At 43.7% G+C, this 72,089-nt stretch overlaps 2 protein-coding genes across 3 annotated transcripts; one reads left to right on the top strand and one right to left on the bottom strand.

The window, feature by feature from the left end:
* The first annotated feature begins 18,860 nt into the window (after positions 1-18,860).
* Positions 18,861-30,364, top strand: MCFD2 (multiple coagulation factor deficiency 2, ER cargo receptor complex subunit). 2 transcript variants are annotated; one of them, XM_069768637.1, is made up of 4 exons: positions 18,861-19,038; positions 25,996-26,160; positions 26,596-26,755; positions 30,214-30,364. In XM_069768637.1, the coding sequence occupies exons 2-4, from the start codon at positions 26,003-26,005 to the stop codon at positions 30,343-30,345; spliced, it is 450 nt and encodes a 149-aa protein (XP_069624738.1). In that variant the 5' UTR covers positions 18,861-19,038; positions 25,996-26,002; the 3' UTR covers positions 30,346-30,364. The 2 variants fall into 2 exon arrangements, with proteins under 2 accessions (XP_069624738.1, XP_069624739.1); XM_069768638.1 differs by having other exon boundaries at positions 18,906-19,042.
* Positions 30,365-38,501: 8,137 nt separating this feature from the next.
* On the bottom strand, positions 38,502-46,824 carry LOC138680521 (homeobox protein unc-42-like). The gene is made up of 3 exons (XM_069767892.1): positions 46,734-46,824; positions 41,870-42,111; positions 38,502-38,897 (listed from the first exon to the last, which is right to left on the bottom strand). Exons 1-3 carry the CDS (start codon positions 46,822-46,824, stop codon positions 38,502-38,504), a joined length of 729 nt encoding a protein of 242 aa, XP_069623993.1.
* Positions 46,825-72,089: the final 25,265 nt, after the last annotated feature.

Below are 72,089 nucleotides of genomic sequence, written 5' to 3'. Positions count from 1 at the left end.
GCACTTTTGCAGGATGCGTTTTTTCTGCAAAACGACGCATTGTGACGGATTGCAGTTAACGCTAGTGTGAAAGTAGCCTTAATATACCTCCTCAAAGCCCCGCTCCATCAGAAACTCCCACACAGCACCTAACCTTAATATACCCCACACACAGACCCTCATCATAAACCTCCACACAGCCCCTCGCCTTAATATACTCCCCATACAGCCCCTCTCCATCGTAAACTCCCCACACAGCCCCACTCCATAATATACCCTCACACTGCCCCTTTCCATATTATACCTCCACACTGCCCCTTTCCATATTATACCCCCACACTGCCCCTTTCCATATTATACCCTCACACTGCCCCTTTCCATAATATACCCTTTCACGGCCTCTCTGCACAATATACCCCCACATTACCCTTCTCCATAATATAGACCAACACAGCCCCTCTCCATAATAAACCCCACACATTGCTGCTCTCCATAATATACCCCCTCACAGTCCCGCTCTATGATATAACCCCTCACAGCTCCTCTCCATAATATACTCCTACACTTCCCCTCTCCATAATATCCTGTCTCTCTATAATATACCCCCACACTGCCGCTCTCTATAAAATCCCCCCACACTGCCCCTCTCTATAATATCCCCCCACACTGCACCTCTCCATAATATACCCCCACACTGCCCCTCTCCATAATATCACCTCAAGCTTATTCTGGGGTATAAACAAAGTCCTGGAAGAAGGCAGAGTGGTGGGCAAGACCCTGGGCTGGGCCACTTTGTGTTATTATTATAGGAGACAACTGCCTTAACCTTTAGTCACACTAAACGACTTACCAACGATCACGACCAGCGATACGACCTGGCCGTGATCGTTGGTAAGTCGTTGTGTGGTCGCTGGGGAGCTGTCACACAGACAGCTCTCTCCAGCGAACAACGATCAGGGGAAAGACTTCGGCATCGTTGAAACTGTCTTCAACGATGCCGAAGTCCCCCTGCAGCACCCGGGTAACCAGGGTAAACATCGGGTTACTAAGTGCAGGGCCGCGCTTAGTAACCCGATATTTACCCTGGTTACCATTGTAAAAGTAAAAAAAAAAACACTACATACTCACATGCTGATGTCTGTCACGTCCCCCGCCGGCGTCCACAGGGTTAAAACTGCTTTAGGCAAGAGTGCTGCTAATGCACGCGCTGCTGCCGAGAATTTCCCTGCACTGACTGTGTCAGCGCCGGCCGTATCAGCGGTGATGTCACCGCTGTGCTCTGCTTTACGGCCGGCGCTGACACAGTCAGGGCAGGGAAACTCTCGGCCGGAGCGCGTGCATTAGCAGCACTCCTGCCGAAAGCAGTTTTAACCCTGTGGACGCCGGGGGACGTGACAGACATCAGAATGTCAGTATGTACTGGTTTTTTCTTTTTTTAACTTTTACAATGGTAACCAGGATAAATATCGGGTTACTAAGCGCGGCCCTGCGCTTAGTAACCCGATATTTACCCTGGTTACATGTGAACACATCGCTGGATCGGCGTCACACATGCTGATCCAGCGATGACAGCGGGTGATCAGCGACCAAAAAATGGTCCTGATCATTCCCCAACGACCAACGATCTCCCAGCAGGGGCCTGATCATTGGTCGCTGTCACACATAACGAGATCGTTAGCGGGATCGTTGCTACGTCACCAAAAGCGTGACGTTGCAACGATATCGTTAACGATATCGTTATGTGTGACTCCAGCTTTAGTGTACCTAATGATAGGCAAACTATTTACATAATTTCTATTCACACAGCCCACAATATTGTTATTATACCCATTGATTGCACGTGTCTATATTCTTTGGAGTCTTTAATAATAAATGTTCCATACAAAGTCATTGTTTTTTCCTCCCTTTTTTCCCCAAGAGCCATGCCTTTTTTATTTTTCCATCCACACAGCCATATGAGGGTTTGTTTCTTTGCCGGACAAGTTGTGTTTTTTAATTCCATCATTCAGTTTATCATTTAATTCACTGGAAAGTGGGAAAAAATTCCAAATGCATTCAAATTGAAAAAAATATGCAATTTCACCATTTTTGGGGAGGATTTTTATTTACCATGTTCACCCCACTGTAAAATTGACCTGCCAATATGATTCGGAAATTTGTTAAAAAAAAAAAAAAACAACAACAAAACTTTGCCTTTGCTTGTGTTGCCATTTTCTGAAACAAGTAACACTTTCAATTTTTGGGACATGTTGTGTGATGGCTGATTTTTAGCGGCCTGAGCTGTCGTTTTTATTGATACCAGTTAGGGGTACATTTTATGTTTTGATCGCCTCTTATTGTATTTTATTGCATTGGTATAGCGGCCACAAAAACATAAATCTGGCATTTTTATTTTTTTATTGTTACACTATTTACCAATCGGATTCATTTACTTTATATTTTGAAAGGTCGGACTTTTCTAAACACAGTAATGGTTAATCCCTATGGGCAGGTGTCCTCTGTATCCAGATGTCATGAGTGCACACAGGACAAGCACACAGAGCACACACTGAAGCAGCGACTGACTTCTGTCCCTTAAAGCACAACTCCAGCATCACTTTTTTGGAGTGGTGTTACTAATCTAAGTTACCTGCCCCTAGTTTTATACTTACCAGCCGCCATCTACAGCTCTTCCTGGCCCTGGCGCTACTCCAGTGCTTCGCCATCTTGTGACCGCAACTTCTGACTGGAAGTTAGGCTACTTTCACACTAGCGGAAGCGCCGCACAACGGGGGCAGCGGATGCAGATTTTCAACGCATCCACTGCCACATTGTGAGTTGCGGGGAGGAGAGGGCGGAGCTTCGGCTGCGCATGCGCGGTCGAAAATGGACGACACAACGCACAAAAAAACGTTACATTGAACGTTTTTTGTGCCGGCGGTCCGCCAAAATACGGCGCATCCGTCGTGTGACGGATGCGACGTGTGGCGATACGTCACAATGCGTCGGTAATGTTAGTCTATGGGGAAAAAACGCATCCTGCAGACAACTTTGCAGGATACGTTTTTTCGCCAAAACGACGCATTGCGACGTATCCCAAACGACGCTAGTGTGAAAGTAGCCTTAGAGCAGGGGTGTCAAACTGCATTCCTCGAGGGCTGCAAACAGGTCATGTTTTCAGGATTTCCTTGCATTGCACAGGTGATAATTTAATCACCTGCAGAGAATGATTCCAGCACCTTGTGCAATGCTAAGGAAATCCTGAAAACATGCATGGTTTGAGGCCCTCGAGGAAGGCAGTTTGACACCCCTGGCTTAGAGGGTACGGTCACAAGCTCTCAATGTAAGTCTATGAAAGAGTCGTTCTGGCTCGTATAGACTTACATTGAGAAGTGACTTATGGGTTAACCCAGCAAACACTGGAGCAATATGGCAGGTCCTAAACTGCTGGAGACTGACCGAAGCAACACCGGGAAGAGCGGCTGGTAAGAATAAAACTAGGGGCTGGTAACTTAGATCAGTAGCACCACTCCAAAAACGTAGTGCTGGAGTGGTGCTAAGTGACAGAACTCAGTGGCTAATAGCAAAACCATTGAACCTCTAAAAAACTATAGGGAGAAAAATACTTTATCTAAAAAACTAATTAAAGCTGCCAAAAAGGAAACAGAGAAGCACATTGCTAAGGAGAGTAAAACTAATCCCAAACTGTTCTTCAACTATATCAATAGTAAAAGAATAAAAACTGAAAATGTAGGCCCCTTAAAAAATAGTGAGGAAAGAATGGTTGTAGATGACGAGGAAAAAGCTAACATATTAAACACCTTCTTCTCCACGGTATTCACGGTGGAAAATGAAATGCTAGGTGAAATCCCAAGAAACAATGAAAACCCTATATTAAGGGTCACCAATCTAACCCAAGAAGAGGTGCGAAATCGGCTAAATAAGATTAAAATAGATAAATCTCCGGGTCCAGATGGCATACACCCATGAGTACTAAGAGAACTAAGTAATGTAATAGATAAACCATTATTTCTTATTTTTAGTGACTCTATAGCGACAGGGTCTGTTCCGCAGGACTGGCGCATAGCAAATGTGGTGCCAATATTCAAAAAGGGCTCTAAAAGTGAACCTGGAAATTATAGGCCAGTAAGTCTAACCTCTATTGTTGGTAAAATATTTGAAGGGTTTCTGAGGGATGTTATTCTGGATTATCTCAATGAGAATAACTGTTTAACTCCATATCAGCATGGGTTTATGAGAAATCGCTCCTGTCAAACCAATATAATCAGTTTTTATGAAGAGGTAAGCTATAGGCTGGACCACGGTGAGTCATTGGACGTGGTATATCTCGATTTTTCCAAAGCGTTTGATACCGTGCCGCACAAGAGGTTGCTACACAAAATGATAATGCTTGGTCTGGGGGAAAATGTGTGTAAATGGGTTAGTAACTGGCTTAGTGATAGAAAGCAGAGGGTGGTTATAAATGGTATAGTCTCTAACTGGGTCGCTGTGACCAGTGGGGTACCGCAGGGGTCAGTATTGGGACCTGTTCTCTTCAACATATTCATTAATGATCTGGTAGAAGGTTTACACAGTAAAATATCGATATTTGCAGATGATACAAAACTATGTAAAGCAGTTAATACAAGAGAAGATAGTATTCTGCTACAGATGGATCTGGATAAGTTGGAAACTTGGGCTGAAAGGTGGCAGATGAGGTTTAACAATGATAAATGTAAGGTTATACACATGGGAAGAAGGAATCAATGTCACCATTACACACTGAATGGGAAACCACTGGGTAAATCTGACAGGGAGAAGGACTTGGGGATCCTAGTTAATGATAAACTTACCTGGAGCAGCCAGTGCCAGGCAGCAGCTGCCAAGGCAAACAGGATCATGGGGTGCATTAAAAGAGGTCTGGATACACATGATGAGAGCATTATACTGCCTCTGTACAAATCCCTAGTTAGACATAACATGGAGTACTGTGTCCAGTTTTGGGCACCGGTGCTCAGGAAGGATATAATGGAACTAGAGAGCGTACAAAGGAGGGCAACAAAATTAATAAAGGGGATGGGAGAACTACAATACCCAGATAGATTAGCGAAATTAGGATTATTTAGTCTAGAAAAAAGACGACTGAAGGGCGATCTAATAACCATGTATAAGTATATAAGGGGACAATACAAATATCTCGCTGAGGATCTGTTTATACCAAGGAAGGTGACGGGCACAAGGGGGCATTCTTTGCGTCTGGAGGAGAGAAGGTTTTTCCACCAACATAGAAGAGGATTCTTTACTGTTAGGGCAGTGAGAATCTGGAATTGCTTGCCTGAGGAGGTGGTGATGGCGAACTCAGTCGAGGGGTTCAAGAGAGGCCTGGATGTCTTCCTGGAGCAGAACAATATTGTATCATACAATTAGGTTCTGTAGAAGGACGTAGATCTGGGGATTTATTATGATGGAATATAGGCTGAACTGGATGGACAAATGTCTTTTTTCGGCCTTACTAACTATGTTACTATGTTAAAACAAAAAACTCGGCACTCAGACTTAACTTAATCAGATAAAGTGTTTTAATGGTGTCCATGGTAAATAACAGAAGAAACGTTTCGGTCCTATAGCCGGATCTTCATCAGTCACAATATTTGATCGTGAACAGAAGCTAGTGGACCCGAAAGATTATGGGTTTTCATTAAGGTCATAGATATACAGTAGGTGGACACAGCCAGTGTCTCAGGGGGATAAGTCCGGCGGTATTGCCTTCTGTGGTACAGAGCCTGCGTGTCCTGGTCAGTGGAGGACGTGGTATCCACCGCAAGTATATATCTAAACAATATTCACATGACATATAATTTGTATATATCACACCGCTAAAGTGCAGAGGCAAGACACTTGCACATATTGCTTTGGAGAAACTTATATAACTGATTTTAAATCAATCCATATAATTATAATCCAAATAGTAAATCAGTCTGTCTCCTCAGTATTATACCACAAGATACAAAGATAAGCGTTTAAAAACATGCAAAGCAGATTTAGCATTGTAAAAGACATTGTTGCAGTCACAGCAGCACACCATCCTGTCTCCCCAATGCGCGTTTAGCATGTGTTGCTTCCTCAGGGGGCGTCTCCTGAAACATGTTTTTTTATTTGGTACTGTTGGATTTTGTTTTGTAAATACATCTTAGTTTTCTGCCCCAGATTTTTTAAAAAGTGCAGCAGCTACTTTTTTCTTCTACATTGCCTGTATGACCATATTCTTTGTGGTTAGGACTCCTTTTTTTCTGGGAGTGTCCACCTTATAACACACTGGTATATTTATCAAACCTGACTTTATGACAAATTCACCATGCCCTTCCCCCCCCCCACCCCTGAGGAAGCATTGTAGCGAAACGCTCACTGGGGTCCGTTTTTCACGTCCCTGATCAAGGTTGGTTTATTATGGGAGCTATTTCATTTAATTACTCGGATTATTCACATGCTCCTTATTAATCTATACCTTATTTCATCAAGCTGCTCTGTTTAGGAGGATATTATTGAGAGGATATTATTGAGTTGGCCTTTTCTTTATAGGATTATCTTTATATTACCATGCACTTGCCGCTTTATAATTGAAGTAAGGCCCTTTTGAACCTCTTTTACTAGCTCTCATAGTAGCTTGTATTGTGTGCACTATTTGTCAAATATTTTTTACATAATCTGGAAATAGGTATATGAGTTTATATATGCATGCTGTTTAATTTTGCCCTTTTTGATTTAACCAACTATTTGCGGACGTGACACTTAGGTGTCACATATTCCCTTCTCTTCTTTTTTAAACTTTGTATATTTATGTATTTTTATCAAGTTAAAAAATCTTTTGGACGTGATTATTAATAAAAACTTTATATTTTTATTGCTGTGTGATCCATACTTATTTTCTGGTTTGACAAAGTAAACTTAGTCTAGATTGTCTTAAAATGCACCAAATGTATCAAACATATTTTCGCAGTCTAGTATAAGATTATTGTTTTTTTTTATTATTATTGACCTACCTTGTGAGACAAGTTTTGGCACCCGATTGCCCTCTAAAGCAGAAGTCAAATTGTGTGAGTTTGAAACAGTTAATATTTTTAAAGGGAACCTGTCACCCCCAAAATCGAAGCTGAGCTAAGCCCACCAGCATCAGGGGCTTATCTACAGCATTCTGGAATGCTGTAGATAAGCCCTTGATGTATCCTGAAAGACGAGAAAAAGAGGTTAGATTATACTCACCCAGGGGCGGTCCCGGTCCGGTTCTGGTCCGATGGGCATCGCGGTCCGGTCCGGGGCCTCCCATCTTCTTACGATGACGTCCAGGCGCCAGGAAAGGTCAGAGAGGCCCAGCGCCTGCACACTGCAGTACTTTGCTCTGCCTCCAACAGGGCAGACAAAGTACGCCTACGCCGGAGCCGCAGCGTGAATACAAGAGGACGTCATTGTAAGAATATAGGAGGCCCCGGACCGGACCGCGACGCCCATCGGACCAGAACTGGACCGGGACCACCCCTGGGTGAGTATAATCTAACCTCTTTTTCTCCTCTTTCAGGTTACATCGGGGGCTTATCTACAGCATTACAGAATGCTGTAGATAAGCCCCTGATGCTGGTGGGCTTAGCTCACCTTCGATTTTGGGGGTGACAGGTTCCCTTTAATATACCTTATTAATTACATCTTAATTGATCACGTGAGGCTCAGCCTGTACCTCTGATGACATTCGTAACTATGTGCCATACATTATACACAAATTTTGCACATGATTTTCCCCCGATCAGACTTTCTCCCACTGTATAAGTCATCACATATATGGGCAGCCAGGAGTGCTCTCTCTCACAGTGCCTTGCTTCAGAATGACATGTGTGTGAAATCTGGAATACTGTGTCCAGTTCTGGGCACCACATTTAAAAAAAAATACATGGAAAAACTGGAGCAAGTTCAGAGAAGAGCTACCTGTCATGGTTAGGACAGGGTTAATGTCCTGTTCTCTCAGGGTTAATTTTGCTGGCCTCCCTTTGGATATGGGAGGGGTATTAATACTCACTCCAGAATAGGATTCCTTGTCAGCTATACTTTTGTTCTAGTCTGTGTACCTGACCCCTGGAGTGTGTGCTCGGGTTGCAATTGTGTTCCTTGCTCTCTGTGCGTTAAGGCCCCTTCACATTAAGCGACGCTGCAGCGATACCGACAACGATCCGGATCGCTGCAGCGTCGCTGGACAGCTGTCACACAGACAGCTCTCCAGCGACCAACGATCCCAAAGTCCCCGGGTAACCAGGGTAAACATCGGGTTACTAAGCGCAGGGCCGCGCTTAGTAACCCGATGTTTACCCTGGTTACCAGCGTAAAAGTAAAAAAAAAACAAACACTACATACTTACCTACCGCTGTCTGTCCCCGGCGCTCAGCTTCTCTGCACTCCTCCTGCACTGGCTGTGAGCACAGCGGCCGGAAAGCAGAGCGGTGACGTCACCGCTCTGCTTTCCGGCTGACCGACGCTCACAGCCAGTACAGGAGGAGTGCAGAGCACAGCGCCGGGGACAGACAGCGGTAGGTAAGTATGTAGTGTTTGTTTTTTTTTACTTTTACGCTGGTAACCAGGGTAAACATCGGGTTACTAAGCGCGGCCCTGCGCTTAGTTACCCGATGTTTACCCTGGTTACCAGTGAAGACATCGCTGGATCGGTGTCACACACGCCGATCCAGCGATGTCCACGGGAGATCCAGCGACGAAATAAAGTTCTGGACTTTGTTCAGCGACCAACGATCTCCCAGCAGGGGCCTGATCGTTGGTCGCTGTCACACAGAACGATTTCCTTAACGATATCGTTGCTACGTCACAAAAAGCAACGATATCGTTAACGATATCATTATGTGTGAAGGTACCTTTACTCTGCTCGTTTGTTCTCTTGGATTTCTGACCTCTGGCTTCTCTTCTGACAATCCCCTGTCTCTCCCCTTTTGGTACCTCGTGATCTCCTGATTCTGATCTTAGCTTGTTTGACTATTCTCCTGTGTGTATCGTCTACTCTGCACCCCGGCATCTGGCTCCGTCCCTGACCACCTCCCACTCTGTCACATGGTTCAGGTCCTGTTTGTTACCTGGTTAGTAACCTGGCATTTTGCTCAGCTCCCTTGCTACTGTGTGCAGCTCTCCCCGCAGAAATAATACCCAGGAGCCGTGACACTACCAGGATGGCGAGCGGAGTGCAAACTATGTCCTATGAGGAACGATTAAAGGATCTGGGAATGTTTAGCTTGCAAAAAATAAGGCTAAGAGGAGACTTAATAGCTGTCTACAAATATCTGAAGGGATGTCACAGTGTAGAGGGATCATCATTATTCTCATTTGCACATGGAAACACGAGAAACAATGGAATGAAACTGAAAGTGAGAAGATATGGAGTAGATATTAGAAAAAAATTTTTGACATTGAATAGATCAATGTGTGGAACAGGCTGCCAGGAAAGGTGGTGAGTTCTCCTTCAATGGAAGTCTTCAACCAGAAGCTGGACAGACATCTGTCTGAGATGGTTTAGTGAATCCTGCATTGAGCCGGGGGTTGGACACGACGACCCTGGAGGTCCCTTCCAACTCTAACATTCTATGATTCTATGTAAGGCCCTCATCAGGCCCTGTTTCTGATAGGGTGTAATAGGTCTATAAAGAGGCAGATCTGAGGTCTCTAGCTTCCAGCTCGTGGTTAGGAAGTGGCAGTATCAAGAGGCAGTAGGAACCCCACTCCCACAGACTAACCGCTTAGGTGCTGCGGTCGCTATTGACTGTTGGATCTGAGGGGCTAAACATCCAGAATTAATATCATCTCCAATGCTCCTGATCCCTTCTATTGCAGAACAGAGTCAGCAGCTATATCAATTCCAACTTCACATCTGGATTTAGCAAGTACTTCCAGACAGTGTCGTAAAGATGGTGAGAACAAATTAATATTATATTTAATTTGTTTTTAATCTGGTAAATATGAGCAATAATGCCAAGAAAATAATGTAAAAAGGGGAAAAAAATATTTAAATTCGAATAGGATGAGTAAAGGTTTTATGGATTTACTCGTGTGAAGACATGAACCTACCATCTTGGCATAACATTTGCACTAAGTAAGCGGGAACTTATCAGGGTGTCACATGGTGACTATGGCCCAGACTCGGGACACACAATACACAGTACACAAACAGTGCAGCTCACTTCAGGATTGCACTCATGACGTCATGTCACCAATACCGGCATTAAAGCCTTACGAACACGGGCAAGAGATAGCTGAAACCCGAGGACACTGCTTAGATTGCTGAGCTTTGGCTGCTTTGTCTCTGGCCTCAAACACACATAGCTTTGCTGATCTGTGCAGATCAGGCCGATGTAAAAGTTAAGAGAAAATTACTTATTTCTAATTTGTCATTTAAACTCCAAGCCTTGAGCAAAATGCCAGCGTTTCTCCTCCGTCTGTGGATTAGAAGGACTTTCACAAAGTTCTGCTAAATGGTAAATTGATCGCTCGCTGGTTTCACTTCCAATAATTTAATATCGTGAGAAAGGACAGGCAGCGCATAGCGGTGGCCGCTGACAATGGGACTAATTTATCTAGAAGGCAGTCCGGATTTACAAGGGTTTTGATTAGGAATAAGTTTAGAAGGGAGTGACCTGAGAAGAAAACTCTACTGATGGCAAAGAAAACAGACTCGCAACACAAAAGACTTCTTGTGAAGCAACTCTACGAGACAAGGTTAGAATGTTAGCTTTCCTCCTCCTTAACCAGAAGCTCCCCCATAACCGCTTATTTTTTTTCCACTCCCTGCCTCAAGCTTTAATCACGTTTTGGTTCCCGTTCCACATGCAGGGGTATTCCAATCTTGTACAGTGATGGCATTTCACTAGGATTATAATCCGGGGTATTTCTATTGAATGGGACATGCAACCATTCCCTGTACAGTTTGCTAACCAGTGTAAAGCCCCCCATACACATGTGTTGGTCGATTGTTCCGCTGACAGCCGTCTCGGCCGACACTCCCATACACAGGAGCGCTTGTTCAGCCGAGTGCTCCTATATTCTTCATGAGAAAGTATTTTGGCTCATGGCTTATCTATGGAAGAACAATACGATCGGCAGATAAATTAGACATGCTGAATCGACATCTCCCCAGGACCATAAGATGGCCGGTCTACTGTCTATGGGGCCCTTTAATTTTTGAGGCGGATGCAATAATATGGCAGTGCTGATGCCCTTTTATACTCAGGATGTGAACTCCAAAGATGTCCCATTCATGAAGCAAGGTGAATACTTCATATATTGTTTAATTTTTGTAGATACAAAGTCCTTTTTTGCACTTTTGATCATGCAAGAAGCACCCATGTTTCCACAATATGCACTTTCAGCATTTGCAGTCAATTCGGGTGGTTTGCAGATCTGGATGTCACGCTATTTCACTAGAAATCATAGGAGGTGCATAGTGATACAAGTATCCTGCATTACCAGCCCATAAGATAGTAGACAAATGAGTCAGACTGGACTTTCTGTTTGGCTCACCAGTGGGCCAAAAGCTCAAACTCCATCCGTACATTACATGTAGAGAACCACCTTGATGACCACCTTATTTCATCAATAAGAGCTTAGGTTATTAGCTATCATCCCTAAGGAAATGGATCCAAGTGCCAAGTGGTTGTTCCAAATTGTTTTGCCTAGGGCAGGACTTTTGGGGTCTATTGTGTATGATTCTGGACCCAAATGCCCTAGTAGGCCAGTCCAATAGTGAAAGGAATAATGACAGTAAGTTGCAACATGATCTCACAAAATAGCTCATCTTTGACTTGTTTAATGTGAGAGAAAAATAATGAATTACTTAAATTAATGGCTGTCTATAGACCGTATTGATCTGCCAGGTCAACCAGAATGGGAGCTTCTCTTAAGGTACCATTACACTAAACGAATTACCAACGATCACGACCAGCGATACGACCTGGCCGTGATCGTTGGTAAGTCGTAGTGTGGTTGCTGGGGAGTTGTCACACAGACAGTTCTCTCCAGCCACCAACGATCAGGGCAACGACTTCGGCATCGTTGATACTGTCTTCAACGATGTCGAAGTCCCCGGGTAACCAGGGTAAACATCGGGTTACTAAGTGCAGGGCCGCGCTTAGTAACCCGATATTTACCCTGGTTACCATTGTAAAAGTAAAAAAAAAAAAACAGTACATACTCACATTCCGATGTCTGTCACGTCCCCCGCCGTCAGCTTCCCTGCACTGTGTCAGCGCCGGCCGTAAAGACAGTCAGTGCAGGGAAGCTGACGCCGGGGGACGTGACAGACATCGGAATGTGAGTATGTACTGTTTTGGTTTTTTTTTACTTTTACAATGGTAACCAGGGTAAATATCGGGTTACTAAGCGCGGCCCTGCGCTTAGTAACCCGATATTTACCCTGGTTACCAGTGAACACATCGCTGGATCGGTGTCACACACGCCGATCCGTGTCACACACGCCGATCCAGCGATGACAGCGGGTGAGCTGCGACCAAAAAAAAGTCCTGATCATTCCCAGCGACCAACGATCTCCCAGCAGGGGCCTGATCGTTGGTCGCTGTCACACATAACGAGATCGTTAGCGGGATCGTTGCTACGTCACAAAAAGCGTGCCGCTGCAACGATATTGTTAACGAAATCGTTATGTGTGAAGGTACCTTTACAAATGCAACTTTACAAAGATTATCTCTATGAGATAACAACTTTCAATACAAAAAGGGGGTAAAAAGCTGCAGTCATTCCAAAAGAGCCGCCTCACCAAGGAATCTCAGAGATATCGTCTGCAATAGGACCTCACCAGGGTCAGATTATTTGCAGACTTGGGTGAAACTCTATAAGCAAAGACATCAGCTGTGCACAGAGTCACATCCCCGGGGATCAGACACCCATTCTTTCTAGGCTGCAGAGGTTGCTGATAATTTTAAAGAAATAGTACCTCTACCTTCAGTCAACTTGATCTCATTTGGTAAGTGTTATAAATAGACAATCTGCAAGTTACTTTAAAAATATGTTGTTTTACCCCCCAAAAAAATAATTTAAAAGTGCCGGCCACCATCTGACTAATTTGCTTTCCACCTCCTGTTGTTCTAGCAGTCACTGAGATGGATTACGGAAATTGAGACTGGTCTTTACTGGTCTGCTCTCTGTAAAACTATATACAGCCAAGACAGAAGCCGGATTTCAGTTAAAGGCAGGTAAGTCATTGGACTATGGTAAAAGCAAGTCATTGTGGGAAATAAGGAAAAGGAAGTTTCAGCTCCTATAGTGCTGGCAGAATGCTGATGAAGAGGAAACACCCGCTGGAAAGGAGAGAGTGGATAAAAGTTACAAAACGTAAGAACAGGGAGAGTCCCTGGCACTATTAGGTTTGTTTATATGATAAAAGAAGTTTGACCTTTGTGGTGTAGTGGATGAAGGCAGCAAGAAGATGCTTTTCTATTGTTTTTGTGTGGAAGTAGCGGTACGTTTTGGAGAGAATCATTTACACTTGTGTTCATCTTTGTCTCCATCACAGTCATGTTATTTGTTCAGCGGTTCGATGTGCTGCTACTAAATCACAAAGGTTGTGTTGATTTTAGATTTCTTATCTGAAAGTTACTTAATAATTAGCTCCATGCACGCTTCCTACGCAACTTCAAGCTATCGCAGTGATTGTCATCAAGGTTTACAAGTCTCCGGAATGGCATATTCTACCTAGTAATATTATGTTAAAATATCCCTTGTTTTTTTTTTGTAAGTGCATAACTAGACAAATTTGACAGCCAGGAGTCTAGGAAATTTGAGATACAATTTACAAAAATGATGTCTGTATTGTCACTAGATGCCCCAAAATGACCATCTCGAAAAAGCTTCCTCAGAGACAGTGGCGTACCGCCAAGGCGGCAGGCCACGCGGCCGCCATGGGGCCTGATACCAGAGAATCCCCCATCATTCTTCCTCTGCATCTGATGTCTCAGCGCAGCGGGCGCGATGATGTCACTACATGGCACCTGCTGAGGTGAGACGTGCGGAACTTTTTGAGCACTCACTACAGAGTCCAGGGCAGCGGGGGAACAAGGAGGAGAGGTGAGTATTGTATTTTTTTTTCTTTTAAATCAGTAAGAACATTTTAGTAGCCAGAACACTGTATAGAGGACTATGGGGAGTGCATTATACTGTATGGAGGACTATGAGGAGTGCATTATACTAAATGGAGGGCTATGGGGAGTGCATTATACTATATGGAGGACTATAGGGAGTGGATTATACTATATGGAGGACTATGGGGAGTGTATTATACTATATGGAAGACTATGGGGAGTGCATTTTACTAAATGGAGGATTATGGGGAGTGCATTATACTATATGGAGGACTATGGGGAGTGCATTATACTATATGGAGGACTATGGGGAGTGCATTATACTATATGGAGGACCATAGGGAGTGGATTATAATATATGGAGGACTATGGGGAGTGTATTATACTGTCTATGGGGAGTGCATTATACTATATTGAAGACTATGGGGAGTGTATTATACTATTTGGAGGACTATAGGGAGTGGATTATACTATATGGAGGACTATGGGGAGTGTATTATACTATATGGAAGACTATAGGGAGTGGATTATAATATATGGATGACTATGGGGAGTGTATTATACTGTCTATGGGGAGTGCATTATACTATATTGAAGACTATGGGGAGTGTATTATACTATTTGGAGGACTATAGGGAGTGGATTATACTATATGGAGGACTATGGGGAGTGTATTATACTATATGGAAGACTATAGGGAGTGGATTATACTATATGGAGGACTATGGGGAGTGTATTATACTATATGGAGGACTATGGGGAGTGCATTATACTATATGGAGGACCATAGGGAGTGGATTATAATATATGGAAGACTATGGGGAGTGTATTATACTATATAGATGAATATGAGGAGTGCATTATACTATATGGAGGACTGTGGGGTGCATTATACTATATGGAGGGCTATAGGGAGTGGATTAAAATATGTGGAGGACTGGGGAGAGCGCATTATACTTGGAAGCATTTAAAGAGACCAGGATGGATGAACACAGAACTTAAACACTTGTTAAAAATGAAAAAAAAAGAAATGTATATTAAATGGAAAGAGGAGGGCATATCCAAAGAAGAATATATCTATACAATAGATGTCTACAAATATCTAAAGGGCTGTCACAGTGTAAAGGGATCATCCTTACTCTCATTTGCACATGGAAATGCAAGAAGCAATGGAATGAAAGGAGCAAGATACAGATTAGATATTAGGAAAAACTTTTTGACAGAGAGTGTGATCAATGAGTGGAACAGGCTGCCACGAGAGGTGGTGAGTGGGACAAACATCTGTCTGAGATGGTTTAGTGAATCCTGCTTTGAGCAAGGGGTGGAACATGATGACCCTTCCAAGTCTAACATTCTATGAGTGCATTATACTATATGGAGGACTATGAGAGAGTGCATTATGCTATATGGAGTACTATGGAGCGTGCATTATCCTATAAAGAGGACTGTAGAGAGTACATTATACTATATGGAGGACTGTGTGTGTATTATGGTATATGGAAGACTATGGGGAGTGGATTATAATATATGGAGGACTATGGGGAATGCATTATACTATATGGAGGACTAAGGGGAGTGCATGACACTATATGGATGACTATGGGGAGTGCATTACACTATATGGAGGACTATGGGTAGTGTATTATACTATATGGAGAACTATGGGGTGCTTTATACTATATGGAGAACTATGGGGTGCTTTATACTATATGGAGAACTATGGGGTGCTTTATACTATATGGAGAACTATGGGGTGCTTTATACTATATGGAGAACTATGGGGTGCTTTATACTATATGGAGAACTATGGGGTGCTTTATACAATATGGAGGACTATGGGGAGGGCATTATACTATATGAAGGGCAATGGGGTGCATTACACTATATGGAAGTCTATGGGGAGTGGATTATAATGTATGGAGGACTAAAGGGAGTACATTACACTATATGGAGGACTATGGGGAGTGCACTATACTATAAAGAGGACTATGGGGAGTGCATTTTACTATATGGATTATTATGGGGAGTGCATTATACTATATGGAGTATAATGAGGAGTTCATTTTACTATATGGAGGACTATGGGGTGCATTATACTATATGGAGGACTATGGGGTGCATTATATTATATGGAGGACTATGAGGAGTATTATACTATATGGAGGACTACGGGGAGTGTGAAACACCCGCCAGGGCAGTGGGGTACTCGGAACCGGGTCCGGTCGCTCTTAAAGGGGATGTCACGGTGGCTGCGACCTGGTCCGTATCCCTGGGCGCCCAATTAAAAGGGGCAAGGTCTTTTAAGGGGAATTTTAAATAAAGTCTATTGTTCGTGATGCCACCTGTGGTTCTCGGTCAGTAGGGACCGACGCCACTTAAAGGGGTCCCCTCAGGTGATGGTTTGGCGGCTGGATGGTGATGCCTCCCATAGGTGAAGCGGGGTCCCCAGGGCTCCCAATTTGTATGGGCAAGGATGGTGTATGCCAGCAAATAAGTGGAGGACCTTATTATCTTTACCTGGTTTACTGATGGTAGTAGTGAATCTCAGTCCAGAGTACTAGGCACAGGTGTCCTGTGGTCCGGCCGGCTCGGAGGCAATGGGAGAATCCCTTTCCCAGTTGAAGTCCGTGAGCCTTTCCTCTTTGCGCTGTTGTATGACGTCCCTGCTGCCTAAAGCTTACTGGCAAAGTCCTCTTTTCCCCTGTCCTGGAACATGACGAGAAGGTTGAGCCGTTTTATAGGGACTCTATCATGCCCCATGCTCTTCAGGTGCTGCTGCGTCTCAGGTGTGGTGTGGGCAAATCACATACAGTTCTTAGCCCTCCAATTCTGTCGTGCATCCTGGAGAGCGACACGACCTCAGGCTCCTTGTTGCTGCGCTCTGGTTCTGAGGGTGCCCGGTCGCATTTCCCCTCTGAGCCCTTTATTTTCCATCTGCTCCTTTCCTCTGTAGCTCCACCACATTCAACCCCTCGGGTTCGCACTCTCTTTCCAGAGGCTGCAGCTCCCTCATGGCTGCTCGCCCTCGCTTGTCTGCATTCAGTTCCAGACTTCCTTCTCTCTCACTGTCCACTCCAGACTGACCTAACTCCTCCAGGCCAGGATACATATATCTAAGGGAAGCTCCCCTGAATCCGATTCCTGAGTTCCCCCTCCTGGCCTGGATTTGGAATGTGTTGTGTGTGGGTGCCTTACCTGGTTAAAAGAATTCTCCTTGCCTCCAAGCGTGACATCACCCTCCCCAAAGGGAAGGCAACATCACTGTAACAACCGGTTACCTGGGGTGTTACAAGTGGAAAATACTAAAAACCTATGTGTCATATTTGTCTATACCTATGGTAGATTTTTTAGTCAAATTTGTCTGTACCTATTTTGCACCGATACAAGTGCATTATACTATTTACTGACCCTACACTAATCAGAGCAGAATGTTGACGGGACACCCATGATCCGGCATTTATACAGGCCGGTTCTCGTGGTGCGCCGGCTAACCACAACCATGCCAATACTTTACATGGCTGTGATGGCTCTGGAAGCGCCCACAGCCTAAAAGCTTGATTGGCTGCACTGAAGCCTTTCAACAAACTTTATTTGGCATCGAACCCAAACAGTAAATCGGACTTCCAGTAAAAAGTCAGTGCTTGGAGCTCAGTACCAGGCATTATGTCCGGTATGAACCTCGAACATTAAAGTTCGGGTTCGCTCATTCTTAAGGTACCTTCACACTGAACAACTTAACAACGAAAACGCTAGCGATCTGTGACGTTGCAGCGTCCTGGATAGCGATATCGTTGTGTTTGACAGGCAGCAGCGATCAGGATCCTGCTGTGACATCGTTGGTCGGAGCAGAAAGGCCAGAACTTTATTTCGTCGCTGGACTCGCGCAGACATCGCTGAATCGGCATGTGTGACGGCGATTCAGCGATGTCTTCACTGGTAACCAGGGTAAACATCGGGTTACTAAGCGCAGGGCCGCGCTTAGTAACCCGATGTTTACCCTGGTTACTAGTGTAAATGTAAAAAAAAACAAAAAACACTACATACTTACCTTCCGGTGTCTGTCGCGTTCCCCGGCGTTCTGCTTCCCTGCACTCCTCCTGCATCCTGTGTCAGCGCCGGCCGGCCGTAAAGCAGAGCACAGCGGTGACGTCACCGCTTTGCTTTACGGCCGGCACTTACACAGTGCAGGGAAGCAGAACGCCGGGGGACGCGACAGACACCGGAATGTAAGTATGTAGTGTTATTTTTTTTTTTAGCTTAGTAACCTGATGTTTACCCTGGTTACCCGGGGACTTCGGCATCGTTGGTCGCTGGAGAGCTGTCTGTGTGACAGCTCTCCAGCGACCACACAGCGACGCTGCAGCGATCGGTTGTCTACATCGCTGCAGCGTTGCTAAATGTGACGGTACCTTTAGTTCAATGTTATAGCGGTGCTCTATAAAGTTCTTAGCGAACTTTAGCATTTCCCAGCCACTCATCATCATTAGCTAAGAGGTGTCCAAATTCGACTTCCCCTTTAATTGCCATATTTTGCTACTTTTTGGTTGCTAGGGGCTACAAGTTTACGTCCCCCACACGAGGCCATGATGATTACCCTCGCTGCCCCCTACTATAATAGGCAGCCTTTCATTATCGCGATATCAGGCTCCACCCTCCGCTCAGGTGTCATCCTCCCCCTACTGAGATAGTAACACGTCTCCCACCCACTAACACTGATCAAGATGAGTAACACTATCTGCTTCTGCGCATGCTCTAAAGATCCCAGGCCAGGCCAGAGCAGCGGAGCGCCGATTAATCAATAGCGTCCGCTGTACAGTCCGTGTGTGTACTCGGCGCGCGGGTAGTACTGCCTGGAGAGTTCCTGGCTGAGGCTGTAGTCAGCGGTACCGAGGGGTGAGAGGAGATCGGTCCTATATCAGGCTGAGCGCTGCACCGAGCTGTGCTGTGTCCGGTAGGTGCGTCACTACGTGCATGTATACACTCACCGCACATAGCAGTGTGGGGGCATCACTTGTGTGTGTACTTTACCTAGCAACTATAAGTGGCGGCCGCTCATTGGCTGCTGAGGTTCAGCTCAAAACTTGATCGGTGCACACAGATATATAGTCAGAGGAATGTACCATTATGTAGGTGTGTACCATTATAGAGGAATGTACCATTATGGAGGTGTGTACCATAGTGTTTTTATTCACATCATCATAAAAAATACCTCCCTAGCTGATCATGTAATGGCACATGCCGTGGAGGCAGTATGGCTGCACAGCCAGCCCCTATAGACAGGTGTTACCGTGGGAACTGTATAATGTGCTGTAAGGCGCCATATCCTCCCAGGAAGCGGCGCCTCTAAGATAAATGACCCCAGGCACCACGTGGAACATGGCGCATTCTTCTTTATATATCTGTCAGGGCTTCATTGCTGGGAACTGTCATATCATATATAGTAAGACCGCGTGGGGTAGAAATGCTAATGTCCGGCCACGTAACGGTGGGAGAACCGCTGCGTGTCCGGGGGGTGCTGAGAACTTACCACATCTAATCAGCGGCTGCAGAAATGTACCAGCGGGGAGGTCCCATAACAATGACTCCCACCATCCACAATTCAGGGAGCTGTCCCACTTTCAACGACACAGTTATAATAGCGGAGCAGAAAGCCGTCAGCTCCACCCTTCACCTGTGCCGTCAGCTCCACCATTCACCTGTGCCGTCAGCTCCACCATTCACCTGTGCCGTCAGCTCCCTGCTCCGCCCTTCACCTGTGCCGTCAGCTCCCTGCTCCGCCCTTCACCTGTGCCGTCAGCTCCCTGCTCCGCCCTTCACCTGTGCCGTCAGCTCCCTGCTCCGCCCTTCACCTGTGCCGTCAGCTCCACCATTCACCTGTGCCGTCAGCTCCACCATTCACCTGTGCCGTCAGCTCCCTGCTCCGCCCTTCACCTGTGCCGTCAGCTCCGCCCTTCACCTGTGCCGTCAGCTCCCTGCTCCGCCCTTCACCTGTGCCGTCAGCTCCCTGCTCCGCCCTTCACCTGTGCCGTCAGCTCCCTGCTCCGCCCTTCACCTGTGCCGTCAGCCCCCTGCTCCGCCCTTCACCTGTGCCGTCAGCTCCCTGCTCCGCCCTTCACCTGTGCCGTCAGCTCCCTGCTCCGCCCTTCACCTGTGCCGTCAGCTCCCTGCTCCGCCCTTCACCTGTGCCGTCAGCCCCCTGCTCCGCCCTTCACCTGTGCCGTCAGCTCCCTGCTCCGCCCTTCACCTGTGCCGTCAGCTCCCTGCTCCGCCCTTCACCTGTGCCGTCAGCTCCCTGCTCCGCCCTTCACCTGTGCCGTCAGCCCCCTGCTCCGCCCTTCACCTGTGCCGTCAGCTCCCTGCTCCGCCCTTCACCTGTGCCGTCAGCTCCCTGCTCCGCCCTTCACCTGTGCCGTCAGCTCCCTGCTCCGCCCTTCACCTGTGCCGTCAGCTCCCTGCTCCGCCCTTCACCTGTGCCGTCAGCTCCCTGCTCCGCCCTTCACCTGTGCCGTCAGCTCCCTGCTCCACCATTCACCTGTGCCGTCAGCCCCCTGCTCCGCCCTTCACCTGTGCCGTCAGCTCCCTGCTCCGCCCTTCACCTGTGCCGTCAGCTCCCTGCTCCGCCCTTCACCTGTGCCGTCAGCTCCCTGCTCCGCCCTTCACCTGTGCCATCAGGTCCGCCATTCACCTGTGCCGTCAGCTCCCTGCTCCTCCCTTCACCTGTGCCGTCAGCTCCCTGCTCCGCCCTTCACCTGTGCCGTCAGCTCCCTGCTCCGCCCTTCACCTGTGCCGTCAGCTCCCTGCTCCGCCCTTCACCTGTGCCGTCAGCTCCCTGCTCCGCCCTTCACCTGTGCCATCAGGTCCGCCCTTCACCTGTGCCGTCAGCTCCCTGCTCCGCCCTTCACCTGTGCCGTCAGCTCCCTGCTCCGCCCTTCACCTGTGCCGTCAGCTCCCTGCTCCGCCCTTCACCTGTGCCGTCAGCCCCCTGCTCCGCCCTTCACCTGTGCCGTCAGCTCCCTGCTCCGCCCTTCACCTGTGCCGTCAGCTCCCTGCTCCGCCCTTCACCTGTGCCGTCAGCTCCCTGCTCCGCCCTTCACCTGTGCCGTCAGCCCCCTGCTCCGCCCTTCACCTGTGCCGTCAGCTCCCTGCTCCGCCCTTCACCTGTGCCGTCAGCTCCCTGCTCCGCCCTTCACCTGTGCCGTCAGCTCCCTGCTCCGCCCTTCACCTGTGCCGTCAGCCCCCTGCTCCGCCCTTCACCTGTGCCGTCAGCTCCCTGCTCCGCCCTTCACCTGTGCCGTCAGCTCCCTGCTCCGCCCTTCACCTGTGCCGTCAGCTCCCTGCTCCGCCCTTCACCTGTGCCGTCAGCTCCCTGCTCCGCCCTTCACCTGTGCCGTCAGCTCCCTGCTCCGCCCTTCACCTGTGCCGTCAGCTCCCTGCTCCACCATTCACCTGTGCCGTCAGCCCCCTGCTCCGCCCTTCACCTGTGCCGTCAGCTCCCTGCTCCGCCCTTCACCTGTGCCGTCAGCTCCCTGCTCCGCCCTTCACTTGTGCCGTCAGCTCCCTGCTCCGCCCTTCACCTGTGCCATCAGGTCCGCCATTCACCTGTGCCGTCAGCTCCCTGCTCCTCCCTTCACCTGTGCCGTCAGCTCCCTGCTCCTCCCTTCACCTGTGCTGTCAGCTCCCTGCTCCTCCCTTCACCTGTGCTGTCAGCTCCCTGCTCCGCCATTCACCTGTGACGGCAGCTCCCTGCTCCGCCATTCACCTGTGCCATCTGAGGCCACAACATGCTGTAGTACCTGATGTCACACAGAACTGATATCTCCGCTCATCGTGGAAATGGGACAATGTGGGTATCTTTTCTTGTTTTACCAATGGTGAGGTGGGTACTTTGGGGACATCACACTGCGTGGGGGATGGTCTGTAGGACTTCATACTGAGTGGGGGATGGTCTGTAGGACTTCATACTGAGTGGGGGATGGTCTGTAGGACTTCATACTGAGTGGGGGATGGACTGTAGTACCTCATACTGAGTGGGGGATGGTCTATAGGACCTCATACTGAGTGGGGGATGGTCTGTAGGACCTCCTACTGAGCGGGGGATGGACTGTAGGACCTCATACTGAGTGGGGGATGGTCTGTAGGACCTCATACTGAGCGGGGGATGGGCTGTAGGACCTCATACTGAGTGGGTTATGGACTGTAGGACTTCATACTGAGTGGGGGATGGACTGTAGTACCTCATACTGAGTGGGGGATGGACTGTAGGACCTCATACTGAGTGGGGGATGGACTGTAGGACCTCATACTGAGTGGGGGATGGACTGTAGGACCTCATACTGAGTGGGGGATGGACTGTAGGACCTCATACTGAGTGGGGGATGGACTGTAGGACCTCATACTGAGTGGGGGATGGACTGTAGGACCTCATACTGAGTGGGGGATGGACTGTAGGACCTCATACTGAGTGGGGGATGGACTGTAGGACCTCATACTGAGCGAGGGATGGTCTGTAGGACCTCATACTGAGCGGGGGATGGACTGTAGGACCTCATACTGAGCGGGGGATGGTCTATAGGACCTCATACTGAGCGGGGGATGGACTGTAGGACCTCATACTCAGCGGGGGATGGACTGTAGGACCTCATACTGAGCGGGGGATGGACTGTAGGACCTCATACTGAGTGGGGGATGGACTGTAGGACCTCATACTGAGTGAGGGATGGTCTGTAGGACCTCATACTGAGTGGGGGATGGACTGTAGGACCTCATACTGAGTGGGGGATGGACTGTGGGTCCTCATACTGAGTGGGGGATGGACTGTAGGACCTCATACTGAGTGGGGGATGGACTGTAGGACCTCATACTGAGTGGGGGATGGACTGTAGGACCTCATACTGAGTGGGGGATGGACTGTAGGACCTCATACTGAGTGGGGGATGGTCTATAGGACCTCATACTGAGTGGGGGATGGACTGTAGGACCTCATACTGAGTGGGGGATGGACTGTAGGACCTCATACTGAGTGGAGGATGGCCTGTAGGACCTCATACTGAGTGGTGGATGGACTGTAGGACCTCATACTGAGTGGGGGATGGACTGTAGGACCTCATACTGAGTGGGGGATGGACTGTAGGACCTCATACTGAGTGGGGGATGGACTGTGGGTCCTCATACTGAGTGGGGGATGGACTGTGGGACCTCATACTGAGTGGGGGATGGCCTGTGGGACCTCATACTGAGTGGGGGATGGTCTGTGGGACCTCATACTGAGCGGGGGATGAGCTATGCATCAAGATACTATCACTGTCAGTCGCATACGTCCATGAGGTGTACACCTGACAGTGGCCACAGTTTGGATGGATGCTTAGGCATCTGTCCACCATAGAGATCTAAAAAAGCAAACATGTACTGCATATTATATGATTCTTTGCAGTGGTCCTCTGTGTAGGAGCACGCTGTCTGCCGCACCCAGTCACTTGCACCTTTGTTTCATCTGTGCTTTAAAAACTAAATGCTGGAGTGGGGCTTTAAGTCGCTTGACTCACTCACATTACACAATTATTGTGACCGATGGGTCATTATTGTGAGAATCTGAAAGATTATCGGCCAGTGGAATGCGCCGTTACTCTAATGTTTGATAATGTTTATACGTCCCCTTTGAATTGCAAAGTGCTGCAGAATATGTTGGCGTTATAGAAATAATTTATTACTATAGGCCTTCTCACACGTCCTTTTTTTCTTCCGTTTCTGCTTTGTGTGCCTATTTTACCCTCCATTTTTTATTTGATGATAATGTGTGCAAACTGTAAAGCGCTGCGGAATATGTTAGCGCTATATAAAATAAAATAAAGATAGATTATTATTACATAAAAAACAAACAAAATAAAATAGTGATTTCCTAAGCTTGTGATAGCAGTGATCAAAATAAACGGACATCACAGTAAATAAATAGTAACAGTACATGTAAATAACATAAAGTAGGTAGTTGACAATATTTTGATCAAAAGAGCGTAAAAGTCATCCCACCGCAACAAGGTGTGCCCAATCACGAACAAGGTGTGCCCAATCACGAACAAGGTGTGCCCAATCACGAACAAGGTGTGCCCAATCACGAACAAGGTGTGCCCAATCACGAACAAGGTGTGCCTAATCACCAACAAGGTGTGCCCAATCACCAACAAGGTGTGCCCAATCACGAACAAGGTGTGCCCAATCACGAACAAGGGGTGCCCGATCACGAACAAGGCGTGCACGATCACCAACAAGGCGTGCCCGATCACCAACAAGGTGTGCCCAATCACCAACAAGGCGTGCCCAATCACCAACAAGGTGTGCCCAATCACCAACAAGGTGTGCCCAATCACCAACAAGGTGTACCCAATCACCAACAAGGTGGGCCCAAGCACCAACAAGGTGGGCCCAAGCACCAACAAGGTGTGCCCAAGCACCAACAAGGTGTGCCCAAGCACCAACAAGGTGTGCCCAGGCACCAACAAGGTGTGCCCAATCACCAACAAGGTGTGCCCAATCACCAACAAGGTGTGCCCAATCACCAACAAGGTGTGCCCAAGCATCAACAAGGTGTACCCAATCAGGTCAGTCAGCAAACCTCAAAATAGATGGGGGCCGAGCAGGACCCAGACCTGACTGTTTTGCACCTGTCCATGGAAAGTTATATAGACACAATGCCAAGCCCGAAAAGGGGGAGTCACACCCCTGTATGTACAATTTGCAAAAAACTAAAGCATGGCTCCCCCCTTTTTGGGCTGTGCATCTTTTATCTTATGGCTTTGCATGGGCCGGTGTCAAAAAATTGAGGTCTGGGTCCTGCTCTGGCCCATCAATATTGAGGCCAGCTGGCATGTTGCGAGGTGAACTACAAGAGTCGGGGTCCATCCTGATTGAGTATACCTTGTCGCGGTGGGATGGCTTTTATACTCTTTTGGTTAAAATAGTGTCAATGTACAGTACAATTACCATTTACTCAATGCGGGGCCTATGCTCATCTTGTTTTGATCCTATATGTATGCTCTACAGTGGTTGAAATCTTGTATTGCACAAAGGCAATCCACATAAATGACCGATCACATAATGCATGGACAGGTGAGCGCCACCAGATCTAGGATATGCCATATTCATCATGATTCTGTACTCTTGGCTCCGCAGCAGTCCTGAGAATAAAGGGGTCACTTCGCTGGTGTAGCACGGCGTTCCTTTTGCTGTTTTCTTCTCCTGCACAGTGGCGCCTTGACTATCTGACTGTGCAGGGCCCCATGCAAGTGAATATAACCATGCGGTAGATCTCTGCACAGTGGGTGGCCAGGCTTTTTTTTTTTTTTGTAGGAAAACTCTCACCTCTATACTTTGTGAATGGTAATTCTACTGCACACATTCCCCATGGAGAGAGCACAGGTTTTCCTATGCACCAACACATCACCACCAGCGGTTAGATCTGCCCAATTGATTCTCCCACAAACCGTTCTGAGCAGAATAAGATAATCCCTATTCTCTAGTGCAATTTTACTTCTTTGCTAAGCAATTACATGCAGCGCACAGAATCCTTTAGCAAACAGGTCACACTTTAGAACAGAGTGAACATGACAAAGTATTGGCGCTAGAAATTGGCCACTGTCCAACTCAAAGAATGCGAGCAAATTCCCCCAACGTTCCTCCTGTACGATACCTGAATGACGAATCTGAGAAATGTTTGAGTAAGAGTCTTCAAAAAAATAGGGGAAATAATGAGGAATAATGGTAAAAATAAGACAGAACATGGATTTTTGAGACCTTCTTGCCGATGGTGAATCGTAGCATTCTTGATGACATCCATAGGCCATAGGGATTACTGCCGCTTCAGTGTCTTTGGTCAGGAGACTATGTCCTCTTTCTTTATTCTAATTTTGTCCTCTAGGAATACAATGGCGTACCACAAGACCCACGCATCCCATCTTTTCTGTTCTCTGGTATTTGCAGTATTAATATTGTCCTCCGCAGCAGAAGACCATGCACATCCAAAAGTGGAAGAGGAGGCGCACGCTGGCGGTCGTTTTGACAAAAATGTGGTACATGATAAAGAGTAAGTAACGTATAGCTTTAAAGGGGTTTGCTACTGGTAAATATTTATCACCTTAGATGATAAATGTATAATCGCTAAGGGTCCCAATGCTGATCCCCATGTGAGCGTAGTGTTGGCCATGATTGCGCACTACCACTCCAATCTAGGCCGAGCAGAGATGGCCAAGGGCAACCACAGCTATCTCTTGTCTTTCCCAAGAAAATTGAAAAGAGCAGTGGTGCACAGGCGTGACGGGACCCTCAGTAATAATACACGGACGAGGACTGATGGTAAGGCGATGTGTAAATCTCTGGGACTTGTCTCATGGATGTAGGTGCAGATATCGATCGATTGACAAAGCAGGCTTGGAGCTGCTGTAGAATTGCAAGTGGGTCATTCGGGTTCTATGTATTTCGATTTCACCATTAATATTTGGTTATTCCCTTTTTTCTGTAGCCACATAATGGAACACTTAGAAGGAGTTGTGCAGAAGCCAGAGGCAGAAATGTCCCCTCAGGAGCTGCAGCTTCACTACTTCAAGATGCATGACTATGACGGCAACAATCTATTAGACGGCCTCGAGCTGGCGACTGCAATTTCTCACGTCCACAGGGAGGTCTGTGATCAAAGCATAAATGAGCAGAATATGGTTTTGTGTCCAGTACCTCCTCACCTGGTGCTACTACTATATGACAGACATGGAGCCCCAATTAGTGTCACTTACTAAACCAGTAATATGTACAGGTTGTCCACATCTTCACATCAGATTAGCTGGAGACCCCCTTGTGGAACCCTAATCTGTCGTCCATATGGATGAAAATGTTCCCTTAGTACGTTGGTCGTGTTGTCCATGGTGACATCCTCTCTGGGCGGTGTTTGGCCAATGCACTACCATTGATGAATTTGCTGGCTGTGCCCAGCCATGGTCCTTTGGAGCAAAGCTATGTCCACTTTTGTTGGAGCTGGCCAGGACTGACATAAAAAAAAAACTCCAAAAGGGTCAACATTTTTGCACAACTATGAGTTGCTCAAAAAATTTGCCGATATTTTACAGTTTTATTCTAAAATTTTGGAGAAAACTGCTTAATGGAATGCAGCAAGCATGCAAGACTATGCCAATTCTTTCAATCCGGACATCTTGAGGACCCATTCATGAACTTGGAACAGCGTTCCCATTGCCAAGGCACCAGAACATCTTATTGTGGAGTGTTCACAGTGACATATAACTCTTTGAATAAAGTTTTGCTTCACAAGTGCAACGCATTTTGAAGGGCTATGGTCTCCTGTCAAGCTCAAGAGATGTATATGTCTAACCTGCGCGTGATAAAGGAGCCCATTGTGTCTTGAAACGCGTTGTTCTGTGAGACTAACTTTTATGAAAAGACGTTATAACTTTACGTCTCTGGACATAATGCAGTTCTCCTGTCTGGATCATTTGCGCCCATGTGATGTTCTGGTACCTTGCTAATGGGAACACCATCCCAAGTCTCTGCAAACCTCCACTGAGCCTAGCACCAAAAATAAGAGGATAAGGACATCAGGCAGCATTGTTTTGGCTTTGTGGAGGGTCTTCAGTAGCATTGTGTCTATTTATGACATGTTTTTGGTTTTTCTTGGTTTACTAGGCCTTTCTGGTAATTGTGTGTGTATTGGTGATGGGACCCCCAGTGATCAGACATGTATTACCTATGGATAGATGAGAAAAGTATTTCATGAGGAAACCCCTTGCTTATTTTCTCCAAGCGATATAGACCCTATTAGGTGATTTTAAGTTTAGTTTACTAAAACCGTGGGCGGTGCAGTATTTATGGACTTAAAGTTAACCTATCACCATGAAAATACAGTCCAATGTGAAGGCACCATGTTATACAGAAGGGTGAGCAAGTCACAGATGTATGAAGGAGACGGCTTGTGGATGGTGTTGTAGAAATTCCCGCATTTCCACGACTCGGCTGCTGTCAGTGAGGTTATCATTAAATCCACTGCTGCCATCTTCTGTGTAATTTCTGACCCAATGACGATCTAAATGTGCTTGATGGGAGACAAGTCTGGAGATGCTGCAGCCATGGTGTGGTTTAGGACACACAGGTTGCTCACAATATCTTCAGAAACATGCAACCTGGCGCTATCGGGTTATAAAACTCCTCTCGGGACACTTTGGAGAAATGGCCGTACTACTGGTTCCACGATTGATTAGTTTTGCTCTGTAAGTGAAATTGGAGGTCACATACAAAAGTGTCAAACGTGATGAATCGTTCCTTTCTTACTTGGACACAGTGTTAACCGTAGCTTGACTTGGAAACCATTTTGGTAACATCATATAAAGGTCTTCACAAGAGAACGTGAAAGTGTCCTAGGAGCCGTTTTTCAACAGGACTATTGTAATCAGCCTCCATGGGCTAAAGGTACCGTCACATTAAGCGGCGCTGCAGCGATCTAGACAACGATCCCGATCGCTGCAGCGTCGCTGTGTGGTCGCTGGAGAGCTGTCACACAGACCGCTCTCCAGCGACCAACGATGCCGAAGTCCCCTGGGCCGCGCTTAGTAACCCGATGTTTACCCTGGTTACCAGCGTAAACGTAAAAAAAAACAAACTACATACTTACATTCTGGCGTCTGTCCTCTCCGGCGCCGCTGTGCTTTCCGGCCGCTGCGCTTACACAGTGCAGAGAAGAACAGCGCCGGGTGACAGACATCGGAAGGTAAGTATGTAGTGTTTGGTTTTTTTTACATTTACACTGGTAACCAGGGTAAACATCGGGTTACTAAGCGTGGCCCTGCGCTTAGTAACCCGATGTTTACCCTGGTTACCAGTGAAGACATCGCTGAATCGGCGTCACACACGCCGATTCAGCGATGTCTGCGGGAGATCCAGAGACAAAATAAAGTTCTGGACTTTCTGCGCCGACCAACGATGGCACAGCAGGATCCTGATCGCTGCTGCCTGTCAAACTGAACGATATCGCTAGCCAGGACGCTGCAACGTCACGGATCGCTAGCGATATCGTTCAGTGTGACGGTACCTTAAACGTCCCACCATAGCCAGCAGCGTCGCACATCTATGAAGTCATTGGTTGGTAATTGCCAGGGAGCTGCCAGCAGCAGATTTTGATGATTTTCCAAGTGCATTCAGCAAGGCAGAACCTTCCCCAGACCACCATTAATAACCTCATTGATAGCAGCTAAGGGTATAAGTGCTGGGATTTCTTCATGTGACGCTTATACTCCAATACTGACTAAAAATAGATGTTTTGAAATGTTGTTTCCATTTTTTTTTATTGTATGCGGAACATTATCATATCGATCCATCATTCTGTGACTTTTCCTTCTTTGTCCTGCAGTTTCAATGCTGAGCAATGTATTCAGTGTTAATTTGTATGGTGTTTACGAAGGGGCATGGCTCACAGGATTGTCTGAGGATTTTAGGCTGCTCTTCAGAACTCCCATGTGAGCTTCACCTGTTTAGTAAAGACCTTAAAAAGTAGCACTAAATAAAAAGTTCTCTATCTCTCGATCGGTATGGCGGATTAAAAAAACCCTAAAATATTGGAAAACTCAAGAGAGCAGCAGAAATAAAAAAGAGAAACTGGTTACTTTTGACTTGGTAACAGATCAGCAAACTGTTTATTCCTTAATCCCTTCTAATTGTATACATAATATAGTGTAAGTGCATTACAGTGCGCACTGATCGCCATCTTGCCTGGTTTTCAGAATCGCTCAGGTCCTCTTCTAAGTCACATGACTTCTACTGTGACTGCGCAAAACACACAGGGGTTTATGTCTGGCCCAGAAGTGGCTTTCATTGTGAGGTCTCATGGGCCTTCATTGGTGGAAGTAGCACCACCCCACACCTAGAATATAAGACATAATTTCAATTGTTTCACACTTTTTTGTTAAGTATATAATTCCACATGGGTTAATTTATAGTTTTGATGCCTTCAGTGTGAATGTACAATTTTCATAGTCATGAAAATACAGAAAAATCTTTAAATGAGAAGGTGTGTCCAAACTTTTGGTCTGTACTGTACCCACTGTAGGTAAGCTAATCCAAACTGTTTTGTTTTTCCTTTCAGGGAAATAATGACAACACCCAGACAATATCCGAGCCAGAACTGATAGCCATGATAGATGACGTTCTCCGGGATGATGATATGAATAATGATGGATTCATTGATTATGCAGAATTTGCTAAATCGATGCAATAAAGACTTTTTACCAATGAAACTGCCTAAATGTGACCGTTCCATACAGTTTCTCTCTCTAGGGTGTAAAGCTCTGTACCGCACAGCTGTCTGTTTCTTGTTGTGGGTTCACAGTCGCGATTTCCTGCTATCATTGGTTATTGGTTCGGAACATAGAAGGTGGATGAGGAGATGCATCTGTCTAAATACCCCTTTAATGTTTAAATATATCTATTTATTCTATTCGTGTTTCAAGCAGAGATCATTTGTTAGACTGAGCCTTTGAGTGATCAGTCCTAATCTATCAAGGGCAAAAACATGAAAGAACAGGTTGGATTTGCTGCTTTTAGATCCGGTGTCCTCTATGCTTCCAGGGGACATGGCAAGTAATGTTGTCATGGGGGCACAAAGAAAATTCATCATATAGTACACCTGTAACTACAAGGTACGAAGCAAATAATTGAGAAAAAAAGCCGCCCCCATTCACATGAGACAGCTGTTTTCTCCAACCCCACCATACACAGGAACGCTCTGCTTGGCCAAGCACTCCTGTGTTTTTTAGTAGATAGCTGATGCCAAACTCCCCTCTCTACGTTTTATCTTAGCGCTGAACATAAGGATCCAAGAAATCCAAACCGGCCAGATCCTTCTGCCCCAATAAGGGGGGAGTCTGGAGACCCCCATACACATTAGACTGTCATCTGACATCGCCGGATTTGGTTGACTTTAGTCTACCGTGTATGGAGGGGTAGGGGGGGACTTAAGACATTTAATGCCTAAATTACAGCCTAAAGCTATAAAGTATTTTATGAAATATAAATATATAACACTTGGTAATACCGTATATCTTAAAAATCATATTTGTTTAGTTAACGTTCTTCTTACAGTTAGGTCAAGAAATATTTGGACAGTGACCGAATCTTTGGGATTTCAGCTCTGCAGGCCAATGTTTTTTATTTAAAATGAAACAGAGATGCAATTGAAGTTTAGACTTTCAGGTTTAATTAAAGGGGCTGAATAAAAATATACTGTGAAATATTTGGGAATTGCAACGATTTTTCTACAAAACCTCTTTATTCCAGAGGCTCAAAAAGTGCAGTAATTGGACAAAATAACTTTACCAGAAATAAAATGTTAATTTTTAACACTTTGTAGAGAATCCTTTGCAGACAATGACTGCTTGAAGACTGGAAACCATGGACAAACAAAAAAAGATGTTAAACCGCACCCTTAAATGCAGTTTGTTTATTCTGAGCATAAAGTATCGCCCTGAACACTTCAGAATTCATCCGGCTGCTTCCGTCTTCAGTCACATCATCAATAAACACTAGTGCCCAAGGGCCATTGGAAGCCATGCATGCCCACGCCATCACATTGCCTCCACCATGTTTTACAGAGGATGTGCTCTTTGGATCATGAGCCATCCCAAACCTTCTCCATAATTTCTTCTTCCCATCATTCTGGTGTGGGTAGATGTTAGTTTCACGTGTACAAAGTAGGGCTGTAGAGTCGAAGTTGGTGTCCATTTGGTGGACTCTGTATAAAATGAAGCGGCTTTGATTCCTAAATATATAATAAATTGGGTACAGTAGTTCATCGCAGTATGTGCTAAATATTTTTTCATAAAAATTTGGAAAAGTTATGAAATGTCCTGTAAAATGTCTGTTCTCTCGTGATCTAAGGATCTCGGCTTTTAGTTGAGATGAATCTGTTCTACACTTCATGTACATGCCCAGTCTTGAAGCATGTATGAGGGAGTCGAAGTCAGGGAAATTAAGGAGTGGAGGCTTGGCTTGTCTTTTGGTAAAGTCTAATCTGGCCTTACTATTTTTAAGGTTTATTAATGGTTTACACCTTGCGCTGAACCCTCTCATGAGGTCTTCTCTTTATGGCAGACTTAGATACTGAAACACCTTCCTGAACAATGTTCTTCACCTACGTGGATGTTGTGAATGGGGTTTTCTTTACCATGGAAAGGATTCTGCTTTCATTATTATTATTATAGCGCCATTTATTCCATGGCGCTTTACATGTGAAAAGGGGTATACATAATAAAGCACAAGTACAGTAATCTTAATACAAATCACGACTGGTACAGGAGGAGAGAGGACCCTGCCCACAATGGCTCACAATCTACAAGGGATGGGTGATGATTCAGTAGTATCATAGTTTGGTGGTTACTGCAGGTTGTAGGCTTGCCGGAAGAGGTAGGTCTTCAGGTTCATTTTGAAGGTTTCGATGGTAGGCGAGAGTCTGATGTGTTGTGGTAGAGAGTTCCAGAGTACTGGGGATACGCGGGAGAAATCTTGTATGCGATTGTGGGAAGAGGAGATTAGAGGGGAGTAGAGAAGGAGATCTTGTGAGGATTGGAGGTTGCGTGTAGGTAAGTACCGGGAGACGAGGTCACAGATGTATGGAGGACACAGGTTGTGGATGGCTTTGTATGTCATGGTTAGGGTTTTAAATTGGAGTCTCTGGGTAGTGGGGAGCCAGTGAAGGGATTGACAGAGGGGAGAGGCCATGGAATAGTGGGGGGATAAGTGGATTAGTCGGGCAGCAGAGCTTTGAATAGATTGGAGGGGTGAGTGTGTTAGAAGGAAGGCGCCATTATCCACCACTATTGTCTTCCATGGACATCCAGGCCTTTTCGAGTTCCCAAGCTCACCTGTCACAACTCTGTTGTCAGAATACCTGGATCAGGGGGCCCTTTCCTGTACCTAATGCTAGGAGTGCCCTAGCTATCCCTGCTCCCTGGATTACTTCTGATGGTGAAGACACCGGGGCTACGTACCATGCTGACCTCCTGAGTCAGCCTTATATCTGTTCTCCACCATCCAGGGAAGCGGTGAGTAATAGTGTATGAGTATACACACACGAGTCTAACAAGTGAAGACGTACAGGGATAAATAAAAATATCAAGCATACAAATATGTACTTGTAAGATGGCTGCCGGACAAATCCTGGAGGGGAGATATGTGTCATCGTGGCTGTTAGCTGCGGTGATGTGAGCTCGGATGTATGCTCTAGCACCTATAGAGTTGTTATGGGGCCATTCCAGGGCTGGGTTTTGCAAGCTGTCATAAGAGATGGGTGGGAATGACCACTCACATATCCTAACCCCAGGGGCATGGTTTGGCAGATAAAATGGAAGCCGAGTCTCTCAGTGTCTGTGGCTGGAGGTGTGGAGACCTCCAGTGTGTGTTGTCATAAACACTGACATGAGCATGCAGACCCGCAGTACTACATGGGCTATTTGTTTTTAGTTTTGTTTTAATTTTTTTGCCAGAAAAGGCTCTGTTTTGTTTTGCCTACTGGAGTGGTTTATGAAGTGAAATAAACTTGCCTAGATTATTGCATGAAAAACTGCCTCCTTTGCCTACCCTCAAGAACTGATTGAGTACAGATCTCTACAATTGGTGCTAGAAGCATGGGCACAAATCCCAAGGGGAAGTGTGACTGCCGCACAGATATTGCATGTCCTGGGTGAATGCAGCTGCAGGAGCAAAATCTGACCACATGGAGGAATTGGTGACGCAACTCATGCAGGCTAATCTCCCGCAGCAACAGATATGGCAGCAAAACCAGCAGCATAGAGAGCAGCAGCAGTGCCAAGAACAGCAGTTCCGTGAGCAGTAGCAGCGCCAAGAGCAGCAGTACTGACAGCAGCAGCAGATACAGCAGGAGACAAATAATCTGATGCAGCAAATTCAACAGCAGCAGAGGCAGATGGAACTCCTGGCGGGAGAAGTCCACAACAGAGAGACCTCAAACCCGAATGGAGGTGATGACTCTCGGGTGAGGAAGACAGTAAGAAGAGCATTACAGAAGATGACCCTGGGTGAGGCGTTCCTGGCGGTGTTTGAAAGGGTGGCAAAGCGGAAGAAATTGCCTCCAGACAAGTGGGCTGAGGTTCTGGCGCAATATCTAACGGGTCAACCACAGAAAGCTTACTATGACTAGGCGTTGCAGGACTAAGAAGAGTACGCCAAGTTAAAGGCTGAGATCCTGGCACTCTTAGGAGTGACTCTTACTGTCAGGGCGCAACGGGTACATGAGTGGGCGTATCACAGTGACAAGCCTCCCCAGTCCCAAATGTGCGATCTCCTACACCTGGTCCAAAATGGTTGCAACCTGAATCCTCCTTCCCAGCACAGATGGTGGAGAAGGTTGTCATGGACAGGTTAATACACTCCCAGCCAAGGCCGGTTCAATCCTGGGTTGCCCAGGGAGATCCCCATAATGCCGATGACCTAGTGAGCCTGGTGAAGAGGTGCCAGGTGGTTGAGAGGTCCTTGGGGAAGCAAGGGGTTGTAGCATCCCCATACTGGGGTTCCCAAAGTGGGACTGACACCCAAAAGAGGGGAGCTAGAGCCACATATTGGGGCGTCCGAGAGCACAAGAGTTAAAGGGACTCTGTCACCTGAATTTGGCGGGACTGGTTTTGGGTCATATGGGCGGAGTTTTCGGGTGTTTGATTCACCCTTTCCTTACCTTCTGGCTGCATGCTGGCTGCAATATTGGATTGAAGTTCATTCTCTGTCTTCCGTAGTACACGCCTGCGCAAGGCAAGATTGCTTTGCGCAGGCGTTTACTATGGAGGACAGAGAATGAACTTCAATCCAATATTGCAGCCAGCATGCAGCCAGCAGGTAAGGAAAGGGTGAATCAAACACCCGAAAACTCCGCCCATATGACCCAAAACCAGTCCCGCCAAATTCAGGTGACAGGTTCCCTTTAATGGCCAAGGTCCCTTCCCATAGTGTAATTTGTTGGAAGTGTCATACCCCTGGCCACACAGCCGCCTGTTGTCCCATGAAAACCGAGCCAATGGACTGCAGCATAGGACGGCACTGCTCGTATTTTGCATATCCTGCCTGCAGTGCTGTTCCCCAAATGGGAGAGAAGCCGCAGGCATGCCCCATGACAGTAAATGGGATGCAAGTGACTGGCCAAGTGGCAGGGTCCCTATGAGGTAGTGGAGAAAGTTGGGGAGGTCAACTGCAAAATCCACCAAGGAAGTGGAAGCTCTACCAGGTATACCACATGAATCTAATCAAACCTTGGCAGGACAGAGAACCTGAGGAAACCCCTTGTCTGCTCGCCGAGTCCAAGGTCAGTGCAGGGAATGTCAAGGTGGCAGACACCTTATCCCGCTCGCAGAAGCAGCAGTGGCGGGAGTTACTGCAGCGTAACAGAACCCTATTCTCAGAACTTACCAGGTGTACGAAGGTTATAGAATATGAGGTTCTGACAGAGCCTCATGCCCAGGTCAATGTGAAACCATGTTGGATTCCTGAAGCTTGTCGAGAGGTAATCTAGAAGGAGGTAAAGTGGATGCTGAGCCTAGGAGTCATCGAAGAGTCCAAAAGTGACTGGTCCAGTCCAAAAGTCTTGATGCCGAAACCAGATGGGGAATGGCGGTTTTGCAACGACTATAGGAAGCTGAATGCAGTTTCTAAGTGTGATGCTTACCCAATGCCCCGGGTTGATTTAACTAATTGAAAGGATAGGGCTGGCTCGGTACATTACTACCCTTGACCTCACAAAAGGGTATTGGCAAAACCCAATGTCTCAAGATGCCAAGGAGAAGACTGCCTTTTAAACGCCAGATGGGTGCTTCCATTACACAAGCATGCCGTTTGGGTTACAAAGCGCTCCAGCTACATTCCAGAGAGCTATGGATTGGATCATGGCCCCCAACAAAAGGTACGCGGTGGCCTCTGCCCTATAAGCCCAGATTGATTATAAAACTGTATATTGAATATGTTTTGGTAAGCAGCTAAAATGCCAAAACTTTTGTCCAAGTGTTTCTGGACCTAACTGTAGATTCATGCCCAGAACAATGGCCGATCGACAAAATAACAAGTCTATCAGCCCTTGTTTGAAAGCCCTTATACATAGATCAATGTAAACTGTATGGGTCAAACATTCATTAATATGATCGTTTGGTCCCTCTACATTTTGCATATTGATGGCAGCACATTACACGGGGTGATGTGCTGCCGACCCCATAAGAGAAGCAGTCTCATGACAAACGTATGCTTATTCAGCTGCCATGATTACTCGGACCAGTGATTTGGAAGCTCATTAAGGCAATTACCGATATAAGTGACAGGGCCTTCACTCATATTTACTCTTGGTTGTATTTTCTGCTACTGTACACGATCCTGTGGTTAACCAGTAGATCCTGACTACAAACAGTCTTCTCTGTAGTCGGATTTTTATTCTTAGAATATGTTTTTAAACTTGGGCACAAACCCACTGGCTTTTCCAAGAGGAAGAAACTTTAGGACATGTTAGGCATTTTCTGTCCTGAAGCGCCTTTTTTGGGTTGTTTCCAGATTGGTCGTTTATGGGTTGTCTTTTTTTTTTACTGATGTTTTCCTGTAATTGTTAGTGGTCGTAACCATAAATTAGCTAATAAATAATACAATACCTTACAAATGCAAATGTTGAATCTGGCCCCAAATTTGCTATATGCCAACCATACAGATAATAATTAGTGATGGGTGAACATGCTGGCATAAGGTGTTATCTGAGCATGCTCGGGTGCTAATTGAGTGTCTTCGGCGTGCTCGAAAAATATGTTCCAGTCCCCGCAGCTGCATGTCTCGCGGCTGTTCGACAGACGCAACACATAGGGATTGCCTAACAAACAGGTAACCCATGCATGTTTTGCAGCTATCGAACAGCCATGAGACATGCAGCCGCGGGGACTGGAACATATTTTTTGAGCACGCTGAAGTCACTCGGTTAGCACCTGAGCATGCTCAGATAACACCTAATCCGAGCACGTTCGCTCATCAGTAATAACAATGTCTTCAATAATGTGCACAGTGCAGTACAGGTCATACACCTCCAGAGCACGAGAGAAATGTGTTTTATATTACATTTATGGATAGGGCATTAAAAGAAACAAAACTGTAGCTGTAAGACAGCGCACCATATAAAAACTTACCATGTTTTTGATCATTTAGTACAGGCAATCAGAACAAGCGTTTTTGTACAGCAGCTATTTATTCTGTGCATTAAATCAGATAAATTGTAAAAAATAGATATTATGGCGAGGGAGACAGATTAACAATTAACGTTTTTTAAACATTAACCTCCATTGAGCCATTATACCATACGTCCGTATACCCCCAAAATTCTTCTTCTAGACTACACTGTTATATCCAGTAATAAAAACGTATTTTTTACTTTTATTAAATGTTTTTTAACATGGGAGTTTATGGGTTACGGATACATTGGGTGCTTTTCCCAGCACAGGAAATCAGTGTGATCTCATTAGGCCACAGTCACATGCTGCGCTGCCATAGGCGGTAGCATAGACACGCCCTCCTGCAACAGCGAATGAGTACATGAGTTTGCAGTGTGCCCTTGCACTCATTGGTGGTTATGGGGGGTGTGGCTTCTGGTCGTACACGGCGGAATTCCAGCTTCGGGGTCTTTATACCGCAACTGATATCTCTTCTGTAGTCATTGCCCTTACCTACACTGATACATTGTGACAATTATCAGCTGCGTGAAAGTGATCTTCAGCAACTTTTTTTTTTAAACTAAAAGTTTTGTATTTATCAATGTATTGATGGTGATGAATGTCTAGTAGAACGGAAGAACATTATTTTTCTTTACCTGATTAAGTCTTACGAGACCTGATTAGCCCTTTATGGGGGTTGTGCTGAATCATGGCTTAATTTAAAGGGTTTGTTCACCCCTGAATTTTTTTTTTCCCAGCACCCGTCCAACAATGGTGTAAAATAATAATAATGAAAAAAATACTTCCAAAAATAAAATAACAGATAAATCTGATTTAAACAATAGGTCATTTTCTGATGATAGCTTCCCTTTAAACATAACCAATTATTGAGTACTATTTTCATTTTTGGACGTTTTATGGCAATTATTGTGAAAAACAGTGCTTCAAACTTCAGCGCAATCGGAGGTTCACCATAGCGTCCACCAATAAAGTCCTACAAAGTGCTGTTGATCGCTGATGGTTTCGGCTATGCCATGAAAAATTTCCAGCCTAAATAAACGCTGGTAACGCCCCACTTCTATGAAAGCGGTTAGCCTTGCCTCGAAAATAGTGAAGATCAGACTCTAAGAAGAAGCATTCGGCTTTTGCGGTATATTTCATGAAGCATTTGCTCAAGTTCTCGTCATGAATCCATCAGCTTTTAGCTCCAGTGAGAGGGTGGATCTAATGCGGCCATGGGTGCCAAGGTTATCATGGAAGATGATAATCCAGTGCTTGGGGAATTGATGGACCTAAGGGAATTGTACCAGTCGTCATGCTGGCGGGAGGAAGGGGCGGCAGATGGTATGTGAGGGTGTGTGCTGGAACACATGAACTGGCCCACAGATGAGGCAGGCTGATAACCGGTAGGGGTCATTGATGTAAATCTGGGAATGTGGTTTAGTGTATGAGGATATTGGTACTGCCGGGACGCTGGCGACATAGAGCATACTCCAGGCATAAGACCGCTGCAGGCAATCATGCCACTTGCTGTCACAGATTTCTGATTGGTCCTTTCATGTTTGCGATGTTTTGCTCTCCGGTTTTGAAACCACACCTGAAATATACAGAAATTACACTTAAATTAGACTTGTAGTAAATGTCTGTCCTTTAAGGGGTTGTCCACTTCTTGTCAACCCGTATGTTTGCCCCCTTTAAGGGGTTGTCCACTTCTTGTCAACCCGTATGTTTGCCCCCCAGTAAAATAATAACACTTATACTGGCCGCCGGTGTTGTTCCATCAGTGTTGTCACTGGCACTCCCGGGGATCGCGTGACATTGTTACGTCATGCGATCCCTGCTGACAATCAGTGCCAGCTTTAGGCTATGTGCACACGTTGCGGTTTTTGCTGCGGATCCGCAGCGTTTTTGACGCTGCAGATCCGCAGCAGTTTTCCATGCAGTGTACAGTACAATGTTAACCTATGGAAAACAAAAACCGCTGTGCACATGCTGCGGAAAAAGCCGCGCGGAAACGCTACGGTTTATTTTCCGCAGCATGTCAATTCTTTGTGCGGAATGCGCAGCGGTTTGGCACCTGCTCCATATTAAAAATCCGCAGGAGTCTAAAACCGCAGTGGAAACCGCACATAAAAACCACGATAAATCCGCAGTACTTTTTGCACTGCAGATTTAATCAAATCCGCTGCGGAAAATTCCGCAATGGAATCCACAGCGTGTGCACATACCCTTACTCTCCCTGCCTTTGGACGTATCACATACATCCAGAGGAAGTAAGATGGCAGCAGCTTTCACTTCTTATGTATGTATGTGATACGTCCAGAAGCAGGGAGAGTAAAGCTGACACTGATTTTCAGCAGGGCTCCCATGACGTAACAATGTCAGGCGATCCCCAGGAGTGCCAGTGCCGACACCGACGGAACAACACCGGAGGCAAATATAAGTGTCATTATTTTATAAGGTGGAAAGGGAAATCTTCAGATTTAGAAGGGATTTTCCAAGTAGTGGACATCACCTTTAAAGTGAACCTATCGCTCCTAAGAAAATCAGAAAAAAAAATTAACACTAGATGAAATAAGACCTTTTTTTTTAAATACATTTCATTACCAAATAATTTGATTTTTCTCAGTATTAGGGTAGGTTCACACATCTTGTTTTCCTGCATTTTTCGTGTATTTTTTCTTGCATTTTTTGCATGTTTTTGTTGTGCAAAATGTTGCGTTTTAACTTCCTAGCAAAGTACATGAGATTTCAGAAATCTTAAAATCATGCTTATTTTTTTTCCTTGCAGATTTGTAGCAGATGTAAATCTGGAGAATATCAGTTATTTCAGCATTTTTTTTTACCCATTCTAATGAATGGGCAAAAAAAAGACGCATGAAAATTGCACGCTAAAAAAAGGACATTTTTTTTAATGCTGCATTGTTCCTGACAAGAGACAATTTTTTCATGCAGAAATGTCTACAACACATATTGTGTGCACATCCCCTTATAGTAATGCAGGTTTTACTTTCAGTTAACCATTGTGAGCACAAAATTATTTTCTCTGGCAGATACCAATGCATCCCAATGTGCGTACCAGCAAAACACTATTCAAGGTAACATTTTCCTCACTCCCCACATTAAGGGGCATGAACTTTATATGATATATCATTACATATCAGCCATGTAATACAATGTCCCTGTGTCTTATACACTGCAGAGAATGGAGGAGGTTAAACGTGCTTTTAAAGGATTCATCTGCGAGAGGAGGACACGGCTGCTAAAAGAGCAAATTAATGTAAATAACTAATTTGCGAACGGGCCAATCTGAGCCTCCCCCTGCACACAAACACACTGAAGACACGCTGACTATTGGAAGTAGCAATCCTACAGGTCAATGTTGACTCTTTAACAAGCCTTGTCACATGACTTAGGATAATAGCCAAACCAGAATCTCAATTTGCAGACACAAATTGAGATTCTGGTTTGGCTATTATCCTAAGGCTCCTTAAAGGGACTCTGTCACCTGAATTTGGCGGGACTGGTTTTGGGTAATATGGGCGGAGTTTTCAGGTGTTTGATTCACCCTTTCCTTACCCGCTGGCTGCATGCTGGCTGCAATATTGGATTGAAGTTCATTCTTTGTCCTCCATAGTACACGCCTGCCCAAGGCAAGATTGCTTTGTGCAGGCATGTACTATGGAGGACAGAGAATGAACTTCAATCCAATATTGCAGCCAGCATGCAGCTAGCGGGTAAGGAAAGGGTGAATCAAACACCCGAAAACTCCGCCCATATGACCGAAAACCGGTCCCGCCAAATTCAGGTGACAGGTTCCCTTTAAAGGGTCGACATTGTCTGTTAGGATTGCTACTTCCAATAGGTGGCACTAGAGTTCTAGTCTTCTTCCTCTCTGAAGAGACAATTTGCATATTTCCCAGAGGAACATTGCGGTTTTAAGTCTCCTCACCTCGACATGCTTATCATGTCACTCTACGCAAGGAGAAACGATACTTCTTGGATCCCTGAAGAGAAGCTGGAACAGATTTTACCTCGGCAGCTGTTTCTTGCATCTTCCTGCTGCTTCATAGTACACAGGAATCCATCTTACATTGCTTCACATATCACTACATACAGCAGCACAGATCCCTCCTGTGATTGCATGCTGCACACATAACCCCTTACATATATATGGTAAAACTCTTTTAGGTTTTCCCTATCGGTAGCAGCAGGCAGAATTCTAACACTATCCATTTTTCGACAATGGTTATTTTTTTTGCAGAGGTACACAAAGTATATATCTATGACAAAATAATATGGCATGCTGTGTCACATACTATATTTTGGCAGACACACTGGACTATTTGTCTAAAATGGTGTCATTTTATGACTTAATGATTTTTCCCTATGGCTGATATTCAGTTTCTTTAGATACTAGCGAAAAATGAACCAAAAAGGTACAAATAACTAAATAAACACAGGGTAATAGTTCCATGGGAGATGATGGTGACAAAAGGAGGTAAAATAAGCAAGTGCAGCACAAACTCCATTTCCTAACAGTATTATTGTAAATGATTGAATGTTCACCTGTATCCTTGCTTCGTTCAGCTTGGTGATCTTCGCCAGTTCCTCTCGACAGTATATGTCAGGATAGTGGTTCTTGCTAAAAGCCGCTTCCAAATGTTCCAGCTGTTCTTGGCTAAACGTTGTGCGGTGCCTACGTCGGGTTGGGGTTGGATAATGGGGTGGAACATGTCTATTCGATGATAATAATGCACTGCCATCTACCCCGGAGACATCTGTAAACCCCTTATAAGAACTATCAATGTCTAAAATAAAAATAAAAAAATTGAAAAAAAAAAAAAAAACATGTTATACGCAGGTAGATATTTAAAGGACGCCTTCAATTTTATAGAATACGTTTCTTGACCCCTGTACAAATGTGCACACATTGATTAGCAGATTAGTGGTCGTTTACAAATACATCAAAGTGAATAAAACTTGCTCGATTGTAATAAAAAAAATATTCGATTTAAACGGGTTTTCCCAAAATTGCAAGTTAGTCTTGCGCTTGAGGAGCTTAAAAGATTTCAATCCAAATATGATCGCAACGCCAATGTTTTCGAAGCCTTTCCATGCAGCAATTCTGTTAAAAAAATAACCATTTTTTTAATAATAAAATGGAACTGTCACCAAATTTCAAATCACAAACTACATAGATCCTGTAGACTGGTGTACTCACTTTGAAAATCCATGTCAGAATAGCTGTATAATCCTTTTGAAAGCTTAAAACTCATCCACCTAGCCTGATTATCAAATTTCTAAGCACTCCACCTCTCTGCGGCTGAATCTCCACCTACCTGGCCATGTTGACATCTCCTCAGTGCTCCGCCTCCCTGTTGCAGATAGCTCACACTGCTCAGTACAAGCTGCAGCTGTCTGGTCCGGTGGGTAGGGAATGAATACACTTAGCTCATATATCCATCTCCCTATTTAGCTGGAGCTCGTAAAATACTCACGTAAACTTTACAACCATTCTGATTCCGATTTTCAACGTATTTACACCAGCCTCATCTGGTCCAAGAGAGCTATGTAATAATGTATGCAGGGATTATATTTTTTATAAACGTTACCAACAAATCCCTACCTTGAAGTTAAGTCCTGTATTAAAAAAATTCTTAAATATTAGCCGGACCATCAGTGTTTTTAGAAAATGTGTAACATCAGAACAGGACAAATTGTAGAAATAAATCCTAGCTATTTAACCACATGATACATATTGATTATGCATCATTTAAAGAAAAATCTGTCCCCAGATTTCACAGTGTAAGGAGTATACATTACTATCCCCTGTAATAATACATCATGGAGGGGGTGCAGGTGTATGAAGAAGGCTCAGGAGCTGAGCCCGCTCCATACAGGGCAGATGACAGCTGTGTTATACAGCCAGCACCTACCATTAACATCAACCATCGGTGATAGTTCCAATCACTGCTATTTAACCATTTAGATGCCACAGTCAGTCTCTGTGAGGCATGTTGATGGAATTACTAAGGGCTGCCATGGCAGCCAGAAGCATTCAGCAGGCCGCTGCCATCTTGGTACACCTGTGATGACTAGCCACAGGCTGTGCTTTTTTTTAGCATATATTACAAGTGATCAAATTTTTGTAGTTTTAAGTCATCATGAAGTATAAAAAAAAAAACAAAGAAAAATTAAAATAGGTTCTTAAAAATGTATAAAAAATAGAATGAAGTAAATCTAAAAAAAATTATTATTCTACCAGAATAAAAAAAAACATATTTAACATATGATAAATGCTGTAAAAAAAAACACAAAAACCTGAAACTCCAAAATTGCCTTTGTTTTGGTCACTATTCTTCCCCACAAAAATGCAATAAAAAAATGGAACTATTAAAAACATCAGGTCAGCGCGCAAAAAAAAAAAAAAAGACTTCTCGCATCTACAGTGACAGAAAAATACAAAAATTGTAGGTTTCTGAAAATGGTGATAAACCAATTTTTGGATCAGAATTTTTTTATACTACTAAATTAGTAAAAAAAAAAAAACACTCTACAAGTTTAATATCACTGTAATCACAGTGACCTGGAGACTCATGTTACCAGGTCATTTTATCACAGAAGGAACGCTATAAAAACAAAACCCAACAATCAATGGCAGAATTGTATTTTGTTCACTATTTGTTTTTAAAGCTTCAACTAGTTCTGTAAAAATAAAAAACAGGCCCTAATACGGCTATTGCAAAGGAAAAATGAAAAATGTATGGCTCTTGGAACAAAGAAAAAAAAATTAAATTACAGAAACTAAAATTGTCTGCATCCTTAAGCTGTTAAATAGATCTCTTACACCCGATGAGACCCGTGAACTTATTTTGAACATCTACAGTATATCAGAAAGATTATATAATCGCCATATAAAGATGAGCATTTTATGAGTTGAGCTACAGGGGAGATCATAAAAATGCTCATTTAAATATTAGGAAGAAAAACTTTCAAAATGGATTATACAGCCACTCTTTATGGATTTTCAAAGAAAGTACTCCGGCCTCCTCAGGCTCCAGGATCTATTTAATAATGCCTGCAGTCTGGATTATGAAAGCTGATGACTGCTACGCTTTCAAGAATCCATACATAAAAAATGGATTTTGTGAACAATTACAGACAGTTTATACAAGTCAGGATGTGAAATCCCAGATTATGGGGACATCTATGTTAGTCGTATTACAATGGTATAACGAGAGTTAAATAGTGATGCTAGAAGTTCACTGGTCAGAAGGGAAAACGTTTTAATTCCCATTTATTTCATTGTAAATTCTAGAAAAATGGAGCATTGGAAAGAAGAGAGAACCGAGCATCAGCATGTGTGTCAGTGTAAGGCCGCGTGCACACCACTGTATGACAGGTGCGTATTAAAGGGATCCATGAGGCTTACACCATAGTTCACTCTTATATGGAGGCTCATAAAGGGACTTTCTCACAGATTCATATAGAATCCGAAAAGGAGAGAAGGGAAAAGAAGAAATGAGAGAATGAAGGAATACATGATAGGTCTGAGGCAGAATGAAAGATGGAACGGGCCGACAATTATAGATAATTACGGTAAATCTATATTAGATATATGTAAGATTGGCACAGATGGATAATATAGAAAAATCAATGAGATTAGATAATAATAAGGTAATATACATAGAAAGATAAGACAGACAGTGTAGATAGATGATACACGAATAGTATGGATAGATCATAGATACATAAGTATAGTGCATAGATGATAGATAATATAAATAGAAAGATAAGATAGACAGTATAGATAGATTTATAAATGATAGATTGATGTATAGATTAGATACTGATAGATAGATAGATAGGTTGCAAGCTATCCAGACTTTTCTGTACAGTCGGCACAAAGTAACACTTGTACAGGATATTATGACTAGTTCTCATCATTTTACAATTGACAATGAATGCAGCTGATGTCTTCATTTGCAAATAATGGGCAGTGGATATGTATCACTTACAATCTCAATGATTAATTATGGTTTTCTAATGTGTCAGTAAAACAATGTTGACTGTCGGTAATTTTTTTGATAAGCTGTCCAGAAAAATGTAAAAATCAAGTTGGCAATCCCGACAGATAGATAGATAGAAGATAGATAGATAGATAGATAGATAGATAATAGATAGACAGATAGATAGATAGATAGATAGATAATAGATAGATAGATAGATAGATAATAGATAGATAGATATTAGATAGATAGATAATAGATAGATAGATAGATAATAGATAGATAGATAATAGATAGATAGATAGATAGATAATAGATAGATAGATAGATAATAGATAGATAGATAGATAATAGATAGATAGATAATAGATAGATAGATAGATAATAGATAGATAGATAATAGATAGATAGATAATAGATAGATAGATAGATAATAGATAGATAGATAGATAATAGATAGATAGATAGATAGATAGATAATAGATAGATAGATATGAGATAAATAGATAGATGATAGATAGATAGATAGATAAATAGATAGATAATAGATAGATAGATAATAGATAATAGATAGATAGATAGATATGAGATAAATAGATAGATGATAGATAAATAGATAATAGATAGATAGATAAATAGATAGATAGATAATAGATAGATAGATAATAGATAGATAGATAGATAGATAATAGATAGATAGATAATAGATAGATAGATAATAGATAGATAGATAGATAGATAGATATGAGATAAATAGATAGATGATAGATATATAGATAATAGATAGATAGATGATAGATAGATGATAGATAGATGATAGATAGATAGATAATAGATAGACATGATAGATAGATAATAGATAGATAATAGATAGATAGATAATAGATAGATAGATAATAGATAGATAGATAATAGATAGATAGATAGATAATAGATAGATAGATAGATAGATATGAGATAAATAGATAGATGATAGATAGATAGATAATAGATAGATAGATGATAGATAGATGATAGATAGATAGATGATAGATAGATAATAGACAGATAGATAGATAGATGATAGATAGATGATAGATAGATAATAGATAGATGATAGATAGATAACAGATAAATAGATAGACAGACAGATGGAAAGATAGATATAGATAGATAGTTAATAAATATATAAATAATATCTAGATAGATAGAGACAGAAAATAGATAGATGTATAGATGGATAGATAGATGATAGATATGAGATAATAGATAAATAATAGTTAGATGATAGAAAATGAATTGATAGATAGATAAGCTGTCCAAAAAAGTGAAAATCAAGTTGGCAATCCTGATATATAGATAATAGATAATAAATAGATAATAGATGGATAGATAATAAATTACCGGTGCCGCCTTGGTACCTGGAGATAACGTGCACTCACCGGCTGTTGATGTCACGGCTGCGATCTCCGTGTAGACTTCGTGGTATTCTGAGCACTTCTTCTTGGGGACTTTAATTCTCGCATCCTCCATCTTGCCCTGGCTTATCTCACGTGCTTGTGGTCCGCTCGCTGGAGGTTTGGTTGTGGCTCTTGCTTTTTTCCCACAATTTTAAGTTATCAGGTATGATGTCACCCTAAGCCTCTTCTGATGGGTCCACCAATCCTATCCAACCCCTGCTAATTACATGGAGCTCCAAACTAATGAGGGAGGGAGAGAACAGGCTCTGCACAACCTCTGACCTGACAGCGACATTGACTGCAGCCGGCTGGGAGGCTCTCCCCATTGTAAGGTGCACACAGTTGAGATAACAGACTGTGGGTGGCATGAGGAAGGTGGACAAAGAAAAGTATAAACGAAGATTGCAGGTTGTTTTACATATTGGAAATGTTAGAAGAGCCTGACCTAACACAGACCTTTTACCACCATTATAATCACATTTATTGTGATAAAATGGGATTTGCATGTTTATCCCGTAAACAGCTCCACTTTTGTCTATGGCTGCGTCAGGTATTGCAGCGTGGTAACAATTCACGTAAATGCCGTGACACCACATATGAGTTAGTATATCATTAATCAAGAGAATGTTATTTCAGGAGTTTCAAGATTTCTCATGTTGCAGATAAAACATTTACAAAAAATATCATGTTGGGTCATGTTGGGGTGCAATGACCAAATCAGGATTGCAGCCAATGTCTAATGCTGCTGTAAGTCACAGCTGATCTTACATATTGATTTTGGCAATTATATGCTCAATCTCCAGGCAAAAGATAATTACACAGTAGATATACACAGAATGACAATTTGGGGGTGTCATCGTACTCTGTTGGCCTGACCTCTGACCGTAGTGTCTCTGGGCTAGTGGCCATGACATTCTGCACAGACAGATCACATGCTTGAAGAGGATTGAAGCAAACTGCTGAAAGACCCTCTTAAAGGAGACAGTTTCTACCATGTTTGTTGGGCCATCCTGCCCCCACTGATGGGTTTTTATGCTACGCTGTGGTTTCCCATGTTGATGCTTTTGTTGGGCTCTTTATTTCGGCACTTGATGTATTTGTTCTGTTGCACTTGTGCCGTATTTTGGGGAAACATTCTCTGAGTGGGCAGTGAGCAAGGGCAGGGGAATTACTATAATTGGTACAGGGGTTATAATCCCACCTGGGCCCCGGAGCATAGGGGGCCCAAAAGGTTCTTTTGACCCATATGAAGAGATTGTTACTATTAAAGATTTGCAATTTATGGGGGCCCTGTTGAAGCTTTTGCATAAGGCCCCACAAACTTCAAGTTATGTCATTGTGCAAGGCTAGTATTGGAGGATGGCATCTGTCTCTGGTCAGTATTCTTGTGCGAGTTAATAGGTGACTCCGGAACACTTGCAGTAGTACACATGATGGTTGTAGTTGTGTGGTGCAAAAATGCATCTAGCTGATTGGAGATGTGAGTGGCACGTGTCACAGATTGGTGGGCCTGAATGTTTCCAGCATGCCACACTGTATAAAGATCTGCATTTCTCACCACCCGTGGTCAGTTTCAGAGGGCAAGTGGGGCAAATAGAGGCTCCACTACCTAAGAGCAGCCAGCGACTTTTAGGAGAGGAATGGACACGTACAGTTAGGTCCATATATGTTTGGACAGAGACAACATTTTTCTAATTTTGGTTATAGACATTACCACAATGAATTTTAAACAAAACAATTCAGATGCAGTTGAACTTCAGACTTTCAGCTTTCATTTGAGGGTATCCACATTAAAATTGGATGAAGGGTTTAGGAGTTTCAGCTCCTTAACATGTGCCACCCTGTTTTTAAAGGGACCAAAAGTAATTGGACAATTGACTCCAAGGCTATTTCATGGACAGGTGTGGGCAATCCCTTCGTTATGTCATTCTCAGGCAGATAAAAGGCCTGGAGTTGATTTGAGGTGTGGTGCTTGCATTTGGAAGGTTTTGCTGTGAAGTAAACATGCGGTCAAAGGAGCTCTCCATGCAGGTGAAACAAGCCATTCTTAAGCTGCAAAAACAGAAAAAAAGCCATCCGAGAAATTGCTACAATATTAGGAGTGGCAAAATCTACAGTTTGATACATACTGAGAAAGAAAGAAAGCACTGGGGAACTCATCAATGCAAAAAGACCTGGGCGCCCATGGAAGACAACAGTGGTGGATGATCGCAGAATAATCTCCATGGTGAAGAGAAACCCCTTCACAACAGCCAACCAAGTGAACAACACTCTCCAGGAGGTCGGCGTATCAATATCCAAATCTACCATAAAGAGAAGACTGCAGGAAAGTAAATACAGAGGGTTCACTGCACGGTGCAGCCACTCATAAGCATCAAGAATAAAAAGGCTAGACTGGACTTTGCTAAAAACATCTAAAAAAGCCGCACAGTTCTGGAAGAACATTCTTTGGACAGATAAAACCAAGATCAACCTCTACCAGAATGATGGAAAGAGAAAAGTATGGTGAAGGCGTGGTACAGCTCATGATCCAAAGCATACCGCATCATCTGTAAAACACGGCGGAGGCAGTGTGATGGCTTGGGCATGCATGGCTGCCAGTGGCACTGGGTGACTAGTGTTTATTGATGAGGTGACACAGGACAGAAGCAGCCGAATGAATTCTGAGGTATTCAGAGCCGCCATACTGTGTGCTCAGATCCAGCCAAATGCAGCCAAACTGATTGGTTGTCGTTTCATACTACAGATGGACAATGACCCAAAACATAAAGCCAAAGCAACCCAGGAGTTTATTAAAGCAAAGAAGTGGAATATTCTTGAATGGCCAAGTCAGTCACCTGATCTCAACCCAATCGAGCAGCATTTCACTTGTTAAAGACTAAACTTCTGACAGAAAGGCCCACAAACAAGCAGCAACTGAAAACCACTGCAGTGAAGGCCTGGCAGAGCATCAAAAAGGAGGAAACACAGAGTCTGGTGATGTCCATGAGTTCAAGACTTCAGGCAGTCATTGCCAACAAAGGGTTTTCAACAAACTACTAAAAATGAACATTTTATTTAAAATTATTGAATCTGTCCAATTAATTTTGGTCCCTTTAAAAACAGGGTGGCACATGTTAAGGAGCTGAAACTCCTAACCCCTTCATCCAATTTTAATGTGGATACCCTCAAATGAAAGCTGAAAGTCTGAACTTCAACTGCATCTGAATTGTTTTGTTTAAAATTCATTGTGGTAATGTCTATAACCAAAATTAGAAAAATGTTGTCTCTGTCCAAATATATATGGACCTAACTGTATGTACACATCAATGGGCAGATGTAACATTGGGGCAACCTGTGCAGCTGCTCAGGGGCCCAAGAGGTAAGAGGGCCACTACCACCTCCTAAGCAGGTGGAATTGTGATTATGATGAACTATTGGACTGCAGAGGGCCCACATACAGTTAGGGCCAGAAATATTTGGACAGTGACACAAGTTTTGTTATTTTAGCTGTTTACAAAAACATGTTCAGAAATACAATTATATATATAATATGGGCTGAAAGTGCACACTCCCAGCTGCAATATGATAGTTTCCACATCCAAATCGGAGAAAGGGTTTAGGAATCATAGCTCTGTAATGCATAGCGTCCTCTTTTTCAAGGGACCAAAAGTAATTGGACAATGGACTCTAAGGGCTGCAATTAACTCTGAAGGCGTCTCCCTCGTTAACCTGTAATCAATGAAGTAGTTAAAAGGTCAGGAGTGGATTCCAGGTGTGTGGTTTTGCATTTGGAAGCTGTTGCTGTGAGCAGACAACATGCGGTCAAAGGAACTCTCAATTGAGGTGAAGCAGAACATCCTGAGGCTGAAAAAAAAGAAAAAATCCATCAGAGAGATAGCAGACATGCTTGGAGTAGCAAAATCAACAGTTGGGTACATTCTGAGAAAAAAGGAATTGACTGGTGAGCTTGGGAACTCAAAAAGGCCTGGGCGTCCACGGATGACAACAGTGGTGGATGATCGCCGCATACTTAATTTGGTGAAGAAGAACCCGTTCACAACATCAACTGAAGTCCAGAACACTCTCAGTGAAGTAGGTGTATCTGTCTCTAAGTCAACAGTAAAGAGAAGACTCCATGACAGTAAATACAAAGGGTTCACATCTAGATGCAAACCATTAATCAATACCAAAAATAGACAGGCCAGAGTTAAATTTGCAGAAAAACACCTCAAGAAGCCAGCTCAGTTCTGGAAAAGTATTCTATGGACAGATGAGACAAAGATCAACCTGTACCAGAATGATGGGAAGAAAAAAGTTTGGAGAAGAAAGGGAACGGCACATGATCCAAGGCACACCACATCCTCTGTAAAACATGGTGGAGGCAACGTGATGGCATGGGCATGCATGGCTTTCAATGGCACTGGGTCACTTGTGTTTATTGATGACATAAGAGCAGACAAGAGTAGCCGGATGAATTCTGAAGTGTACCGGGATATACTTTCAGCCCAGATTCAGCCAAATGCTGCAAAGTTGATTGGACGGCGCTTCATAGTACAGATGGACAACGACCCCAAGCATACAGCCAAAGCTACCCAGGAGTTCATGAGTGCCAAAAAGTGGAACATTCTGCAATGGCCAAGTCAATCTCCAGATCTAAACCAAATTGAGCATGCATTTCACTTGCTCAAATCCAGACTTAAGACGGAAAGACCCACAAACAAGCAAGACCTGAAGGCTGCGGCTGTAAAGGCCTGGCAAAGCATTAAGAAGGAGGAAACCCAGCGTTTGGTGATGTCCATGGGTTCCAGACTTAAGGCAGTGATTGCCTCCAAAGGATTTGCAACAAAATATTGAAAATAAAAATATTTTGTTTGGGTTATGTTTATTTGTCCAATTACTTTTGACCTCCTAAAATGTGGAGTGTTTGTAAAGAAATGTGTACAATTCCTACATTTTCTATCAGATATTTTTGTTCAACCCTTCAAATTAAACGTTACAATCTGCACTTGAATTCTGTTGTAGAGGTTTCATTTCAAATCCAATGTGGTGGCATGCAGAGCCCAACTCGCGAAAATTGTGTCACTGTCCAAATATTTCTGGCCCTAACTGTATTGTTCTTGCACAGGGACCCTCTCCTATCTGTGTCCGCCCCTGGTATGTGTGGTGCGCCACCTCAAGCTTGATCACTAGAGGGGACTTAGCCTCTGTTACTGACCCTGGTGTCAACGACTGAATATATCCACTATCAAGAGAGTGCATTGAAGAATTTAATGTGCAGAGGTTGAGGAGTAGCAGATCTAGAGATGTTGCTTCCGTAAGAGACTGCTGTCCGAGGAGTGTGATCCCAGTAAGTATTAAGGGGGTTCTCACCCTTTGCAGGCATAGCGCCAGCTCCCTGCCATTGCTTGGGTCTTGGTGTTTTTGCTGCAGATCACATCAACGGTGCAATCAATCACCGAACTCAGTTTTGTTGCTAACCTATACAGAGAATTGCAGTAGATAAGTTCCTTCTTCATCAGCGGCATAACTATAGGGAGTGCAGAGTGAGCAGTTGCATCCAGGCTTGAAGGAGCCAAATGGTTTCTCAGTGATATAATAGTCCAGCAGGGTAGAATTGATGTAAGTGATAGTTTGATAACCCTACTATAGTGTGTTTAGGGTCATTGTGTTGTTGAAACACCCATTTCCAGGGTATATCCTGTTCAGCATAAGGCAATATGACTTCTTCAAGTATTTTAACATATGCAAACTGGTCCCTGATCCCTGGTATGTGGTAAATAGATCCTGCCCCATAGTAAGATAAACATGCCCATATTGTGAGATGGGGCCAGGGAGGTAGTCATGGCCATTAGCAATCTCTGTATCACACCCTGGTCCCCTCTCTCTATATAGCAATGTCTCTTTCTCCGCATACCTGGGTACTGTATCTCTGCACCATCAGGGTCCCTCCTGGGTAGTATTGGGCTCCTTGCAAGCAATTTGACAAAAACTGAGACACCGTCCGGTTTAACTTCAACATCAACAACTTTACTCAGCACATCCAGGACATTTCCAGTTTCATCAACAGACTTCACAACAGGCGACATTCTCTCTGTCCCTTTCTTTCTCTCCCTCTCGCTATGCTCGCTTCCGAGACGGACCGTGCCTTTCGGTCCCTCAGCATCCACTCTGTCCAGATTCCTTGCCTCGTATGGGGGTGTCCTCAGCCTCTTCACCCTGGATCTAAGGACCACTGTCCACGCAAAAATCTGCCACATATTGAGCGACCTGCCCGTACTGCTTAGCCTCTTCCTCAGCAAGTACAGTCCCAGTAATACTGTAGCTGCTGGTCTCATTCTGCTAACGTTGCATGGCATGGCATTGCTCTGGGCTAGCCAGCCCATGTGAGCTACACGGGCGCCTGGCCCCAACTGACTACACCAGGAAGACCTCTCTATCTTAACCCACCGTGTCCCACCTACGTTAACTATCTCCTATCTAAACTATCTCTAAGCTATGAGGCTAATCCTACAATGCCCCACCTAGTGGCCAATTTGAGGTACTGCTCCCCTTAAAGGGAACCTGTCACCCCCAAAATGGAAGTTGAGCTAAGCCCACTGACATCAGGGGCTTATCTACAGCATTCTGTAATGCTGTAGATAAGCCCCTGATGTAACCTGAAAGATGAGAAAAAGAGGTTAGATTATACTCACCCAGGGGCGCTCCCGCTGCGGTGCGGTCCGGTCCGATGGGTGTCGCGGTCCGGTCCGGGGCCTCATCTTCTTACGATCACGTCCTCTTCTTGTCTTCACACCACAGCTCCGGCGCAGGCGTACTTTGTCTGCCCTGTTGAGAGCAGAGCAAAGTACTGCAGTGCGCAGGTGCCGGGAAAGGTCAGAGAGGTCCTGCGCACTGCAGTAATTTGCTCTGCCCTCAACAGGGCAGACAAAGTACTCCTGCGCCGGAGCCGCAGCGTGAAGACAAGAAGAGGACGTCATCCTGTGGAGATGGGAGGCCCTGGACCGGACTGCGACACCCATCGGACCGGACTGCAGCGGAACCGCCCCTGGTTGAGTATAATCTAACCTCTTTTTCTCAGCTTTCAGGATACATCGGGGGCTTATCTACAGCATTATTCCAAAATGCTGTAGATAAGCCCCTGATGCTGGTGGGCTTAGCTTACCTTCCATTTTGGGGGTGACAGGTTGCCTTTAACACTATACCTTCAACTGATGACCAGCCCGGGGTACTAACTTTCCCTAACCTGTACATCTCAACAATCAGACTTATATATACACATAGTAATACACTTTATGTGTAGCAATACCCGTATACCCTACTGGTAATACACTGAGCTGTGTAGCAGTACCATTGTGTATCTAAGTGTCAATTGTATGTAAACAAATAATATTTGGCAAACCATAAATACAGTTTATCATATCCCCTACAATATCATGATGCTTACACCTCCATGCCTCACTGTCTTCACAGTGTACTGTGGCTTGAATGCAGAGTTTGGGGGTCATCTGACGAACTGTCTGAAGCGATTGGACCCAAAAGAACAATTTTACTTTCATCAGTTCACAAATTTTTTCTCCATTTCTCTTTAAACCAGTTGATGTTCTCTTTGGCAAATTGTATATTCTTCCGTACATGACTTTTTTTTAATAGTGGCATTTTGCAGGGACTTCTTGCTAAGAAATTGGCTTTACACAGGCGTCGTCTAACTGTCACAGTCCTCACAGATAACTTGAGACGGTATTCGATCATTCTGGAGCCGATCACTGGCTGAGCCTTTACCATTCTGAGTATTCTTCCATCCATTCGAATGGTAGTCTTCGGCTTTCTTCCACGTCTCTCTGGTTTGGCTTTCCATTGCAAAGCATTGGAGATCATGTTAACTGAGCAGCCGATCATTGTCTGCACCTCTTTATAAGTTTTACCCTCTCCAATCAACTTTTTAATCAAAGTATGCCTTTCTTCTGAACAATGTCTCGAACGACCCAAGTTTCTCAGGCTTTCATGGAGAAATGCAGGTACATGATGTCCTGGACTCCTGGCTTCACCCTTAAATAAAGGCCACCTGATTCACATGTGTTTCCTCACAGAATGATTGACTTCACTAATTGAACTCCACACTGCTATTATTTTGAACACTTTCCCCTTTCAATTAATTTTTCGAATACACAGACTCAAGAACCTGCAGGTCATGAATGCGGAGTCCGTTGGTTTTCTTAGAAGCTACTGCACTAACTGGTAAATTGTTTGACATGTGGTAATAGTCTCACTGATGAATTCTCAGTTAAAGAGGATGTGTCACCATGTCAAAAGTGGCCTGTTCCAGCCGTGCCCTTATTTTATTCCCTCTGCCCCTCTGAGTATTACATTTTTTCTTACCACCATACAGTTTTAGAGATCATAGAATGGTAGAGTTGGAAGGATCTCCAGGGTCATTGTGTCCAATCCCCTACTCAATGCAGGATTCACTAAACCATCTCAGACAGATGTCTGTCCAGCCTCTGTTTGAAGACTTCCATTGAAGGAGAACTCACCACTTCTCGTGGCAGCCTGTTCCACTGATTGATCATCCTCACTGTTAAAAAAATGTATATCTTCTCTATTTCAGTTTCATTCCATTGCTTCTCGTGTTTCCATGTGCAAATGAGAATAATGATGATCCCTCTACACTGTGACATCTCTTCAGATATTTATAGACAGCTATTAAGACTCCTGTTATCCTTCTTTTTTGAAGGCTAAACATTCCCAGATCCTTTAACCATTCCTCGTAGGATATACTTTGCAGTACGCTCACCATCCTGGTAGCTCTTCTCTGAACTTGCTCTAGTTTTTCAATGTCTTTTTTTTTTTAAATTGGTGCCAAGAACTGGACACATTATTCCTCCTGACCAAGGAGGAGTAGAGGGGGATCATTACTTCACATGATCTAGACTCTATGCTTCTCTTAATACATTTTTTGTGTTTGCCTTTTTTGCTGCTGCATCACACTGTTGACTCATGTGCAGTCTGGGATCTATTAGTATACCCAAGTCTTTTTCACATGTGCTGTTGCTTAGTTCTATTCCTCCCATTCAGTAGATGTAATGTTAGTTTTTCTTGCCCAGATGTAGAATCTTGCATTTCTCCCTGTTAAACACTATTAGCATCTGCCCATTGTTCAAGCTTATCTAGATCCTTCTGAATCCATAGATATAGAAGTTTTTGTATTTAGAGTGTCCAACATGCTCATTTTTATGTTCTTTGCCAAAGGAGGTCGACGCTCACATGGTAATTATGCCGAGCTGCCTAAATACAGTGCAACAAAGAAGCCAGAAAAGTCAAACAACGGGATTTTTTTTTTAAATGAAACCCAATAGCAAAACTGATTTTTACAACCAAATACATGCATTTAACCCCTTAGCGACCGCCGATACGCCTTTTAACAGCGGCCGCTAAGGGTACTTAAACCACAGCGCCGTTAATTAACGGCGCTGTGGAAAAAGTCAATAGCGCCCCCCAGAGGCCGATTTTCTCCGGGGTCTCGGCTGCCGGGGGTAGCCGAGACCCCAGAGAACATGATTCGGGGGGTTTTTAACCCACCCCGCATTTGCGATCGCCGGTAATTAACCGTTTACCGGCGATCGCAAAAAAAAAAAAAAAACACGATCTCTTTTTAATTTCTCTGTCCTCCGATGTGATCGCACATCGGAGGACAGAGAAAAGGGGTCCCAGGTGGCCCCCCAATACTCACCTAGCTCCCCCGATGCTCCTCGTGTCTCCCGGTGGGCGCCGCCATCTTCAAAATGGCGGGCGCATGCGCAGTGCACCCGCCGGCCGGCACCGGGAGAATCTTTGGGGTCTCGGCTGCCGGGGGTAGCCGAGACCCCAAAGAGCATGATCGGGGTCGGTATTACCGACCCCTGTTTTGCGATCGCCGGTAATTAACTGTTTACCGGCGACCGCAAAAAAAAAAAAAAAAAAGTAAAGTGTAATTCTCTGTCCTCTGATGTGATCGCACATCAGAGGACAGAGAAATAGGGGGATTCAGGGACCCTAGCATACTCACCTAGGTCCCTGGATCCTCTTGCTGCTCCTCCTGGCCGCCGGCAGAAGAAAATGGCCATCTGTCTCCATCTGCCGGCCGGCAGGAGAACAGCAGTTGGGGCTAAAATTAGGGGTAGGGTTAGGGGTAGGGTTAGGGGTAGGGGTAGGGTTAGGGGTAGGGTTAGGGGTAGGGGTAGGGTTAGGGGTAGGGTTAGGGGTAGGGTTAGGGGTAGGGGTAGGGTTAGGGTTAGGGGTAGGGTTAGGGGTAGGGTTAGGGTTAGGGCTAGGGTTAGGGGTAGGGGTAGGGGTAGGGTTAGGGCTAGGGTTGGGGCTAAATTTAGGGTTAGGGTTGGGGCTAAATTTAGGGTTAGGGTTGGGGCTAAATTTAGGGTTAGGGTTGGGGCTAAATTTAGGGTTAGGCTTCTTTCACACTTACGTCGGTACGGTGCCGTCGCAATGCGTCGGCCCGACATACCGACGCACGTTGTGAAAATTGTGCACAACGTGGGCAGCAGCTGTAGTTTTTCAACGCATCCGCTGCCCAATCTATGTCCTGGGGAGGAGGGGGCGGAGTTACGGCCACGCATGCGCGGTCAGAAATGGCGGATGCGACGTACAAAAAAACGTTTCATTGAACGTTTTTTTTGTGCCGACGCTCCGCCAAAACACAACTGATCCAGTGCACGACGGACGCGACGTGTGGCCATCCGTCACGATCCGTCGGCAATACAAGTCTATGGGCAAAAAACGCATCCTGCGGGCACATTTGCAGGATCCGTTTCTTGTCCAAAATGACGGATTGCGACGGAATGCCAAACGACGCAAGTGTGAAAGTAGCCTTAGGGCTAGGGTTAGGGTTGGGGCTAAAGTTAGGGCTAGGGTTGGGGCTAAAGTTAGGGTTAGAGCTGGGATTAGGGTTAGGGTTTGGATTAGGGTTGGTATTAGGGTTAGGGTTGGCATTAGGGTTACGCTTGGGATTAGGGTTAGGTTTGGGATTAGGGTAAAGGTTAGGGTTGTGATTAGGGGTGTATTGGGATTAGGGTTAGGTTTGAGGTTAGGGTTGAGATTAGGATTAGGGGTGTGTTGGATTTAGGGTTTTGATTAGGGTTATGGTTAGGGTTGACATTAGGGTTGTTTTGGGGTAAGGGTTGTGATTATGGTTAGGGTTAGTGATTAGGATTATGGATCAGGTTGGGATTAAGGTTAGGGGTGTGTTGGGGTTAGGGTTGGAGCTAGAATTGGGGGGATTCCACTGTTTAGGTACATCAGGGGGTCTCCAAACACGACAGCCAATTTTGCGCTCAAAAATTCAAATGGTGCTCCCTCCCTTCTGAGCTCTGCCGTGCGCCCAAACAGTGGGTTACCCCCACATATGGGGCATCAGCGTACTCGGGATAAATTGGACAACAACTTCTGGGGTCCAATTTCTCTTGTTACCCTTGTGAAAATAAAAACTTGGGGGCTACAATATCTTTTTTGTGAAAAAAAAAATATTTTTTATTTTCACGACTCTGCATTCTAAACTTCTGTGAAGCACTTGGGCATTCAAAGTTCTCACCACACATCTAGATAAGTTCCTTGGGGGGTCTAGTTTCCAAAATGGGGTCACTTGTGGGGGGTTACTACAGTTTAGGTATATCAGGGGCTCTGCAATCGCAACATAACGCCCACAGACCATTCTATCTAAGTCTGCATTCCAAAAAGGCGCTCCTTCCCTTCCGAGCTCTGCCGTGCGCCCAAACAGTGGTTTACCCCCACATATGGCGCATCAGCGTACTCGGGATAAATTGGACAACAACTATTGCAGTCCAATTTCTCCTGTTACCCTTGTGAAAATAAAAACTTGGGGGCTACAATATCTTTTTTGTGGAAAAAAAAAATATTTTTTATTTTCACGACTCTGCATTCTAAACTTCTGTGAAGCACTTGGGCATTCAAAGTTCTCACCACACATCTAGATAAGTTCCTTGGGGGGTCTAGTTTCCAAAATGGGGTCACTTGTGGGGGGTTACTACAGTTTAGGTATATCAGGGGCTCTGCAATCGCAACATAACGCCCACAGACCATTCTATCAAAGTCTGCATTCCAAAAAGGCGCTCCTTCCCTTCCGAGCTCTGCCGTGCGCCCAAACAGTGGTTTACCCCCACATATGGTGCATCAGCGTACTCGGGATAAATTGGACAACAACTATTGCAGTCCAACTTCTCCTGTTACCCTTGTGAAAATAAAAACTTGGGGGCTACAATATCTTTTTTGTGGAAAAAAAAAATATTTTTTATTTTCACGACTCTGCATTCTAAACTTCTGTGAAGCACTTGGGCATTCAAAGTTCTCACCACACATCTAGATAAGTTCCTTGGGGGGTCTAGTTTCCAAAATGGGGTCACTTGTGGAGGGTTTCTACTGGTTAGGTACATCAGGGGCTCTGCAAACGCAACATAATACCCGCAGACCATTCTATCAAAGTCTGCATTCCAAAACGGCGCTCCTTCCTTCCGAGCTCTGCCGTGCGCCCAAACAGTGGTTTACCCCCACATATGGGGTACCAGCATACTCAGGACAAATTGGACAACAACTTTTGGGGTCCAATTTCTCTTGTTTCCCTTGTGAAAATAAAAACTTGGGGGCTAAAAAATATTTTTTGTGGGAAAAAAAAATATTTTTTATTTTCACGGCTCTGCATTATAAACTTCTGTGAAGCACTTGGGCATTCAAGGTTCTCACCACACATCTAGATAAGTTCCATGAGGGATCTAGTTTCCAAAATGGGGTCACTTGTGGTGGGTTTCTACTGTTTAGGCACATCAGGGGCTCTCCAAACGCGACATGGTGTCCGATGTCAATTCCAGCCAATTCTACATTGAAAAAGTAAAACGGTACTCCTTCTCTTCGAAGCTCTGCGTTGCGCCCAAACAGTGGTTTACCCCGGCATATGGGGTATTGACGTACTCAGGAGAAATTGCACAACTTTAGTGGTCTAATTTATCCTGTTACCCTTGTGAAAATAAAAATTTGTGGGCAAAAAGATCATTTTTGTAGAAAAAATGCAATTTTTTTTTTCACGGCTCTACGTTATAAACTTCTGTGAAGCACATGGGGGTTCAAGGTGCTCGCCACACATCTAGATAAGTTCCTTAAGGGGTCTAGTTTCCAAAATGGTGTCACTTGTGGGGGGTTTCCACTGTTTAGGCACATCAGGGGCTCTCCAAACGCGACATGGCGTCCAATCTCAATTCCAGCCAATTCTACATTGAAAAAGTAAAACGGCGCTCCTTCACTTCCAAGCTCTGCGGTGCGCCCAAACAGTGGTTTACCCTCACATATGGGGTATCGACGTATTCAGGAGAAATCGCACAACAACTTTTGTGGTCTAATTTCTCCTGTTACCCTTGTGAAAATAAGAATTTGTGGGCGAAAAGATCATTTTTGTGTAAACAAAAGCGATTTTTTATTTTCACGGCTCTACGTTATAAACTTCTGTGAAGCACTTGGGGGTTCAAAGTGCTCACCACACATCTAGATAAGTTCCTTAAGGGGTCTAGTTTCCAAAATGGTGTCACTTGTGGGGAGTTTCCACTGTTTAGGCACATCAGGGGCTCTCTAAACGTGACATGGCGTCCGATCTCAATTCCAGCCAATTCTGCATTGAAAAAGTCAAACGGCGCTCCTTCACTTCTAAGTTCTGCGGTGCGCCCTAACAGTTGTTTACCCCCACATATGGGGTATTGGCGTATTCAGGAGAAATTGCATAACAAAATTTATGGTTACATTTCTGTTTTTACACTTGTGAAAATAAAAAAAATGGTTCTGAATTAAGATGTTTGCAAAAAAAAGTTAAATGTTCATTTTTTCCTTCCACATTGTTTCAGTTCCTGTGAAGCACGTAAAGGGTTAATAAACTTCTTGAATGTGGTTTTGAGAACCTTGAGGGGTGTAGTTTTTAGAATGGTGTCACACTTCATTATTTTCTATCATGTAGACCCCTCAAAATGACTTCAAATGTGATGTGGTCCCTAAAAAAAAATGGTGTTGTAAAAATGAGAAATTGCTGGTCAACTTTTAACCCTTATAACTCCCTAACAAAAAAAAATTTTGTTTCGAAAATTGTGCTGATGTAAAGTAGACATGTGGGAAATGTTATTTATTAACTATTTTTCGTGACATATCTCTCTGATTTAAGGGCATAAAAATACAAAGTTTGAAAATTGCAAAATTTTAAAAATTTTCGCCATATTTCCGTTTTTTTCATAAATAATCGCAAGTAATATCGAAGAAATGTTACCACTAACATGAAGTACAATATGTCACGAAAAAAACAATCTCAGAATCAGCGGGATCCGTTGAAGCGTTCCAGAGTTATAGCCTCATAAAGTGACAGTGGTCAGAATTGCAAAAATTGGCCTGGTCATTAAGTACCAAATTGGCTCTGTCACTAAGGGGTTAAGTAAAAATCAAACAAACAAAAAGTGATTCCATAGGGAACTAACCCTTTAAATTCAGTATATTTGCCATCAACTTCCCAGCTTCAGACTGATGCATTGTAACAAACTACCAAACAGATTTGTACAGCTAGTGCTGATGTATTTATCGCACAGTTGTATATCCACTTCTCAGCATCTATTAGTTCCTTGCACTATTTCCTCCAGGTCTCTGCTGTGGCTGGTGAAAAAAATGCTGCAAAAATGCTGAAAAAATTGAGATGAAGCAGTTTCCAAAAACGCAGCTGTTTTCCAACTTAGTAAAAAAAAAACAATCGTGCGCATCAGATTTCTGAAATCTCATAATATTTTTTGATAATATAAATAGCAGTTTTTAAATTGAATAAAAAAGTGGCAAAAAATGCTGCAAAAACGGAACATGTGAACACAGCCTTATAGAGTTCTTATAGATTGTAAGCCTGGAAGCCTGACTCTCACTCCTGTAACTGCTGAACTACACTGTATATGTAACTTCGTATTGTTTTTATTGTTTTATTTTATACAAGTCCCCAATTAATTGTAAAGCGCAGCGGAATATGTTGGCGCTATAGAAGTAAAATTCGTATTATTTATTATAGAGGTTATCAAGGTTCAGGCATAGTGGTCTGGTTGTGGATTTTCATTGCAGGAAATATAATCTAATTATGTCTGTTTGTAAAAAATGTCTTCATTTCCAACTTAAATTCCCGTCTTTCCGAATTCTCTCCTTTCCTCCTCACAATGAATATTCTATATACAACCAGGCACTATGATCACTGTGATAATTAGTACGACTTTCCCTTAATTTGGCGACCATACTTCTCGTATTGTTTGGCTAACCCCGAGCACCTGTTATGTATCTGCGCCCATTGTTTCCCGTCGACCTTACGTAAATATTTGTATATTGTGTTACTTGGTCGCAGGAAGAGTTTGTAGAGCGCAGCAGCCGCTTGTCCTTCCACAACAATGCGGGCAGGCGGCAGAGAATAGGCATTGATCTGCCTGCAGGAATGCCATTCAATACTTGTAAAACTGATTAATCCTTCATCTTCTGCCCGTATACACAAATCTGAAGCGGCCACATCTGCTAATCACAAGGGAGTTAACATCGTTAATTGGAGGTAATGGCTTAGAATGTGATAAAATATTCATTGTCTCTATATAAATTGGCCATTTATGAGCGGAAGAGACCAGATGATTTTTTTTTTCTTAAAGGGGTTATCCATTTTATTTAACTCATTGTTAGGTCACCTTTTAGAGTATTCTGAATTAATAGAGGGCAGTCCGCAATCAGGATCTTCAAGCTACAAAGAGCGACGTCTGCTCTGGAGGACTCGTTGAAAGAGAGAATACATTGATCTGAATGGGCACTGTGTAATGCCTAATTTCCACTGTGGTGGCGCTGTAGAGCAACTAAATGCTTACTACTATGTTTCATCACAGATTACAGCTGATTGTTGGGGTCCAAGCAAGGAAATACACTGTGATTTAACAAGTATAGATTGGCTAAAAAAAGAGAACCTCTTTAATTATCAGAATTGACCATTACATGTTAACAAACATACAAAATATATTTAGAAAATTTTCACATGTAGCATTTTTTAATATTCAGTTGAAACTAGCGCTGTTACTGGCAGGCCCCCTCTATGACTTGCTGAAGGGCCCATTGAGGACCTGGGACTCAACAGAGGATCCTCCAGTTTCCTGCTGGGCCAGGTCGACCCTGTATCAGGCTGAGCTGACATTGCAATTCATTCCTGCATGAAGCTTGGTGATGTATTCATGCAGTGATGGTGGTTCTGTTGATGTATTCATGTGCTGTTGGTGGTTCTGGTGATGTATTTATGTACTGATGGTGGTTCTGTTGATGTATTCATATATTGTTGGTGGTTCTGGTGATGTATTCATGTACTAATGGTGGTTCTGTTGATGTATTCATATATGGATGGTGGTTTTGGTGATGTATTCATGTACTGATGGTGGTTCTGTTTATGTATTCATATGCTGTTGGTGGTTGTGGTGATGTATTTGTGTACTGATGGTGGTTCTGTTGATGTATTCATATACTGTTGGTGGTTCTGGTGATGTATTCATATACTGTTGGTGGTTCTGGTGATGTATTCATATACTGATAGTGGTTCTGTTGATGTATTCATATTCTGATGTTGGTTCTGGTGATGTATTTCTGTATTGTTATTGGTCCCCCCCCAAAAAAAAAAAAAATCAAAATTAGGTGGAATTGTAAAAAAGCCGCTTTGGCATTGTTTTTTTCATGGGGGATTGTTTTTACAATGTTCACTGACAGTAAAATTGACCTGCTTGGGTATGTCGCAGGATTTCTTTTTCAGACATTAACATGCATCAAAAGAATGAACATATGCATTGCAATGGAAAAACCACTTGCTGTTCACATGTTCAATCTTTTGAACATCTTTTAATTGATTCACATCTGTAAAGATTCAAAGCAGTTAAAAGAAGTGAGCTGACAACCGTTCTTCAGGAGACTTCCGCTTGGACTTGGAAAACACCACAAGCTAAATGCAGACATCTATCAGGAACCTAAAAAGACAGATGGATGATGACTGGCATCTTTTGTAGCATTGTAAAAATGCAAGCATTTCTTAAAGCGGGTTCTTTTTAAAAAGCTTAGTGTGTTCGACCTAGCTTGAAAGACGCATACCCTTAAGTTTGTTCTACAAGTCAGTATGCTTATGGTGATACTTAATTTATGTTTTTTTATGTTTTACTACTTTAAAAAATTTAAAAAAAAAATGCCACCACTTTTCTTGGTCAATAGATATCTATATATTTGTTTTTGTGGAACAAGCTGCTTTCTGATCCCTTTTTGTTCTATAGTTTTGGGAAGTGACCCCCCAAAAATATCATGCAATTTAGATTTTTTTGTTTTGTTCTGGCTTTCACTGTATGTGTCATAACCCAAGAAAAAAAACAAAAAAATTAAATGAGTATATACCCTACACCAAGTAAATAGTAATGGTACATGTGAATAGCGTAGGGTACTTAGTTAGGGTTATTTTGATGAAAACAGATTAAAAGCCATCCCACCGTGACAGGGTGTACCCATTGGGATAGTCCTAACTTAGCTCTAGTATTAAAACCTTATCATGAGTCTAACAACGTGAATGTGATTAAGGGTAGAGCAGGGCAGGACCACAGCCGAGACACCCATCCATGGGAAGCTATACAGATGAAATACTTGAATGGGGGGGGGGGGGGGCACATCCCATATTTGTACAATGTTCAAGAGATCACAGTAAATCAAAAAAACTGAGCTGGACTATAGACAAGTAGCTTCTTCAGAGAGGAAGAGGAAAAGAACTCTTGCGCTATCTTTTGGGGTAGATATCCTAAAAGTCAATATCAACTTTTTAACAAGCCTTTCCTCATGACGTAAGATAAAAAGCCAAACAAGGCACTCCATTTGCAGACATGTTTTGGGCTGTTTGCAGATCATCAGTGAAAAGCAGGAGGTCTGGTTTGCCTGGGTGAGAGGCCTCTGACAGGGAATCCAAGGGGTAAAGTTTCTCCTTCCGACGAGTGTCAACCTGGCATAAGGAGACTTATTGGTCATACCATGCTCTCTAGAAATTAAAATATGCAAATAGGCTTGGCACTCTCCACAAGAGAAACGTTTTCCCTTATACCCCCTTAAAGGGAATAGCCAGGACTTTTTTTTAAAGAAGGGATGTAGTTGCTAACAGAGGCAACTATCTATCTGTTGTGGCCAGCTTTGGTCAAAGACCACTCCTGCCAAAAATTCAGCTGCTCCTTGTCAACAGAGGAGCAATTTCTCTTCCTATTGACAGGGCAGGACTACTGGTGTCATGCTGATTGACAGCCGTCTTCTGCTACCTAATTGGGGGAAGTCGGCTGTCAATCAGCATGACAACATGCTGACAACAGGAAGGGAAATTGCTGCTCTATTGACAGGGAGTATCTTAATCTCTGGCAGGAGCGGTCAATTATCGACAGCAAGTGCAACAGGCAGGTAGTTGCCTCTGTTAGCAACTACATGCCTTTTTTTAAAAGTCCCAGATATCCCCTTTAAATACATATATTTGGTGCTAAAAATAATCTTTGATTAGGTTTCATTAAAAATATTTGACTTTTACAGGCTCTTCGTTTTCCTTCACATTCCATTTCTGACTGACAGATTTTTAGATAATTCATACTGCATCCTGAAATAGACTGACCAAAACCAAGGTTATAGAAGACAAACGTGCACGATTTTAATGAAATTCAAATGCAAAAATGATTATTATTACCAATTACATGCATTTACGTGCAAAGAAAAAAAAATGTACCGAAAGGTGGACAACCCCTTTAGGGTTGTTTGTATAATTACATTTGTTAGTGTTCTAGTGGCCGCTTCCTTTACATGTAACTTAAATGGCGGCACATGGGATCCCAATAGGTTTGGGTTATGGAGTTGTAGACAGAATGAAGGAAATATATTAAAGACCATCCTAAGCTCTACCTGCTTTTTAGAAAAATGTAATGAGATGTAAACCCCCCCCAAAAAAATGCAAATTACCCACATTTCAGAAGTCGAGGGTCCATTGCAAAGATTTACAAGATATTGTTGTATTTTTCCATTAGGAGGAATCTATTAATTAGGGGGTTATAATCATCCCTTACGTGGGATGGCTAGACTTAAGTTTTGGAGGGAAAATTTCCCTCCTATTTTGTAGCCAGCTCTGGGCAGATTTGCACAGGAGAAGTAGCGATCCTTCATTTGTTCAGTGCTTGGGCCCATGTGACCTGGTAACAAGGGAAGACATTTGCCGGAGTCCCAGTAACAGTCAGGTCATTGGGAGATCATTTTCCCATGTGACCTGGCAAAGAGAATAAAAAGTAGCCCTGGGCTAAGAGGGATTTGTCAGCTTTACCAGTCCTTGAGAAGATCGTATGAAAAAACGGAATTATTTATCAGGTGAATCACGCATGGAGGCCGAGAGAAGAGCTGGGAACTCTGATGTTGCTTGGCGGAGAGACTGCATTTCAGCTTTGGGCCTTCCTCATCTGGCTGCTCTGCTTGCCCTGGAGACCCCTGCATGCCCACTTTCCATCTAAGGCTCCTTGGTGGAGCTCCATTCATTCCTGTCAAAGAGGCAGTGCCATACCTACCCACCAGATCTCATCTCCGAGATGGGTCTCACCAGATACATCAGGGGGACCATGCAGTGTGGACCGGAAATTGCGCGACACAACCAGAAGTGCATCATGAATGTCAGTATACCTCACCTTCCTTCTGTGGCCCCTTGTGTGGTCGATATCTGACACACCAACGATCTCTGCAGTGCTCACTCCCACAGCCCTTGACAGGGACTTCACTGACAGAACTATTCTGTGTGGATGCACAAAAAAGATGCAGGTTAGGGTTAGGAGGGTGGTTTTGTGATAAATAATTTGCTGCGCATAATGAAATACTTGTCCCACCATCCTATGTTTAAAGATGGAGCATGCTTTTGTTCAAGCTTTTTAATGAAACTAGTTTTACTTATTTTTCGGTTGTAAATCCCGTTTGTTTTCTATAGTTTATCTTTTCGAGTAATTTTTGTAGCCCCGAGGATTGAAGAATTGATTCCCAGAAGGTGTATGGATTACAGTTGAACAAATAGATTCATGCTGCCTCGGTCCACCGTACAGTCCTCCATGGTAGCTGGATTAGGGCAGTCTTCACTTTTGATGCCACCGTGCATGGTATGCAACATCATAACATCATGGGGACGAATAAGCGAAAGAAGCATCCAGGATTCCAAGCAGAATATAACAGCCACAAAAATGAAGACTGATGGTAGTCTATCAGCCATGGAGGACTGAACGCTAAACCAGGACTGTGCAAATCTTTTTGCTCGACTCTAGAATTGATCAGTCAGGTGTAGTGATGAGCGAAGTGGTCGTTTCTCGAGTTTCTCCAAGCATGCTTGGGTGGTCTCCGAGTATTTCGGCGTGCTCGGAGATTTAGTTTATGTCGCCGCAGATGCATGATTTGCGGCTGCGAGACAGATTGAATACATGTGGGGATTGCCTAACAAACACGCAATCCTCACATGTATTCAAGCAGTCTAGCAGCCGCCAATCATTCAGCTGCGGGACATAAACTAAATCTCGAGCACGCCAAAATACTCGACCACCCGAGCATGCTTGGAGGAACTCGAGTAACGAGCATACTCGCTTATCACTAGTCAGGTGTATTATTTTCTACAGAATGTTACTTAATTATGTTTAGGTTTTTCTTCCTAAATCTAATATGGCTTGGTCTTGCCGAGGTATGTGGATCCATTTGAGTGTAGTTCCTAGCAGTTCTATCTGCCTGGTGAGTATATGACGTACCTTTCTATCATTTAGGCTCCCGGGTGATACTTATTAATTCACTGATTAAGATTGTTTCCCTTTAAAACAATTTAATTTCAGTGAGTAATTGCCAAGAATATTTCATAATTTTGGATTGGGGCAGAAATGTAGACTTTTTGTTTTGGATTTGAATTGATGAGTCGGGTATTCAGTCCCTAGACAGATGGTCATGAAATGCTACAATTTGTACGGTCATTCTTCTTTGTGGTTTGTTTAAAATTTTTCTTCACGGTCCTCTTAGGTTGGAGAAACTCCCCTTTGTACAATGTTCGGAGAAAAGGGCCAAAATGAGGAGTGGAACAGTCAGAGGAAAAGTATAGTAGAAATTTGTTACCACTTCTGTATTTTTTTCACCCACTACTGGTTTTGGTTTACAAATACTGATGTAAAATACAGACCAAATACTGAACTTGTGCACGTGGCCTTAAGGTTTCAAAACCTCATTTAGAAAGTTTGTTAACACTTCAGGTGCTTCAGGTGAATTAAAACAAAGTGGAAACAAAATATAAAAAAATTATTATTTTCCTCAAAAATGTTGCTTTCACCACAAATTTTTCATTTTCACAAGAGTAACTGGATAAAATGGAACACACATTTTGTAAATTTCCAATAAGTATGACGATACCCCATATGTGGCCGGAAACTAATATTCGGGTACACGGCAGGGCTCGTAAGAGAAGGAGCGCTATTTGAATTCTGAAGTGCAATTTTGGCTGAAATAGATTGCTGACGTCATGTCATGTTCGAAAAGCCCCTGACATGCCAAACAGCAGAAACTCCCTACAAGTGACTGTATTTCGGAAACTATACCCCTCAATGAATTCATCTAGGGGTGCAGTGAGCATATTGAACCCATAAGTGCTTCAGAGAACGAGAAAACTAAAAATTAAATTGCTTTAGCCTAAAATTTTTCACTTTCACAAGAGTAACAGGAGAAATTGTGTTGTGCAACGTCTCTTGACTACGACAAAGTTCCACATGTTGCCGAAACTACTACTAGGGTACATGGCAGTGCTCGGGCCATGAACCACCAGCGATCTATTTATACAAATGGCATACATATAGGACGTCAACATCTAGAGCAATATAGATAAATTGGAGACTGACAAAATTTCCGCTAGGCTCAATAATTAATTCTAACTGTATTATAACCTGACCTATAATTTCATACGGGACAAGAGTCAGGGATTAGTTAAAAATTTCTTGATGAACAAATTTTGCACCTCAATGGGTGACAAAAAAGAAAGCGCAAATAGGGCCTTATCCCCAGGATTTTTTCCAATCAATTATGAGAGAACTGCTCACCTGGTGGTAAACAGTAAAAGCGTGTAGTTGTCAGCTGCTGCAGATCCACAGGTCGGCGCTGCGACCTCTCAGAACCGTTATAATAGATGAATGTGGATAAAATCCACGCTGCAAATGATGGATCCAGATATAGTTATAAGATGCCGTTCTGTGGAAACTTCCTGAAGAGGAAGCCATGAGCTTCGAAACGCGTTGAATAAACCACCCGGAAATCTTATAACTATATCTGGATCCATCATTTGTCACAACAGCGCGGATTTTATCCACATTTATCTATTGCAATATATAATAATATATAATATATAATATTATAATATACATCCTCATTGCATATATGTAAATTCTAAGAATTAATTTTAACTAAAAATAAAAGTTACGTTTTATTACACATTCTTTCCCCATTCATTTACCCCTTTTCCTATTTTCTATGATCTAATGGTGGTGTATACCAAAGTTTTTGATAAAAAGCACAAAAGTCAGCCAACAACTAATATGGATATTAGTAATAGGGACCATCCATATATAGGTACGCCTTGATGTAATTGAATACCTTGCATTTTTAACAATAGTGGAGTTCATGTATTCATTATTCACAGTGTGCTGGGGCACTGTGTTCATACAGTTGCATGTAAAAGTTAGGGCACCCCTGGTCAAAATTACTGTTACTATGAACAGTTAAGCAAGTTGAAAATGAAATGGTCTCTAAAGGGAAGTTAAAGAGGACACATTTCCTTTATATTATATATATATATATATACAGTTAGGGCCAGAAATATTTGGACAGTGACACAATTTTCGCGAGTTGGGCTCTGCATGCCACCACATTGGATTTGAAATGAAACCTCTACAACAGAATTCAAGTGCAGATTGTAACGTTTAATTTGAAGGGTTGAACAAAAATATCTGATAGAAAATGTAGGAATTGTACACATTTCTTTACAAACACTCCACATTTTAGGAGGTCAAAAGTAATTGGACAAATAAACATAACCCAAACAAAATATTTTTATTTTCAATATTTTGTTGCAAATCCTTTGGAGGCAATCACTGCCTTAAGTCTGGAACCCATGGACATCACCAAACGCTGGGTTTCCTCCTTCTTAATGCTTTGCCAGGCCTTTACAGCCGCAGCCTTCAGGTCTTGCTTGTTTGTGGGTCTTTCCGTCTTAAGTCTGGATTTGAGCAAGTGAAATGCATGCTCAATTGGGTTTAGATCTGGAGATTGACTTGGCCATTGCACAATGTTCCACTTTTTGGCACTCATGAACTCCTGGGTAGCTTTGGATGTATGCTTGGGGTCATTGTCCATCTGTACTATGAAGCGCCGTCCAATCAACTTTGCAGCATTTGGCTGAATCTGGGCTGAAAGTATATCCCGGTACACTTCAGAATTCATCCGGCTACTCTTGTCTGCTCTTATGTCATCAATAAACACAAGTGACCCAGTGCCATTGAAAGCCATGCATGCCCATGCCATCACGTTGCCTCCACCATGTTTTACAGAGGATGTGGTGTGCCTTGGATCATGTGCCGTTCCCTTTCTTCTCCAAACTTTTTTCTTCCCATCATTCTGGTACAGGTTGATCTTTGTCTCATCTGTCCATAGAATACTTTTCCAGAACTGAGCTGGCTTCTTGAGGTGTTTTTCTGCAAATTTAACTCTGGCCTGTCTATTTTTGGTATTGATGAATGGTTTGCATCTAGATGTGAACCCTTTGTATTTACTGTCATGGAGTCTTCTCTTTACTGTTGACTTAGAGACAGATACACCTACTTCACTGAGAGTGTTCTGGACTTCAGTTGATGTTGTGAACGGGTTCTTCTTCACCAAATTAAGTATGCGGCGATCATCCACCACTGTTGTCATCCGTGGACGCCCAGGCCTTTTTGAGTTCCCAAGCTCACCAGTCAATTCCTTTTTTCTCAGAATGTACCCAACTGTTGATTTTGCTACTCCAAGCATGTCTGCTATCTCTCTGATGGATTTTTTCAGCCTCGGGATGTTCTGCTTCACCTCAATTGAGAGTTCCTTTGACCGCATGTTGTCTGCTCACAGCAACAGCTTCCAAGTGCAAAACCACACACCTGGAATCCACCCCTGACCTTTTAACTACTTCATTGATTACAGGTTAACGAGGGAGACGCCTTCAGAGTTAATTGCAGCCCTTAGAGTCCATTGTCCAATTAATTTTGGTCCCTTGAAAAAGAGGACGCTATGCATTACAGAGCTATGATTCCTAAACCCTTTCTCCGATTTGGATGTGGAAACTATCATATTGCAGCTGGGAGTGTGCACTTTCAGCCCATATTATATATATAATTGTATTTCTGAACATGTTTTTGTAAACAGCTAAAATAACAAAACTTGTGTCACTGTCCAAATATTTCTGGCCCTAACTGTATATATATATATATATATATATATATATATATATATATATTCATTCACCTATTACATCTTAAAAATTACAAAAAGTAAAATGGGCCAGTACAAAAATTTGTGCACCCTGCATTGTTAGTACCTAGTAGCACCCCCCTTTGAAAGTATCTCAGCTTGTAAACGCATTTTGTAGGCAGACAAGAGTCTTTGAATTCTTGTTTGAGGGACTTTCATCCACTCTTCCTTGGAATATTCTTCCATTTCTGTGAGATTCTTGCGTCGTCTTGCATGCACTGCTATTTTGAGGTATAGCCACAGATTTTCAATACTGTTCAGATCAGGGGACTGTGAGGGCCATTGTACAACCTTCAACTTGTGTCTTTTGATGTTGTCTATTGTGGATTTTGACGGGTGCTTAGGATTATTATCCATTTGTAGAAGCCATCCTTTTTTCAATTTCAGCTTTTTTTTTTTACAGATAGTGCTATGTTTGCATCAAGAATTTGTTGAAATCTCATTGAATCCATTCTTCCTTCCACCCGTGAAATGTTCCACGTGCCATTAACTGCAACACAACCCCAATACGTAATTGATAAACCCACATGCTTAATGATTGGTGAGATGTTCTTTTCCTGATATTCTGTGCCCTTTTTTCTCCACCCATACCTTTAATCATGGTGGCTAAAGAGTTCTATTTTAACCTCATCGGTCCACAGGACTTGTTTTCAGAATGTATTAGGCTTGTTTAGATGTTCTTTTGCATACTTCTGATGGTGAATTTTATGTTGAGGACACAGGAGAGGTTTTCTTCAGATG

This window comes from Ranitomeya imitator, chromosome 5 (genome assembly GCF_032444005.1).
Source record: "Ranitomeya imitator isolate aRanImi1 chromosome 5, aRanImi1.pri, whole genome shotgun sequence".
Taxonomy (NCBI): domain Eukaryota; kingdom Metazoa; phylum Chordata; class Amphibia; order Anura; family Dendrobatidae; genus Ranitomeya; species Ranitomeya imitator.
This window is presented reverse-complemented; position numbering and strand designations above follow the sequence as displayed.

What these genes read in the sequence shown, in the direction of transcription:
- MCFD2 (XM_069768637.1), top strand. Translation starts at nt 26,003, where the DNA reads ATGGCGTACCACAAGACCCACGCATCCCATCTTTTCTGTTCTCTGGTA. An exon ending in AATGTGGTACATGATAAAGA is followed by an intron (nt 26,161 to 26,595) that starts GTAAGTAACGTA and finishes TTTTTTCTGTAG; the next exon opens with CCACATAATGGAACACTTAG. An exon ending in TTTCTCACGTCCACAGGGAG is followed by an intron (nt 26,756 to 30,213) that starts GTCTGTGATCAA and finishes TTTTCCTTTCAG; the next exon opens with GGAAATAATGACAACACCCA.
- LOC138680521 (XM_069767892.1), bottom strand. Translation starts at nt 46,824, where the DNA reads ATGGAGGATGCGAGAATTAAAGTCCCCAAGAAGAAGTGCTCAGAATAC. An exon ending in AGCCGTGACATCAACAGCCG is followed by an intron (nt 42,112 to 46,733) that starts GTGAGTGCACGT and finishes TTTTTATTTTAG; the next exon opens with ACATTGATAGTTCTTATAAG. An exon ending in TGAACGAAGCAAGGATACAG is followed by an intron (nt 38,898 to 41,869) that starts GTGAACATTCAA and finishes TGTATATTTCAG; the next exon opens with GTGTGGTTTCAAAACCGGAG.